The sequence below is a fragment of the Bos indicus x Bos taurus genome, chromosome 14, assembly GCF_003369695.1.
Source record: "Bos indicus x Bos taurus breed Angus x Brahman F1 hybrid chromosome 14, Bos_hybrid_MaternalHap_v2.0, whole genome shotgun sequence".
Taxonomy (NCBI): Eukaryota; Metazoa; Chordata; class Mammalia; order Artiodactyla; family Bovidae; genus Bos; species Bos indicus x Bos taurus.
In genome coordinates, this window is record NC_040089.1 from 63,671,354 (window position 1) to 63,743,442 (window position 72,089).

At 41.2% G+C, this 72,089-nt stretch overlaps 1 protein-coding gene across 2 annotated transcripts; it reads left to right on the forward strand.

Annotated features, from left to right (window-relative positions):
* Nucleotides 1-18,010: 18,010 nt before the first annotated feature.
* Nucleotides 18,011-52,782, forward strand: YWHAZ (tyrosine 3-monooxygenase/tryptophan 5-monooxygenase activation protein zeta). Of its 2 annotated transcripts, none has more exons than XM_027561423.1 (6): nt 18,011-18,150; nt 21,110-21,414; nt 45,116-45,239; nt 46,001-46,164; nt 46,246-46,341; nt 50,583-52,782. In XM_027561423.1, the coding sequence occupies exons 2-6, from the start codon at nt 21,121-21,123 to the stop codon at nt 50,640-50,642; spliced, it is 738 nt and encodes a 245-aa protein (XP_027417224.1). In that variant the 5' UTR covers nt 18,011-18,150; nt 21,110-21,120; the 3' UTR covers nt 50,643-52,782. The 2 variants fall into 2 exon arrangements, with proteins under 2 accessions (XP_027417224.1, XP_027417225.1); XM_027561424.1 differs by lacking the exon at nt 18,011-18,150 and adding an exon at nt 18,297-18,657.
* Nucleotides 52,783-72,089: the final 19,307 nt, after the last annotated feature.

Genomic DNA, 72,089 nt, shown 5'->3' on the forward strand with positions numbered 1-72,089 from the left:
AAAAATAAATACAAGAACAGAAGAAAGAAAAAATTCCAATACTGAACCCAAACCTGGTGATTTGTTCCCATTTTCTTCACTTGATGGTTATTGAAGTGTCAAGCGCATCTTCTGTGTTTTCCTTTACATATCTCCTGGACTTCCCTGGTGGCTTAGATGGTAAAGCATCTGGCTACAATGCGGGAGACCCGGGTTCAATCCCTGGGTTGGGAAGATCTCCTGCAGAAGGAAATGGCAACCCACTCCAGTATTCTTGCCTGGAAAAACCCATGGATGGAGCAGCCTGATAAGCTACAGTCCATGGGGTCACAAACAGTCAGACATGACTGAGCGACTTCACTTTCTTTCTCTAGATAAAAATTCAACAGTACTTTCCACTGTTCCCAGGGTGAAATAGCAGCATCACTGGGGTCGGTGAGGGATCTTGGGAGACTTTAGCGAACTCCATAGCAGGTCTCATGGTGAGATCTACCACACCTCAGGGTTAGGGAAGGGAGACATGGTTGTAGGTTATGTTTTCTGGGAAGCAGATGCTGAGAAAGAGTTGGGGGTATAAAAGGTTTATTGGGAGGTAATATCTACAATCCCTGGGTTGGGAAGATCCCCTGGGGAAGGGACTGGCTACCCATTCCAGTATGAATTTCTTTTGGGCGGGGTGGGGGGGGCGCTGCCCAAGGGACACTACTGGTAAAGAACCCACCTACCAATGCAGGAGACAGAAGAGAGGCAAGTTCGATCCCTGGGTCAGGAAGATCCCCTGGAAAAGGAAATGGCAACCCACTTCAGTGTTCTTGCTTGGAGAATCTAATGGACAGAGAAGCCTGGCAGGTTACAGTTGGTAGGGCTGCAAAGAAATAGAAACAACTGAAGTGACTTCAGTTTAGTTCAGTCACTCAGTCGTGTCCGACTCTTTGTGATTTCATGGATGGCAGCACGCCAGGCCTCCCTGTCCATCACCAACTCCCAGAGTTTACTCAAACTCATGTCCATTGAATCAGTGATGCCATCCAGCCATCTCACCCTCTGTCATCCCCTTCTCCTCCTGCCTTCAATCTTTCCCAGCATCAGGGTCTTTTCCAATGAATCAGCTCTTCACATCAGGTGGCCAAAGTATTGGAGTTTCAGCTTCAGCATCAGTCCTTCCAATGAACACTCAGGACTGATTTCTTTCAGGATGAACTGGTTGGATCTCCTTGCAATTCAAGGAACTCTCAAGAGTCTCCTCCAACACCATAGTTTACAAGCATCTTCTGCACTCAGCTTTCTTTATAGTCCAACTCTCACATCCATACATGACTATTGGAAAAACCATAGCTTTGACTAGACGGACCTTTGTTGGCAAAGTAATGTTTCTGCTTTTTAATATGCTGTGTAGGTTTGTCATAACTTTTCTTCCAAGGAGCAAGTGTCTTTTAATTTCATGGCTGCAGTCACCATCTGCAGTGATTTTGGAGTCCCAAAAAATAAAGAAGTGACTTAGCAGCAGTCAAGATCTATAAAAGGAAATAGGGAGAAAGCCTAATTGGGCAGGCGGAGCAGTCCAAAGGCCATCAGACTTGACTATATCTGCCAACCCCACGAGGAGCTCAGTCACAGGGACTGCCTGCTAGAGGCTCTCGAGTTGAGGGGACACGGCTAGGCTAGCACTGCCATCTTGCTCAGTCCTTGGCTGAGGATCCCCCTAAGAGGACTGTGACCTTGACTTGAAGCCCTGAGGCAGGTCCTGAAGGAGCTGACAGCTGCAGGCTGTTGGACAATCACCCACCCCATGGCTGGTCAGCGAGTCATTGCTTGAAGAGGGCTCTGAGCAACATATGTCTGTCCGCCTCAGGAGGGAAGGGATGGGAGAATCTGACAGACGTTCTTCGAAAAGTCATGGCAGCTTTTGGTGACTGGTCAGATCTACAGAGAGAGGTTAAAGAGAATCCTAACCCCTAAGAGAGCATGGCCATCAACAGACGTGGATCGGTTGGGATAAAACCTCTTCTCACCAGACCCACAGCAGTCTTCTACTGAAAGTAGCCCACTTATTTTCTGCCTAAGTTGCCTGTGCCCTCTATACTGAGCGACCAGCCACGCTCCTTAGCGGCAACATGCAGGGCTCACCAGGGGACTGATTCATGGCCCCTGGAGGTTACATGCAGGGCGGGGATGGCTTGATGTGAAACGGTCCCATGTTGAATGGGGACAAACTAACTATAGTTAGTTTTGAAGAGGGGCTGAAGCAGGTGCTCAGGCTTCATCCTGAAGGACACTGGTGTTTCTTCCTCCTCTCCCGCTGCATGGAGCTGACCAGAGGGCAGCGGACGTCCACCCTGTTGTTGCCTAAAGAGGCACCATGTCCTTGGCTACCCAGTGTCCTGGTGAGAAACTCTGTCATCACAGGCGATCTGGGGATGTCACTTCCTTAAAGAGTCTGTCCTTTGAATTGCAAAATGACAATGCTGACAGTTATTTCTTCTTTGTAAAAGAGTGAGTGAAAAGATGAGATTTGACCCTGAAACTCTAACAACTGTCCCTTAGGTTTGGGTTTGGGCAACTTTCGTAAACCTTGAGCTCATCCAACTTGCTCCTCACCTCCTATGGTGATTTTTCCCACAGCAGGAGCTGTCATGTCTCTAAATTTTGAATGTCAGGCTGATCTGCCTGCTGCTGTGGGTGATACGAACAGCTGACACTAACGGTTCACCATCTAATTAGCAGGACATTATCTCAAGCAGACCTTATTTAAAGTCATTCTGTATACATAAAACTGTTTACAATACTATTTTTAATACCAAGTCTCTGTAACTTCCCTGTATGTAAAGCCTTAAAAGCCTGATTTCAAACTGGAATTGAGCTACACACACACACACACAGGGCATGTGTATGTACAGCTTAGAATCAGGCAGATAGGTTCCGGTTTGATAATTCCTTGCCTCTCCTACAGGTTTGGCCTTCAGTTCATGGAATAAGAATCATCTATTCCCAGGCAGAAGCCAGATTAAAATGGAAAAAGGCAACCATTAAGAGGTTGTGTGGAGGGAATTTTAATTTTTAAAAGAGTAATTGAGATCATACTTTGAAAATTAAAATTTTAAAGAGCTTAAAGATGAAAAAGAAAAGAAGAAATAAGAAGTTATAAGAGTACTACCTAAACTCATTTATTTATTTTCAATGTTAGTTAAAAATCAGAGTTATACCAACAAATACCAATATTCATTCTCTATACTAGTCCTTGGGAATTTATTTTTAATTGAATGGAATAATGACTTGGAAGAATCAAGCTTGTAGATTTTAGAGCCTGTCAGGGAGAAAACTTAGAAATGCTAAACAGATCACATTTTGTTCAAGTTTATACATGCTACCATTCCAACAACTTAGATGAAAATATTTGCAATCATATCTGCAAACATAGATGAGGGGTTTAAGGCAAGATGAGGTATAAATTATGGAAAGCATAGAATGCAAATAAAAATAATGATGGGATGCAGGGGATTGTAGGAGTTAAAATACCAGTGTCAGAATCTGGCTTTGTGTCAGATTCTGACACAAAGTCAGAATTCAAGCTTTGCCCCTTACTTAATTGAAGGATCTTAATTTAATTGCTATAAAATAAGAATAAGGAGAAGATCCAAGATATCAGCCTCCAGAACTGCTCATGTGGCTAAATGCTCCCCAATGTGTCTAAAAACAGTGCCTCTATCCCCAGGGTGAGCTGCATCTTTCATATCAGACAACAAGTGGATTACCTACAGCAAGAGGAAAACCAGGCTATTAAAATGTTTCTGGTATAAAAGCATCCTGCTCTGGTCATTTCTTCAGGTCTCCATTTTCTTGTGAAGGCTCCTATATATAAGTAAAAATTCAATAAAATTTGTATACTTTTCTCCAGTTTAAAAAAAAAAGAATAAGGAAACCTACCTCACGTTAGTTTTGTGAGAATTCATATATAAAGCACTTGGTGCACAATTTGGTACACAGTAACTATCCAATTAATGAAAACAACATATAATAAAACACAACCTAAAGTTAAAGTCTTATTACAATAGTCATTTCTGATTTTTAAGTGGTTAGCTTGTAGACTAGGATCACTGAAAAATGAGAATGAGTTGTTATTTATTGAACCTCTACTATTAGCCCAGGAGAGTGGCAGACATTATTTACATTTCACTAATTTTCACATTATATCTGATATTATTATCTCTATTTATAGATGAAGAAACTGAGGATCAGGTCAGAGAGGGTGTAAGTGACCCTATAACCTAATCCCTTTTCACTCTGCCATATTGCCTCTGAGTTAGGATGCCACCAAAAAGTGTATAAATAAAGTTAATTTGTTTTTAACAATGTAACCAACTGCTGACTTCCACGTCATTCTTGTCCCATGTGCTTGGTGGACTCTAGCATCAAATCTACTGCTGGTTTTCAATCCACTGGATTGAAACAAAAAGCAAGACGGAAGATTGCACTACCCTCCATCTGTCTCCGGTGTCTCTACCCCACTGGATCATGGCACTTACTGCCATCCCCAGAAGGGGCATGCCAAGAGGCACATCTTGGCAACGCTGAGAAGCTTTTCAAAGTTAGAAGAAATGATTACCTTTGAAAAGGGTCAGAAAAATTACTAAGAAGAGTTATTTGCTAACACGCAGGCTTGAAGAGTTTAAGTCCTTCACATTCTGTTAGCAACGTGTGCCTCGTCACTCAGTTGTGTCCAACTTTTTGCAACTTCGTGGACTGTAGCCCACCAGGCTCCTCTGTCCATGGGATTCCCGAGAACACTAGAGTCGATTGCCATTTTCTTCTCCAGGGTATCTTCCCAACACAGGGACTGAACCCAAGTTTCCTGCATCTCCTGCATTGCAGGCGGATTCTTTACTGATGAGTCAGCAGGGAAGCCCCTTCTGTTAGCACTATGATCACCAAAATGTCATTTTCACTTTAATTCAACAAAGGATGAACAGTAAGCACCATATATTTTTAAATTATTCTGCTGCATGTGCTTACGCCGTGTGTGTGCACAGTCGCTTCAGTTGTGTCCAACTCTGTTCAATACTATGGACGGTAGCCCGCCAGGCTCTTCTGTCCGTGTGATTCTCCAGGCAAGAATACTGGAGTGGGTTGCCATGCCCTCCTCCAGGGTACCTCCCCAAGCCAAGAATCAAACCCGTGTCTCTTGCATCTCCTGCATTGGCAGCAGGTCCTTTACCACTAGCATCACCTGGGAAGCCCATTCTATTGTATATCCTTCTTTAAATAACTTACTATTATATACAAGAATCCAAATATATACACCAAATAAATTAGGAAAGTAGTTCCCTCTTTAAAAAAAAAAATGAGGAACAAATTTTGTTTTCTTAAAGACCTAATACACTTTGAAGCTGGGAAGGACCACTTCAGCATTCCTTTAAAGGTAATCTCCCTCAAAATACTTATTTGAGTTTTTTAATTATGTACTTAATAAGACAAAAAAACATTAACATGTAGAAAAGATTATATACAAATGGCAAGTAAGAACATGAAAATATACCCAGCCTCATTAGTCATTAGGGAAATGCATTTTAAAACTATGAGATAGCACTACACACCCACTAGAGTCGCTGTAATCAAAGAGACTGACAATACTGTTTGCAAGGATGCAGAACAACTGGGATTTTCATACACTGCTTGTGTATGAAAACAGTTTGGCAGCTTCTTATAAAATTAAACATATACCTACCATAAGAGCCCTCTGTCCCACTCCTAGATATTAGCCCCAAAGAAATGAAAGCAGATAGATGTCCACACAAAAACTGTCAGCGTTCACAGCAGCTTTCTTCATAGGAGCCAAAAGCAAAAAACAACCAGATGTCGAACAATGGGTGAATGGATAAAGAGCCTGTGGACTATCCATACAATGGAATAGTATTCAGTAATAACAAGGAATGAACTAAACTGTGTGTGTGTTAGTAGCTCAGTTCTGTCCGACTCTTGGCAACCCCATGGACTGTAGCTTGTCAGGCTCCTGTCTGTGGATTCTCCAGGCAAGTATACTGAAGTGGGTTGCCATTCCCTTCTCCAGAGGATCTTCTCAACTCAGGGATCAAACCCCCGATTGGAGGCCCACAGAAATGTGCCCAGCTGGTTTTTTGACAAAGGTGCACAAGCAATTCAATGGAGGAAGGATACCTTTCCAAAAAAGAAAAAAATGATGCTAGAGCAACTGGACATCCAATGTTGTTGCTGCTCAGTCGCTAAGTTGTATCTGGCTTTGCAACCTCATGGACTGCAGCATGCCAAGCTTCCCTGTCCTTCACTATCTCCCAGAGTTTGCTCAAACTCATGTCCATTGATTGGTGATGCCATCCAATCATCTCATCCTCTGTCACCCTCTTCTCCTCCTGCCCTCAATCTTTCCCAGCATCAGGGTCTTTTACAATGAATCAGCTCTTTGCATCATGTGGCCAAAGAATTGGAGCTTCTGCTTCAGCATCAGTCCTTCCAATGAATATTCAGGACTGATTTCCCTCAGGATGGACTGGTTTGATCTCCTCGCTGTCCAAGGGAATCTCAAGAGTCTTCTCCAACACCACAATTCAAAAGCATCAATTCTTTGGCACTCAGCCTTCTTTATGATCTGTACACGACTACTGGAAAAACCGTAGCTAGGCAAAAAAGAGAAATGAATCTCAAACTAGTGTCACAGAATCCATGACAAGCATACAAAATAGGTAACAATTTTAGAACTATTTATGCCACTACTAGAGGGGAAGGAAATGGCAACCCACTCCAGTATTCTTGCCTGGAGAGTCCCATGGACAGAGGAGCCTAGTGGGCTGCTGTCCATGGGGTCGCACAGAGTTGGACACGACTGAAGTGACTTAGCAGCAGCAGCAGCATACCACTACTGGCTAGGATTACATTTGACTGCATATGACAGACATACTTAATCTTATTAACAAAAACAACAGAAGTGCAGGTTAGGACTAGTACAGCAGTTCCAGGAAGCTGTGAGAACCCCAGGCCCCTTCTGCTTGGTTGCTCCACTCTCCTTCATATTCCACTTTGGTCCAGGCTGTCCCAGCCCTCACTGTGTCCACATTCTGGCAGTGAGCATCCTTTCCCTTTCTGGACACTTCCCAGAAGTCTCACATCAAACATCCCTTATATCTCTCAGGTGTCACTTATTTCCAAGGCCCACTTAACTGGGTGGGCAGTAAGAAATGTGGTCTTTTACTGCAGGGAGCATTGTGCCCAGTTGACTATCAGAAAATCTTTTAATGTTTCTAGAAGAAAGGAAGAAGGTGTATAGGAGCAAACTTGCAAACTCTTCCACAGACCACATTTAAATTTATTTCTTCTATGGTTCTCAAGCTTTTATCTTCTTAAAATGTCTGAACAAAAAATATAATGATTTCTCTATGAAAATACAAAACACCCAGTACTCACTAACTGATTCATCAGTCATTTAATAAACATAACTACTTTCTCAAGAAACTCAAGGGGAAAAACATCCCTAATTATTAGTTCAGTTCAGTTCAGTCGCTCAGTCGTGTCTGACTCTTTGTGACCCCATGAATCTCAGCATGCCAGGCCTCCCTGTCCATGACCAACTCCTGGAGTTCACCCAGACTCACGTCCATCGAGTCAGTGATGCTATCCAGCCATCTCATCCTGTCATCCCCTTCTCCTCCTGCCCCCAATCCCTCCCAGCATCAGAGTCTTTTCCAATGAGTCAACTTTTCGCATGAGGTGGCCAAAGTATTGGAGTTTCAGCTTTAGCATCATTCCTTCCAAAGAAATCCCAGGGCTGATCTCCTTCAGAATGGACTGGTTGGATCTCCTTGCAGTCCAAGGGACTCTCAAGAGTCTTCTCCAACACCACAGTTCAAAAGCATCAATTCTTTGGCGCTCAGCCTTCTTCACAGTCCAACTCTCACATCCATACATGACCACAAGAAAAACCATAGCCTTGATTAGACGGACCTTTGTTGGCAAAGTAATGTCTCTGCTTTTGAATACGCTATCTAGGTTGGTCAGAACTTTCCTTCCAAGGAGTAAGCGTCTTTTAATTTCATGGCTGCAGTCACCATCTGCAGTGATTTTGGAGCCCAGAAAAATAAAGTCTGACACTGTTTCCACTGTTTCCCCATCTATTTCCCATGAAGTGATGGGACTGGATGCCATGATCTTAGTTTTCTGAATGTTGAGCTTTAAGCCCACTTTTTCACTCTCCACTTTCACTTTCATCAAGAGGCTTTTTAGTTCCTCTTCACTTTCTGCCATAAGGGTGGTGTCATCTGCATATCTGAGGTTATTGATATTTCTCCCGGCAATCTTCATTCCAGCTTGTGCTTCTTCCAGTCTAGCATTTCTCATGATGTACTCTGCATATAAGTTAAATAAGTAGGGTGACAATATACAGCCTTGACATACTCCTTTTCCTATTTGGAACCAGTCTGTTGTTCCATGTCCAGTTCTAACTGTTGCTTCCTGACTTGCATATAGGTTTCTCAAGAAACCTATATGGTTGGTGGTCTAACCATATAGGTCAGGTGGTCTGGTGGTCTGGTATTCCCATCTCTTTCAGAATTTCCCACAGTTTATTGTGATCCCCGTAGAAAAAAAAATTCTTACTTTGCCGACAAAGGTGCATATATTCAAAGCTATGGTTTTTCCAGTAGTCGTGTGTGAATGTGAGAGTTGGACCATAAAGAAGGCTGAGCACCAAAGAATTGATGCTTTCGAATTATGGTATTAGAGAAGACTCTTGAGAGTCCCTTGGACTGCAAGTAGATCCAACCAGTTCGTCCTAAAGGAAATCAGTCCTGAATACTCGTTGGAAGGACTGATGCTGAAACTGAAGCTCCAGTACTTTGACCACCTGATGTGAACAGCCAACTCTTTGGAAAAGACCCTGATGCTGAGAAAGATTGAAGGCAAAAGGAGAAGAAGGAGTCAGAGGATGAGATGGTTGGATGGCATCACTGACTCAGTGGACATGAGTTTGAGCAAACTCCAGGAGACAGTGAAGGACAGGGAAGCCTGGCATGCTGCAGGTGATATTTTAATTCTAATAGCCTCTTTTAAGCTTGTGTCTTGGGTCTGAATAAAGTAAACATTTCAAAAATGACAATGTCCACTTTATTTTCAATATTTATACATAACTGGATTATCCAGTTCTTGTTTCTCTTCTCCTTTGACTCTCCTATCTCACTTCGTCACTAACCAAATCTCTCTTGGGGTCCTTTACAGAGAAATGAACATAAAGAAAACTTACTCAGTTTTTCTTAAAAAATAAATACTTCCTACTATTTCTAGGTTTAAATAAAGAGAATCTGTTTATCAGTGAATTTCATTTATTCAGGTGATTATTCATACATAGCAATATTACTAATCTCCAACATGCTATTCTCTTTAAAAAATCCATTTATTTATTTAGTTATTATTCCCCCATTCAACCAGTCTTTACCAATTACCTACAAAGAGTGGCTAATATATTTGTCTTTCCCACCAAAATGTGACTCTACTGTGGTCCAGCAGTGTCTTTTTTGTTTCCATCTTCCCACTCTCAGCACCTGTTACATCTGGTATTTATTAAGTAGCTACTCAACAAACATCTGTTCAAGAATGAAAGAAACAATAAACATGGTCTTTCCAGAACCCAGATCCATTGATGGGGTTCTGTTTTCCTAAAGACAATGAAGACCATCCATGATGATATTGAGTGTTTCACTGATATTCCAGAATCCCCTGGTCCTGATAATATTAATTTGCCCTTCCAGAAAGGCCCTGAGATGTTTCAGCAAAAAACAGTAGGGTACCATACAAAATCCTGTCTTAGAACTCACTCTCCATTCTCTGACTCTCTGCAATAGACGTCGGGGCTTTTCCTGCATCTGTAGTCCCCTCAATTCTCAGTCAAGACCAACACCCACTTCTCCCTGACCTCTGACACTCAACTTACCCTAATAAAATAATCAAGTCTTCTTTGTCAGCAGCTCAGGGTTAATTGTTCTTTCTAAAGCTTGACCTTCGTACTGTTTCTAATCCCTACCCTCTCATATCTACAGCCCTGCCTAGCAGAATATTTTGACTTATTTATGCTGCTTGCATGCATAAGCTATTGCTAGCTGCACTGCTATGATAGGAAAGTCACAAAAGGAAGGTGACCTCATCTTATACATTGCTTAGCTACATCTTTTGGCCAATGGTGATTTAGAGAAACAGTTCAACACATGTGTCCTTTCCTTTTACTGGTCACTTACCAATTTAAATGTTCTTATAGTTGTTGCTTATTCATTTTTTAGTTGACCGAGTCTGAAGTCTTCTGACTATATTAGCCTTTTTAAAAAATCAATGTTTAACAAATAAGTGAGGTATTAACTGTACAGAAGTTAGTCATGTTAAAAACATACATCTGACTGACCCAAACAACCATCTCCTGTCCCATAGAGTGGATTTGGTTTAAATTTCCTGTCAAATTGCTGAAATATTAAAATGTTTCAGGGAGTCTTTAGGATTTCATGGTTAAGAAAGTGTGTCAACTACTCCTAAAAATAATTTCAAGTTGAGAGAGACTGCCCCAGTCCAAGAAAACTACAATACAGAAATTCTGCTCTTAGGTCCTGAAAAACTTTATATCAGGTCCTGGGAAAACTGCCAGAAATTCACATTGCCTTTGATTCCTTTTCCAGATGCCTAAAGGTTCAGGGGCAGGCAGGGGGAGAGGGGGAGGGAGAGGATTTTTAAGTCTTCTAATATATATGCATTATTCTATTTTCAACCCTTAATGAATCCCAAATGTTCCTTTCACTTATTCTTGGGTCCTCAGGGCTGAAATACAGTCCAGAAAGGGACAGATTCTTCTTCTAACCTCTTCACTTCATGATTACTTTTGAATTGTAAATCATGCACTTTGGAAACTGTGAATTCCCAGCTGCTTTCACCTGCCTCAAACGATTGCCAAATGATGGAAAGCTCCAAGGGATAATCAGACATGGCAGTACCTGTACCATTTTTCATTTTGCTTTGTATGTATGAGGATCTCTCATACAAAATGATTTTTGAATTCAGAAAATATTTCTGGTAAGCATCATAAACCAGTACCTTCATTTCTGCACTACTAATCTCGATGGTACCTTCCAAAATTATTTTAATGCTTAACACCAAATTAAAGTTTTTACCTTTGCTTGCAAAATATAAAAATATATTAAAAATATAATTAATCAAGAGGATGGGAAGACAAGCCACAGACTGGGAGAAAATAGTTGCAACAGACTAACAGAAGACTGCTTTCTAAATTACACAAAGAACTCTTAAAACTCAACAATGAGAAGACAACTGGATTAAAAGTTGGTCAAAGACCTCAACAGTCACCTCATCAAAGAAGCTATACAGATGGCAAATAAGCATATGGAAAATGCTCCACATCATTTGTCAGTGGTGAAATGCAAGTTCAAACAACAATGAGATAACACTACTCACCTATTAAAATGGCCAAAATCCAGAACACTGACAACATCAAATGCTGACAAGGATGTAGAGCAATAGGAACTATCATTCACTGCTGGTGAGAATGCAAAATGATACAGTCACTGTGAAGACAGTTTTGTGGTTTCCCACCAGGACTTCCCTGGTGGCTCAGACGGTAAAGTATCTGCCTATAGGGCGGGAGACCCGGGTTCAATCCCTGGGTCGGGAAGATCTCCTGGAGAAGGAAATGGCAACCCACTCCAGTATTCTTGCCTGGAAAATCCCATGGATGGAGGAGCCTGGTAGGCTACAGTCCATGGGGTCGCAAAGAGTCGGACACGACTGAGGGACTTCGCTTCACTTTCATAACACTAAACATACTCTGACCATATGATCCAGCAGTGGCACTCCTTGGTGTTTGCTCAAAGGAGTTGAAAACTAGCGTGCACACAAAAACCTGCATGTGGATGTTTATAGTGGCATTGCTCATAATTGCCCAAACTTGGATGCAGCCAAGATGTCCTATGGTAGGTGAATGGGTGTATCACAGTTTTGTGGTACAGCCAGACAATGGCATATTACTCAATCCTTTAAAAAAAGACCACAAAACAACAAATCATGGAGGAATCTTAAATGCAAATTATTAAGTGAAACAAGCCAATGTGAACAGCTGCTATTTTATGATTCCAACTATATGGCATTCTGGAAAAGAGAAAATTATGGAGTCAGTAAAATGATCAGTGGTTACCAAGGGTTAGGGGGAGAGATGAATAGGTGGACAAGAGAATTTTTAGGACAGTGAAATTACCTTGTATGACACTATAATGATGGATATATGTTATAATTTGCTTTTGTTGTTCAGTTACTAAGTCATGTCTGACTCTTTTGTGACCCATGAATTGTAGCCTGCCAGTCTCCTCTGTCCTTGGGATTTCCCAGGTGAGAAGACTGGAGTGGGTTGCTATTTTCTTCTCCAGGGGATATTCCCAACCCAGGGATCGCACCCAGGTCTCTTGCATTGGCAAGCAGATTCTTTACTGTTGAGCCAGTGGAGAGGCCCATATGTCATCACACATTTGTCCAAACCTGTAGAATGTACAATACTCAGAGTGAACCTAAAGGTAAATGTTGAATTTTGGGTGATAATGACTATAAATGTATTTTAAGAAAATACCACTCAATTTTATTAATTTTAACAAATATCCCACTCTGTGGGAGATGTCAAAAATAGGGGAAGCTATGCATAAGTGGGTGCTAGAACTATATGAAGCTCTGTATCTTCCTCTCAATTTTGTTATGAATCTAAAATAAATCCTATAATACTGGAGACTGCAATAGAGACTTAAAGGTTAAGATAGTAAAATAGTGCCAAATTACCATCTTTGCTATAATCTTTCCCATTTTCCCATTAAAGTTTCATGAAAAAGTTTTTGAAAGTTAAGAATCAATCATTTGCAAGAGGTATTTCCACTAACTACAGTACAGAGGGAACTAAATCAAGAAACTTTATCATGAATACTTTATCCTCAAGAAAGAAGAGCAAAATTGGTAGGAAGAAGTTAAGCCTTCACATTGTTATTCAATCAGAATCTCCAGATCCCAGGAGAAGGCACAGGAGAATTGCAGAGAACCGGCGAGGCAGGGGTGGCTGGCTACAGAATGTGATGGATAGACCCCTGGCATAAGGAGCTGCAGATAAAGCATTGTGGGGAAGCACTCTGACAGCCCACAGTATTCAAGACTGCAGTTTTTCCATTTATCACAGCTGATTAAAGACGAACCCCAGATAGCCCCTGATTCTTGACAACATAAATTCCCCTCCTTGCAGACAACTGGACAATGGGTCAGGGGAAGATCCTGTCATGGCGGCTGCTCCACAAATGATGAATGTAAATGTCTGCTGGATTCCAGCATTTGGGTAGGTAAGTGTGTTCCTGCACTCTCCTACAACTTTAGATCTATCTATCTTTTCAAGAGGATGGCAAAGAGAAGCAGAGGAAATTTCACCTGCCGGTTGGCCAACTCTAAGACTGGAAGGAATTTCTCTTGTTGATACGTAATAGGAAAACAATCACCACCTCAACACAAGATTGAAAAAAAAAACTCTATAGTGCAAGGAAATAGAGAGCTATCTGAAGACAGCATACAACTGAAGATGGGAAAAGAAGACTTTACTATGGGAAAAGAAGACTTTAGAAAATGTCTCTCTGTACTTAATGGAAGGCGGGGGAGATAGTGTCTTTATTGATCATCAGTAAATTAAAAATATAAGGCAACTAAAATTTCACTGTGGAATTAAAAATGCCGTTTGAGGTAGAAAAGCAAAACTGACTCTGCTGATGGTCAAATAAGTAATTTGTAGGATGAATATGAGGTTTTGTTTTTCAGGGAACCCTTCTCACTTCTCCATGTACAGTGTTCACAGCTCAGATTTCTCAAAACACAATCTGCTTACCTTCATGAGCCCTTACTTCGCTGTGCTTCTCTGTAATTGCATTTGGTGTATGGGTCTGTCCCTTGACCATGTGTTGCTTCAGGGAGGGAGTGTGACTCATGCATTTCTATCCCTCCAAAGCAGCATAATCTCTGACCAGTGGGCTCTAGTTAAGGGCCTGGTGAAGGTATGAAATGAGAGCTCACAGGTGACTTGGGGTTCTTATTGGTTTACATTTTAATTTTTTTAATCAGCATGCAAAAAATCCAGTCTGTGACCAAAGTATCACAGAACACCGTTTAGAGACTGGGATGTCAGGATAGAGTTAAAAGGTATGGACTGAAAAACAAGTTTTATGTGTGTTTTTTTTTTTTTTTTTTTAAGAAAAACAAGGTTAAAACAGTATACAAAAGAATAAGGATGGCATCAAGTGAATAGTAAATTAAAAAGTAGTGAGACTATTAGAGTGACTAAGAATTGAGAAAATATAACTTTCCTAAAGTCATTCTAGGAGTCAATAGATTAGTTGAGAATACATAAAATATCATAAGAGCAGAGGCCCTTACTCTCACTTGTTTTCCCTCCCTGTGCCTTTTTTCTTTCACATTTCCTCTTAAAAAAAAAAAAACAAAACCCTTACCATGCTTTGGATTTGCCAATGATATCTACAGACATTACAACGCGAGCTGTTATAACAGATAAAACCTAAATTTCACTGGCTTAAAAAAGAAAAGGTATCCTTCGATAAAGTCCTATAGGATCAAGGCTGACTTTTAAAGGCCTTCAGGGACTCAGACTGCTTTTATCTATGGTCCCCTTCCTCTAAAGCCTTGGAATCCTATTTCAACTGGCAAATAGATGTCCATTAACAGATCGAACAGAGGTTAAAACAAGGAGGTTTTTGCAGACCAAAGCCACAAGTGGAGAACATGGCTTTGGATATGTCCTATTAGTGCTCAGTCACATGCATGTGTGCTAAGTCACCTCAGTCGTGTCCAACTCTTTGTGACCCTATAGACTGTAGCCCGCCAGGCTCCTCTGTCCAAGGGATTCTCCAGGCAAGAATACTGGAGTGGGTTACCATGCCCTCCTTCAGGGGATCTTCCCAACCCAGGGATTGAACCTGCACTGGCAGGTCTTCTGCACTGGCAGGTGGGTTCTTTACCACTTGTGCCACCTGAGAAGCCCTATATATATATATATATATATATATATATATATCTTCATTTAATCTTCAATATCATTTAATGAGTTGTGTTTTTATCACCAGTACTTTATTGACAGTAATATCAAGACACAGAAGGTTAAGTAACTTGACTGAGACAACAGGGTTGAGCAGTGAAGAAAATAAAACAAGTCAGACTACTAGTGAAAGTTTCTAGTGAATGTCCTAGAGTTCAAGTTCATAGGTTCTATTTCTTTGTTTTCAATTATCCTTGGCATATGTTATTCCTATTCCTCAAAGTATTTGTCACTTGGGGCTTCCATGACATTCCCTATTCTTGCTTCCCTGCAAACTCATTACACTTTATTCCATGAACACGTTGATCTGAGTTTGTAAAACCTAATAGTTCCTGTCCTTTCACCAAAAAAGCCTTGCTATTTAAAGCAGGAGGCAAAAATCTAATTTAGCTGTTTCCTAAGGTAAATCCACAACTTATTTAATGCAGCAAAATCCCTAAACTTCCTCTAAAACAAAGGGCATATATTCTATCTGTATATATACTTGAGATATTAAACAACCTCACGTTTTTGATGGGGTGCGGTTTGTGAGAAATCTATTTCATCCCACGGATAGAACCCAGGTCATGGCAGTGAAAGCCTGGAATCCTAGCCATTAGGCCACCAGGGAACTCCCATCAACTTCCCTTTAGGAAAGATTTTTCAAACTTAGTATCTTCTTTCTGGTGCTGAAATCTGGTATAAAACTAGAGGCAAGAATTTCTTTTAAAGAAAGCTTTTGAAATATTAGTCATTTTAAGTGAGTCACTCTCTAAAAGAATTTGCTTGGGAATCAAAGAAAGGAGACTTTAATATCCCAGAAACAAAACTCTGATCAATTTGTTCATTCATTCTACTATTAATCTGTTCCGACGGGAAAATTAAAACCACTGAAATTGAACTGATCAGTGGAAAACCCTCTTTCTCGTTTATATTTTACTATCTAACCGCCAGTTGGAACTTCAGGCCAAATGTCATTTGTAGAACAGTCTTGTGGCGCACTGTACCCATCAGACAGAACAGACAAGGCGCTCGGAAGCACCAGGCGCTGAAAGAGTGAGCAAACATTTTATGTGACGGTTACTGATAAATTCAATTCTCTGGGGAACTTGAGGCTGAACTCCTGGAAGGCTATTTTGTCAGCTGTGCCTAAAGCAGGGTCCTAGTATGTGCTCAGGGGCTTCCCTTGTAGGTCAGTTGGTAAAGAATCTGCCTACAATGCAGGAGACCCGGTTCGATTCCCGGGTCGGGAAGATCCCCTGGAGAAGGAAATGGCAACCCACTCCAGTATTCTTGCCTGGAGAATCCCCTCGACAGAGGAGCCTAGCAGGCTACAATTCATGGGTCACAAGAGTCGGACACGACTCAGCGACCAAACCACCACAGTAGGTGCTCAATAAAGTGATGTTGGAAAAGTCAACGAGGCCAAGATGGAGCTCACACATGGGTAGCAGGAAGAGTTCTGAGTTCTAGAAACTCTCAATGACTTTTGCAATTGGTTTGGTAGGTCATCCAGGCACTAATCTTTTCTAACACTTACCTAAAGGAAGACGGATCAAAGACATTTCACACAGTGAATGCACGTCTTTGAACTTCCTGAAGTTGACTGGGTGGAGGCCCTACCGTTTTAGGTTGGCACGTTAACGCGGCACCTGCAATTTCCGCCCTTCTCTTTCCTCTCTTCCTGGCTCCCGGTCCCTGTTCTTCGCCCCGCCCGCGGCCCACCGCCCGCTGGGTCAACCCGGGCCCTGGGATCAGCACGTTCCCCTCTCAGGAGAAAACAGGTAATCACGTTTTAAACCACGGAAGCATGAGGTCTCTAAGTGAAAGCTTTATTTTGGACAGGAAAAATTCAACCTACAAAAAACGAGGAAATACACTCAAACCTCTTTGCCTCCTGTCATGTTATGGCCTCCAGGGCCCCCTCAAAGCCTCCACCTAAGGACGCCGTCTTTCCCTCTCAGAGGCTGAAGGCCTCTTCCCAGGCCTCACCTCCCGCCAGCTCCGCCCGCCACACCTCACTCCCACTTGGTGCCCACCCATTGTCCCCTCGCAGCTGTCACTGCGCACTGATGCCCCAGCCCCGATTGGCAAAACCAACTGGTGGCTCAGCCCACGTACTGGGACCGGACGCCTCCCTCTATCCCGAGCCTTAAAAGGCCTCCAGGCGCAGTCCCTGAGGCTGCAGGTAAAGGGGCGGCAGCGGAAAGGAGATAGGGAGGGGCCGCGCGCCCCGATCGCCCCGCCCGGCGTGTGTGTTGGGGGAAGCTGGGGGGCTAGCGCGCCACATCGCCCCTCCCCGACCCTTTGACCGTGCCCCCCACCCCCAACTCCAGATCATAATGCCAGCGCCGAGGAGCCGCTCTCGTAATCTAGCCCTCCGGATGGCCCCGGGGGGCAGTTGCCGCCGCAAAGCACGGAGGGCGGGGCGGGCCAGGCGGATGGGAGGGGGTGGGGGGAGTGTGAAAGGTCCCGGATGTTGCCGAACGGGCGCCCCTTCTTGAGGGAGTAACTGGCGCAGGCGCAGAAGGGTCGTACGAACCCTAAGTGGGGGTGGGGGGAAATTGCCTCCCGTCTGGTTTTGGGGGAGCGAGCCGGAGAAGGGTTGCGGGGGATCCGTGGGGAAGGCGAGGGAAACGGTGGGGATACTGGTGACCAGAAGAAGAAAAAAAGAGCTTTCTGTTCGGGCACCCTCAGGACAGGAGTATAGAAGTTGGAAGCCGAGAGGGCTGGGGAGGAGAGTTGGGAGCGGAGGGGACGCGCGCGCTCCTCCGCTCGCCCTCTAGCGCGGGCGGGCAGGACGGCCGCGCGCTGGGGAGCGGCGGTTGCTCTGGGCCCCCAGAGCTGTGGGCACCAATCAACGGTTGCCATAGCAGCGTTTGACGTCATCGTGCGTGTGGTGCCCCTGCTGCCGGGGCTGGTGATTGGAGGAAACCCCGTGTCTGCGGAGCGGCTGTAGCCTGTGAGCAGCGAGATCCAGGGACAGAGTCTCAGCCTCGCCGCTGCCGCCCAGAGACTGCTGAGCCCCGTCCGTCCGCCGCCACCTACTCCGGACACAGGTAAGGGACTCGGCCGCCACCGCCGCCGCCACCTCGCGCCGCTTCTTCCTGTCCTAGGCCAAGCATCCGAAAGCGCGGGAGCAGTCCCTGCTCCGCATCCCCTCAAGTCCCGCTCGCGCCGCGGTTGGGAGCGGCGCTGGGCTGAGGCGGAGTCTTCTCAGGCGGAGACGGGCGGCGGCTTCTCTTCCGCTGGGTTCTGGCGGGCGGCTCGCGGCCGCCTCCGGCTACTTGCTTCCGGATCGACGCCTCGGCCCGGAGGGGCGCCCGGTCTGATCCGGTCCCCGGGGGTTGGGGGGTGGGGGTGGGAAGAGCGCCCGCACGCCAGGTTTCCCCCAGGGACCCGCCCGGTCGCCGGCCTCCCGAGGGTGACCGAGGCAGCGCCGGCCGCGATCCGTTCTTTTTCGCGCCCGCCCCACCTCCCCGCAGCCCCCTCCTCCGCGCCGCCCCGCTGCCCGTTTCCGTCCGAGAGAGAATGACTCGGCGGCCGCGGGCATTGCAGTGGCGCAGGTGAGCCGCCCCCTCCCCGCCGCCCCCCGTCCCCTCCCCCCGCCTCTCCCGCCCTCTCGGCGGCGCAGCCTCCGCGCCCCGCGCTGCGGCGGCACCCACCCCTCCTCCCCAACCCGGGCGGCGGCGGCGCGGCGGCGGGAGGGTCGGACCTGGCCACGGGGCTGCGAGCCAAGGCGGCCCGGAAGCGCCCGCCAGGTAGAGCGGGGCGAGGCCGTGCTTCGGTCGAGCCGGCCCCGGGGTGGGGCCCGCCCGAGACCTCGAGCCGAATTTCCCGGGTTCCGCGGGGGGGGAGGGGGGGGGAGAACTTGAATATTCCCGGCGGGCTGGGGGGGATGGGGCTGGCTTTCTATCTCCGCGTGGAGGAGGTGGGGGGAGGGTGTTCGGAGCCCAGGTAGGGGATAGCGATGAGGGTGGGGAAGACGGGGGACCACGGGGCTCGCTCGTCCTCCCGGGGGTGGGGGGGCCTGGTAGACCTGAGGGTCCCTGCGCGCGTGTCGACCGGGACCCCGCTCGGCGGGGCGGGTGAACCCGCGCGTAACAGCCGGCGGCGGCCGGGCTCGCCTGGGTGTGGCTCGCCCCCTCCCCCACCAGCTGCAGCTGTCGGGCCCCCGGAGGCTAAAGGAGCACCCGCGGCGGCCGGTGGCGGACGGACGCCGACGGGACAGTGGGGTGTGTCCGCGGCCGGCCGCTCGTGGTTCCGCTTCTGCGGGCGGGCGGCCCCGGCGTCCGTGCCCCCGAGGCGGGCGGGCGGGCGGCTTCCCATTCCCAGCGCAGGCGGGAGCGCGCGTCTCCTCCTCGCATCCCCCCAGCCCGGGCCCCGGTGGGGGAATTAACACTAGGCAGTAGGCTGGGCTCCTTGACACAGATCCGCCATGACAAAGAGGGAGACGCGGGGGCTCGCGCGGAGGCACCAGCCTGGGCGGAGCCAAGGAGGGGGGTTGCGGCTGGCGCCGACGGTAGGGTTTGCCCTTTAAAGTCACAGACGGCCCGTTGTCGTTTCACCCACCTCGAAGTCTTCCGCCGGTGAAGGGTTAAATGGGTGCGGCGAGTCCTGGGAGCACTGCTTATTCTTTGAGAAAACTAGTCCACTTCCCCTTGTTACCGAGGGGTTTGGGAGAGGAACCTTTGTACTGGTTGTAGATAATTTTCTTTAGAAGTAGCATTAGCCTGAGAGCATTTTTTAATTTTTAGGGGGGAGAATTGGTAATTGCAAGAAAGGGGTAGGTTATGCGATAATAGATTTGGGGTTTGACATTGAAAACAGTATACTTCCTATTCAGGCTAGCTAGTTACTTGTTTAAATACAAAGGATTAGTTCCGATTTGGTTTTTTACAAAGAAATGTTTTGTGGGATTTCCCTGGGAAGGTAAAGAAAGGGAGTCAGTTCCCATAGTGAGTGACAGTGACTCCTCTGTTCATCGTAAGTCATGTACCCTTTGGGACCACTGTAGGGGGTAGTATCTTTATGTGCTGCTTTAGGATCTTTCAAAAGGATCTCTTAAGGAACAGCATAAGGGGAAGATTGAAAAGCCCAGAGCTTTAAAATGAGAAAGAATTAGGAGGTCTTGATAAGGGCAGCTTGAGTGATAATGTATGTAATTAATTTTTGACTACTAGAAACAAGGCGCATTAAGTCTGCATTTAAACTGAACAATGACATCAGAAACACTGATCATACTGGGAAGCATTTACTATCTACATTTTAGTGCTCACATATAGTAAGAATCGAAGTTCCGGGACTCACGGATTTTTTTTTTTAAGCCCATGTGCATATAACAAGGTACAGATGAATGAAGCCTTAGGGTTAGTTATTGATCCTTGGTGGTGGTTTTACAGTCACAGTATTAAAATAAGCAATACGGTCATTTCTCCCAGGAAATTGGCATGGTGATCAGCTGTTGCAAAGATCCGTGGACTTGGGGTGGGAGTGTTATCAGCTAAAATTTAAACACTTGACAAGAGCAGATACTAACAGTAATAGGACATGAATTACATTAAACGGACAGGAATCGTGATTCTGAAAGTATGGTAGTATTCATAGGTGGTGTTTTCACTAAAAAAAAAGCTGCTTAATTTTTGATTACCCAGTGATATTTGAAACTAGAGTTGAGATTTTGACCAAGTAACCTAAGGATTGGTTTTTAAGGCAGCCTTTTTAGTCAAGTGTGCTTCAACTTTATGTGAAATTACGGATCGTGTGGACAAAGATGAGATAATGTAATTTTAGTTTTGCTAAACCGATTTTAATGGCTTTAAATGTACACTATGCACGCTGAGTATGCCACGTTTTTTCCCCCCCTGAGCATCCTTTTGTGAAGTTCCATTGAATTCCACATGTAGAGAATCTTCCATCGGTAATTAAGTTTGAAGTGTTAACATGTTTACAAAGGCTGTGATTTTTAGTCTGTTTTACTGGAAAAAATATCTAAATGCTACTTTTTTTCCCCTGCAGAACATCCAGTCATGGATAAAAACGAGCTGGTACAGAAGGCCAAACTGGCCGAGCAGGCTGAGCGATATGATGACATGGCAGCCTGCATGAAGTCTGTAACTGAGCAAGGAGCTGAATTATCCAATGAGGAGAGGAATCTTCTCTCAGTTGCTTATAAAAATGTTGTAGGAGCCCGTAGGTCATCTTGGAGGGTCGTCTCCAGTATTGAGCAAAAGACGGAAGGTGCTGAGAAAAAACAGCAGATGGCTCGAGAATACAGAGAGAAAATAGAGACCGAGCTAAGAGATATCTGCAATGATGTACTGGTGAGAAACCATTCAGTCTAGTATCATTGTAATACAGGGTTTCTGTAATGATTATCAGTTCCATTACTCTCAACTTTTTCTTTCTTTGGTTTCTCTTTTCCTTTTAAAAGTGGGGTATTGTAGATTTCCAAGTCTTTCAGAGTGTCATTACTAAAATGTTAGAACAGTTGTGGTTAGATTTGTATTAAATGAATTCTGTGGTGATTATCAGTCAGCTCAGAGAGATTGGTAGTATATTTTGTTCTAATTGAAAAGGTAAAGTAATCGAATTACCATTTCAGTTGTGGTTAGAATATTTGTAGTAGTTCTAGAACTGATTTTCTTAAAAGTATATAGATGCAGAAATTTTACCTATCTTGCTTTATGTAAGATGTAGTAGACATTGTAGACCTAGTAGCCTTCCCTGGTTAGCCACTGAAATGTTAATATAATGTCAGCCATGCAGAAAACTGGCTTAACAGTTGTTTTTGCCTTTCTGCATTTAAGTGTTGGAAGTCAATTTTGAATGATGACAACCACATTAAAAGATTATGAAAAACTCAAAGCTTGATTTTCCAGGTTCAGTCAAGAAGCATTTTAAGAATTCAGTGTCTACTCCATTGAAGCACTGCTTCTCTAAATAGCTTAAAAGACTTGAACATTACATTTTGGTTAATTTTAAAATTTTCTTACAAATGGCGACTTTCTGTGCCAGAAAAGTTGAAATATAAGAATAAGTTGGTGGATAGTGCAACCGTTTAGCATATAACAACCTGTGTACACTAACACTTTCATTTTTTAATGAACTGGGAGTTAATATTTAAAATGGGTTTAACTAAATGATTACTCTTACATTGCAGATGGGTACTCTTACATACACATGGGTCTCTGTTTGACAGGGCTCTGGTATACAGAGGCTGAATCCCATTTCCTCTGAAAATGCAGCTGCACTTCTTACTATTTGAATCTTGTTCATGGAAGAAGTACTATAACAAGCAATATAGAATTATTTCTGATGGGGGTTTGGAGTTTTTGTTAAAATTGTAATGGTATTATGATTCCTTTACAGTAGTCTAACGCTGATGGAATAGCTTCAGTTCCTAAATTAAGAGTGTTTTTCTCAAATGATAATTTACTTTAAACTGTCTTTTTAAAGAAGAATAACATTTTCTATCTTTATGTGGGCTACAGTCTTCTCGTGTGGTATCTATTTTGTGGGTAGTTTTTGATTGCTTACTTGAAATCTTTACATTGATAGCTATCATTCATTTCTAAAATGAGAAGGGAGTTCTATGCTTTTATTGAGACTCAATGACAAATGCTTATCTTATGCTTTGCTAATGTAATAAAAATATTTAAAATCTGAAAATACCATGTTTCCCTATAATAAAATACTATTGGACTTTTCCCCACCTTCCTTGCTCTGTTTACTGGTAAGAACCTGAGTGTGTTATTAAATTTTGTTCCCTCTAATGTTTTTCCCCCAGTTATTATACCTGATAGATTAAATAATTAAGAGTTTTATTATTTCCCTTAAGACAAAAGTCAGTTTTAGGAATAAAAGGGGATGTGGTAACATTCATCCTATACTAACAGCTTATTTGCAATTCCAGGTAGGTATTTGCATGTTTTCCACACAAAAAGTATAAAAGCTCCCGTCATTGTGAGACTTTTCCTAGGAAAAGACTGTAGCAGTTTTAGCATTACTTTCCTTATCAAGGAAAAAAAATACTGCATTGGATCAGTGGGTGAGAATATCTGGATTAATCTCTGAATAGCTTTTCCTGTTGAAATGATTATTAAGGGAGTTTGATACTGGTTGCTGATCACTATGTTGTTCTCCTGCAGAATAGCACACTGGCTTCGCATCAAGTCTAAATGAAATTTCCAGTTCGAAAGTATAAATGAAATTTCCACTTTGAAAGTATAGATAAATGAAAGTTTAATTGTTTTACTATATAAAAGGCTCAGAGAATTCTAAAGCTTTTCTTCCAGCCTTAGTCTTTTCAGAAGTGAAGCTCCATTAGTGATCTTTGCATGGCTCATCCCTCCTAATATATAGTAGATACTCAAATTATTTGTTAAGTAAATGAGCTTTTGGGTTCTTTTGAAAAAGAGGTGGAACTAGGTCAGCAGTACGGCTAATTTTCCAAGGCCTTTTCTGTTTCAACTTGGGGAAACTTGGATATTTACAGATACTGTGATTCTTTACAGGCAGGCTTCTTTTCCCGATCTTTCTTCAAACAGGTCCTGTTGACTCGGGAAACATCTTGCATAAAATTCCTTTTCTCCTTTTAAGTAAAATGGAAGAATAAAGTCTAGCAGAACTGTTACATCTCCTAGAGAAAAAAAGGATTTGACCTGATTTGCTTGATAATTAGTGAACGTGTGCCCAATTATATCTCAATATCTTATATAATAAAAACGTAACCAGTTGTAATTTTTATTGCTCTAGTTTTTTCTTTGACTTTTAATTTGAGAAAAATAAGCAGATAATTGCTTTTCAGAATTGATATTATTGGCTGATAGCATCATTGATGAACCAACTTCATTGTTCTATACTGCCTAAAAAAATATTCTTTGTCTTCCTATTAGTAGGAACTAACCTCCATGGTTCAAAGTTTCTCTGAAGAGCTCTTTACTCTTATTAGGTTATTGCCATTCTAGTTACATGTACTTATCAAGTGTTTGTTTAATTTATACTATTTACTAAGCAGTGAAAGAGCAGGGACTGTGTTACTTTGTACAGAAGTTTTAGAGCATTACTGAAGAACATGGTCACCGGCCTTATTCTTCACAACATGAACTTCTCTTTATGCGAAATTATGGTTCTCTTCTTTGTGTTGTTAAATTTGAAATTACAGTATGTGAACTAATGCAGTCAGCCTTTTCTAGCAGATCTTAGACCAAATGTTCTTGTGTCAGTGGGGGAAGGGGTTGATACCTCTTCTGCCTAAAGTCACAAGAAGCCAAAAATTAGGTAGTTTTATTTTGAAGATGATGAAATGTAAAATGAAATAAGCATATGCATACTAGGTTGTACCTAATTCAAACTCAATAATATAACGGCCTAAAAAGAGCAAGTTTTGAGTCGTAACTAGTGTTACCTTTAAATGGCTGGGTGACCTGAAGATATTAGTCATCAGAGAAAACTGAGCTCAGTTAAATGGGAATAATACCTACCCCATAGGACTGCTGTGGAGAAAATCAGATAGAGAGAGCTCTTAGTGCCCCATTTATTTCAGTTTGGGGCTTCTCTTTAAAGCAGTGAAAGTGAAGTCACTCAGTCGTGTCTGACTCTTTGCGACCCCATGGACTGTAGCCTACCAGGCTCCTCCCTCCATAGGATTCTCCAGGCGAGAGTACTGGAGTGGGTTGCCATTTACTTCTCCAGGGGATCTTCCGGACCCAGGGATTGAACCCGGGTCTCCTGCATTAAAGCAGTGAGAGTAGTACAAACCTGCCTATAAGTTAATAGAGGTCTCTTTAACTTGGGAATCTAAGAATGAAATTTAAAAGATCCAAGAAACCTTAAAAATTCTTTGTCTTTCAAGGACAGAGGCCCATACTGGCCAGCAAGTTTTCAAAGGTTTCATTTTAAGAATTGAAAGCCACTGGAATAAGTTAAAGAATGGCTTCCTTATTAGGACATGAATTAGTAAAATCGTGAGTCTGTCATTTATAACAGTTGGCAACAATATTTGTTGTGTGATTCAGTTAACTTGTCTGAGTTCCATTTTATTATGCTTCTCTACATTTTTAAGGTGTTGTTGCTGGGCACTGGTTTTTATCTCCATAGAACTGCCATTAAGCAGGAGCAAGCTGGGAAGTGCCTTGGGCTTTAAAAACTGCTATATAAGTGTTTTAAGTTGAAAATCACTAGACAATTCATTTATTGGAATAAGGGCTTCTCAAAAGAATTGTGCAGTGTTATATTCATTTTCTTGACTGTGTATTTACATGTTTTTGTCAAATAACTGTTTTTGGTATGTTTCAAAGTACACAGACCTTACATGACATAGGAGATAGCAGCAATCCCTTCCAGGAAGAAGGACATTGGACAGTCTTTTGGTAATAAAATTCAGCAGTCTTTTTAAGAGTTTTCTTGGTAACAGTTAACTGTTGTACCTGATGAGGTAGTTTGTATATTTGGAAAGTCTGAGGTGTATGAAATGTAAAGGAAAGAAACATTGGAAAGACAGGTGTTTACTATTTGGTGGGAAGGGGAAGAATAACAGCTTGGTCAAGAGCAACAGGTTACCTATCCTTTTTCAGCCTAGCAATACTTAATATAATAATGAAGTCTTTCCTGCCTGTTCTAGAAAGAGATACAGATGACTTGGAGAAGTTTAGTGATTAGATGAGCTGTGAAGATAGTTAAAAGTGAACTAAGGAATAGATTACAGAATTGAAAATTGAAATTCAAAAAGAAAATTAAGAAAAATCTTAAAAGTAGAGGAGAACATGTACACTTAAGAACTCTTCGACTCTTCTGATATTGCCCAAGAAAGAGGAAGAAATTGTATTCAGCCCCAGCAGAGGCATTTGAATTAGAGAGGTCGGGAAATAAGATACCTAGAGTGTCTTTATAGTTTACCAAGAGTAATTTTGCTTTTCAGTTTTTCTTCTAAAAACACCCAATTTGGGGACTTCTCTGGTGGTCCAATGGTTAAGACTCCGCACTTCAAATGCAGAGGGTGAAGGTTCACATCCTTGTTGGGGAACTAAGATCCCACATGTTTTGCAGGGTGTGGCCAAAAATTAAATGCCCAGCTTTATGAGTAAAAAAATCTTATGATAACATCTGTCAGTAGTGGTACAGTAGAAGATCCTAGTTAGTTGGTTAATTGAAAAGTAGTTCAAATGTGTTCCTACTTGTTCTAAACATTTTCAGTTAAAACAAATGTGTGTGTTCATTTGCGCATTTCTAGTGCGGAGCTAAGACCTTTTCTTTGAATGTGCATAGACCTACGGTTTGAAAATAACTTACTAGCCACCCCTAAAAGAAACGCAACCTTTACAAAATGTAATTTGAGTTTACGTAGTAGAGTAAGAACTTAAAAGCTAAAAGAAAATAATCAGAATTTTTCTAATCTTTCAATTGTTTGGATAACCCAAGTGATACATGTGTGTGTCTCCTTTAAAAATAGTCATTTCAAAACATTCATTGTAATTGCATTAGAAATGCTTCTTTTCATACTTAAACTTGATAACAAAAATAGCATAGCATTTTAAGTAATTATATCCAAGTATAATGGCGTAGCTTGGGGAACAAATACAGGGCTCAGTAATGGTATAACTGCTGATAGAAACTAAAGGGGGTTTCAGAGAGTAGCTGAAAAATGTATGTGAATATTTAGCCCAAAGATAAAACGACATGGGCATTATTGGTGTTTGCCTAGGAATGAAAAAGGCCTGGCATAAAGCCAGTCTGTTAAGTGAGGTTTGGTTAATCCAGCAAATTAAGTGATGGTTCATTCTGTCAGTGCATTAGGTGGAAACAGTTGCTTTATTCAAAAGCCTTTGCAGTAATTTTGCAAGAGATGAGATTAGGAAGAGAGAGAGGGTGCTGGTTAAAGCATGAAGGGGTCAATTATGTTATAAATCAATGAATGTGGGACTTAATGGCCTTGCAAAAACTTGACCCAAAGGAAGTGATGCCAGATGTTACCTCTTCCAAGACATGCAAAAATAGTTGTGCTTTTATAAAGAAAATCAGAGCTAAGTTTCCCCTACTAACATCAGAAGCAGATTTTCAGTGCCCTCCATCATAGCTATAATCATTTAAGTATTAACTTTGGGTTTTTTGGAAGTGGGGCTTTAACTTTGGAAAGACATAGGGTTCTCCCCACCCCCCCCATAAATACAATTTGCTGTTGACTAGTCTCTCAGTTGTGTCCAACTGTTTTGCGACCCATGGACTGTACAGCCCGCCAGGCTCCTTTGTCTGTTGGATTTCTCAGGCAAGAATACTGGAGTGGTTTGCCATTTCCTCCTCAAGTGGATCTTCCCAACCCAAGGATTGAACCGGTATCTTCTGCATTGCAAGAGGAAGTCAAAATTATGGGTGTTCTGATGTCAGTTAAGCTCAGAAAAACTTAATGTAGTCCACTGAAATGCTAATAGGCCTTAGAATTTTAATTCCTGAGATAATCCCTGTTGTGATTTCATCCTGATTTCCATCTCTCTTTATTGCGGTTTTGCATTGAGTATAAACACTGCTCTTCAGGGAGGTTTTTTTTCCTTCTCTTTTTGGTATGTATTTACTGGGTTGCCTCAGGTCTTAGTTGTGTCATGTAGGATCTTGGTTGCAGTGTGCAGGATATGTCGTTGGGGCACATGGGCTCCTTTCCAGCAGTGGTGTGTGGGCTTTAGAGTGTGGAGCTTAGTTGTCTGTTGACACGTGGGCATTTAGTTCCCTGACCAGGTATCAAACCAACTTGCCCTGCATTGGAAGATAGATTCTTGAGCACTGAACCTCTGCTGTCAATGTCAGTGTGCTGCAGTCAGGAGCTCCTCTTCCTTTTGAAACTACCTATTCTTTCTAACCTCTTAATTTTTAGCACATTTTCTAGACTTTTAACAATGACATCTTGGACTCACCTTTGAGTTCTTTTTCTAATTGCAAGTTAATTGCTGTGTTGGCTGCATCATTGTAAAGAGTTGGTTCTCAACTCTTTACATTCATGTTGATACTCATTTGTATGATACATTTCCTGTGGGTAGTACCCAGGATTATTTGCCACTCCCATTTTACTAGTAATTCTATCCTTTACTCTCCCACTCATATGCATATTGGCAAGAAAGTGATGTTGTAAGAATAAACGTGACCTAATTTTAATGGACAGAAGCTAAGTTATAAACTTTATATTGCTAGTGGTGGTCATTCACTTGAACTTATCTTTACTGTTCTTTTCCCAGTTCTGTGCTGCATACAGATAGCTCTTTCTCTTATCTTTTTATAAAACAAAAAGAATTCCTTCTGTGCCTTTGGCTCTTGTTTGGTCTTCTTGTCCCTGATACAAGCCATTGCCAATTTCCATCTTTGTGGCCTGAGGGTTTCTTTACTCTGATTGGTACAAAAGTAATTGTGGTTTCAGACAGTGAATTTTAAATAACTATAACTAGGTTCAAACACATCTTTATTAATCAAAATAGGAACCATTACAACCAACACATTTCTGCCAACAGAGGAAAGTTTTTGTTTATTCCTATAGCTTAAAAATCTGCTTCATTATTCGATGAACTCTTGGAAAGCTTTTTCTGCCTCCTGCTGGTCATGGAAATGTTTCTCCTGCAAAAAGTTGTCAAGATGCTTTGAAGAAATGATAGTTGGTGAGAGTTCAGGTGAATATGGTGGACGAGGCAAAACGTAGTAGTCATAGCCCAATTTATTCAACCTTTAAAGTGTTGGTTGTGCGACATTGGGTCGGTCGGGTGTTACTGTGGAGAAGAATTGGGCCCATTCTATTGATCAGTGCCGGCTGCAGGCGTGGCAGTTTTTGATGCATCTCATTGATTCCTGAGCAGACTTCTCAGATATGATGGTCTTGCTGGGATTCAGAGAACTGTAGTGTATCACACCAGCAGCAGACCACCAAACAATGACCGTAACCTTTTTTGGTGCAAATTTGTCTTTGGGAGGTGCTTTGGAGCTTTTTCTCAGTCTAGCCACTGATGTAGTTGTCATTGGTTGTCATAAAATCTACTTTTTGTTGCACGTCACTATCAGATGAAAAAATGATTCATTTAGAATAAGAGAAGACAACACTTCAAAACGACGACTTTTTGATTTTCGGTCAGCTCATGAGGCACCCACTTACTGAGCTTTTTCACCTTTCCAGTTTGCTTCAAATCTCGAACGACTGTAGGATGGTGGATGTTGAGTTCTTGAGCAACTTCCTATGCAGTTGTAAGGGGATCAGCTTCAATGACTGGCCATTACCCTCCTCATCTTCACGGCTCTCACGTCCTGTGTAAAATTGCTTGACCCGCTGGTGCACTGTACCTTTGTTAGCAGTTTCTGGGCCAAATGCACTGTTGTCAGTTGTCTCTGCTCCTTTACCACCCATTTTGAACTTGAATTTAAAAATCGCTGTAATTTGCTTTTTGTCTAACATTTCTGCAGTCTAAAATAGTAATGTCATTAGCAAAAAAAAAAAAAAAAACATAAAGCAAGAAATGCGCATGAATATAATGTATAAAATAACCACATTTACTTTAAGAATGTATTCAGTACCAAAGTTCCAACAATGCAAAGCTGCAACTACTTTTGCACCAAATAACTCTTTAATCTTGATGTCTAAGTTGTTTTTGAGTTTAGGGTTGGCTCTATTCCTTTATTCCCCTTAAAAGCAGGACCATTGACATTTGTATTTAATTTGTAAAACACACTGCAGGAATATGATATACTTAATATTTAGATGGCACAAGTTTGAATTTGGCTTGGGAAAAATGGCATGCTTAGCCACCACATTCTTATCAGTTACCATTGTACTAAGTACGTTTCTTTGCAACAGGTCGTTCTCCATTTTATTCTCTAGTGAGCATTTCCCTGTAATAACGAAAAACTTGTATCTGTAAAAATTGCTATACAATTGCAGTTTGTCATTGATGACAGTTTTGCATTTTCTGTTAACATATCACATAAGTAGTAGTGTGCTATAAAATAGTTTTATATCTTGGCAGATTTCACTAATTTTATTCTGTTGACATTCGTTTGCTATAGTATGGGTCTTGGGGACAGCAGAGCATGGATGAAATATAGTTGACATGTTAGCAGTGTGGTTCTGTTGATGACACGTTCATGTTTGTTTTTATTGGAATAGATTAGTAAAAGAGTTTACCATATAATCTTTTTCTTAGTTTCTTGCAACAGAATTTGTGAGCTTTCTTTTGTTCTCCTCCAAATAAAAATATGGTTATAACAGATGACAAAGAAAGAACATAAAGATAGTCCAAATGTCAATTTATAGAGTTAAATAAGTCAAGCTAAGACTTGGTCCGAATGGTTGACTTATATGCATGTTCATTCTTTTAAAACCAGGAGCCCCAGGAATGCCCAATTTTTGTAGTATAGGGATTTGACTGACTTGAATTGGCTTAACGAGTTGGACAACATTAGAGAAGTTAGAAATGTTTTAGTGGAAGTTAACTTCTGTCTTGCAAACAAGTTGGGGGATCTAGGAGTTCTTTCAAATTAACAGTATTACCAAGGAACCCAGTGGTGAGTTGAATGTTTCTCATCCAGGTGATTAAATATAAGTGTGTTTCTGAGATAGACCTGCTTCTCTTGTTGATTCAAGACTTGTGAATTGTCAGATCATAATTATTTTTGCTTCTTAAAACACACATTAAAAACCGTTGCCCAGAATTTCAAAGGAATACTTGAACTACATTGAACCCGGGGGCACTTGGTAAATATCCTACTCAAAACACATTACCTTCAAAATGTTATTCTGGGAAATGGACAGTTGAGGACATTGATTTATGTAGGTAAGTTGTAGTTTACTTAGAACAGGGAAGTTCTCAAGTCAATAATTTGATGAGTATTTTTCTGTTGTGTTGAGAATAGATGTTTATGACATCAGAAGAATCATGCTCTTGTAATGACCTTTCCTTTCAGTTTCCTCTGATAGTTTCCACCTGATGAGACAGCATTATCATCAAACTTAATTGGATCATAAGGATAAGACTTGAAGAATAATCTTGTGTAACATTTCTAAAAATGTAAACTGCTGCTTCACTTTAAAAGGGTGACATAGCCTAGCACAGTCTACATAGACCTTGGTGGTTTGAATTTTCTTTAATTCATTTTTTATGACTTCGGGCAAGTGTTTCATATCTGTGACTCTTGTTTCCACATATTCAAAATGGAAATGATAATAGCATCTACCTGTAGGGTATTTTATGTAGAGTTAATACATCTCTGTGTTGATATTAAATAGCAAATAATACTGCTTACCTTCTCTGATAGCACTTTTGTGCTTCTTTGTTATCACTGCATTGAGGCTTTGTTTATTGGATATTAAATTTAAGAGAAAGTTAATAAGTTTAATATTTATTGATTACCTGCTATTTTATAAGCTGTGTGCTATAAAGAAAAACATAAATATAAAAAGTCTCTACTCAACACTGTCCGATAGTGGGATGTTGCTGTATTAACACGGGGAGCCCAGCCTGCACTCTGATGACCTAGGGGGTGGGATGGGGGAGGGGAGGGAGGCCCACCGGGGAGGGGATATATGTATGGTTATGGCTGATTGACGTTGCCCTACGGCAGAAACCAACAAACGTTAAAAAGTAAAATTAAAAAATAATACTAACCGGGAAAAAAGCCTCTGTTCATAAAAAATCTCAGCAACCCAGAGGGGAAAGTGCTGTGTTGGTCAAATTCAGAAGAACTGGTCTTCAGCCTTCTATTTTAAAAGTGGCTGATAAAATCTGGTCCCACTAGGGAGCTGTACATAATATACAACGTGCATGTGCAAGTTTTAAAAACACTATAAAAAATGAGTTTTTTTTTTTTTTAAATCATCCTTTGTGATGGAAATACTGGGAAATGGAGCTTTGACTGGTGAGAAACTTCAGCCCACATCAACATTAATGCCAGCTCTGAAAAGGGCTCTGGGGAAGGGGAGAAGGAAAACCCCCTAGTGTCCGTTTTAGCAGTTACCAATCAATACTCAGTAAGTTCTTTTTGGTATGTTTTACCATCTTAATTTTTAGGAGGTACATTTTGAATCTGGCATTATCAAATTTCTTGTTGATATGCTAAAACTTATATGGTGCAGATTTACCGGTTCTTACTAATGGAAAATGCATTCAGTTAAGTGACTGGTCAGAGTCCTGTATAATTCCATCCTTGAAGTTAAGCAACTCTGCCCATTCATAGCAGTGTGACCTTATCATTCACAGAACACCTAAAATCTTACTTTGTGCCAACATTGCACAGAAAGTCAAAAAGTGTACAGATACCAGCGTAATCATTTCATGTGTGCGTGCGTGAGTGTGTGTGTGTGTGTGTGTGTGTGTGTCTGTGTTAGTTGCTTCAACATATCTGACTCTTTGCAACTGCATGGTCTATCCATGGAATTCTCCAGGCAAGATTACTGGAGTGGGTAGCCATTCCCTTCTTCAGGGGAATCTTCCTGACCCAGAGATCAAACCTCGGTATTCTGCATTGCAGGCCCATTCTTTACCAGCTGAACTACCAGGGGAGCCCCAAATCAGTTCTTGACACCACCTAATTCTCTAGCAGTTTTGGTGGAGCACTTTTGGAAGCAACTGATGAAGTTGTAATTGAAAAGAAAGCAATCCAGCCACAAGAGGGAGTAAGAATAATTTCCAAATTGATGGGCCTTTTATCTCAACAAAAATAGCCGCTTTCTTTTCACTCTCTTTCCCCAAAGTGAAAGTTTGGGGAAATTCTCTGTGCACAAGGGAATTGTGCAATACCAGAATTTTGACCTTCTACATTGTGCTGTTGAAATAAATTTCATATTGAGGATATTTAAAATGACATTTGTGGGGCTTCTGAGTTTTTAAATTGAATAATAAATTGGGAGGTGAATTTTATTGAATCAGTGGATTTTAGGCTTAAAGGAGCATCTGCCCTACCTGTTTTTTTCATTTTCATAGATCAAGATGCTGAAGCACAACAAGATGTCTAGTTGCTTGACTTGAATGTGTGTTTGTTAATCTAGGAGAGATCCAGTTGCATTTAATTTGCAGAGAGTGACCACTTTTTGTTTCATTGGAATTTCACGTATTTGAATTGTTTGATGAGTTGGATAATTAGAGAAGTTAGAAGTGTGTTTTTAGTGAAGGTTTAATCCCATCTTGCAAACTGGGAAGAATAACATTTTCATTAAATGTGATGGCTTTAGTTTTAGACTGCATTTTTAGAGTTTTATACTTGAAAATAACAGGAATCACACTTGAACGCCTTGTGCTTCAAGTTCTTGGCACCTTTTAACCATCGACATTTTTTATGCTTGATTGGTATAAATGTGTAATATCTATATCCTGATCTCTTTTTCTTTGTTGTGTTCATGGAAGAGGGCTGTGATAGTACAATCTAAAAGAGAGGAATGGGTTGTGGAAGCTTGGTCTTTTCAGTGTACACATATGTAGTGAGGTCAAGTCAAAGGAGATGCTTCCCCAGCTGTTTTCAAATTGTGGTTCATAAATGTCTCTTAGAAGTTGATTATTTTGCTTTGAAATTCTGGGACTATTTACTATTTGCTTGGTGATTTTTTTTTTTTTTAATGTATATTTACATTAATGGAAATTAAAGTGTGACCAATTAGGTGGAATATAGTCTGAAACGAAGTGGGAACCTCGTCTCCACCCCTCATATTTTTATTTACAAATACATCACTAGTTTTCGTATTATCTCCTAAACACAAGTTTTACCAGCCCAATAAGGAAATTTGAAAAACCCAGATGAGCATGAAAACGGTATAAGGTTGGAGAGCAGAACTCAATGATAATCTTCCAGAAAAAGAATCCTAGTAGGAAGATTTCCTCTTTAAAACTTGTGTATAATAATTGTAATATTAAATAACCAAAAGGGAAAGTACCCTCTTCTCCCATACGGTAATTAAACGGTCTCTTCTAGCTTGTTATAATTTTGACTTTTTATTTTGAAATAATTTCAAATGTTCCCATATATCCTTTACCTGGTTCTCTTAATGATCAAAATCAATAAATTAATAATGGATAAAATAAATTTATGTAACCCATAGCACTTACAGAGTGTACCACTGTAATTGTCTAATTCTGGTCTGGAATTCAGTCCAGAATCACAGTTTGTCTTGTCTCCTTACTCTTCTTTAATCTGGATCAGTTTTCCAGTCTTTGCCTTTTTATGTATTTGCCACTTTTTTCAAGAGTTCTGGCGGGTTTCTTTTTTTGGTAAACTAATCCTCGGTTTGGATTCATCTGGTGATTTTCTCATGAGTAAATTCAGATTGTGCATTTTGGGGAAAAATTCCTGGGAATGACACTATGCCTTCCTTGGTGTATCATATTAGGATACATGTGCTGTTCTTGTTACCAAACCATTATTTTTAGGACATTATATTTTCAAATTTAAACAGCAGTGAGACTTCTGAAAATATCCTATAGTATAAAAGTACCAATTAAAAATTTTTTAAGATAGATGGGCCCCATAAATATGATTTTTTTAATCAATGAAAAGTGAAAGTGAAGTTGCTCAGTTGTGTCCGACTCTTTGGGATCCCATGGACTATATAGCCTGCCAGGCTCCCCTGTCTGTGGGATTCTCCAGGCAAGAATACTGGAGTGGGTTGCCATTTCCTCCAGGAGATCTTCCCAACCCAGGGATTGAACCTGGGTCTCCCGAATTGTAGGCAGATGCTTTTGATAGTCCCTCAATCATGTCGAATTCTTTGTGACCCCATGGACTGTGGCCCGCCAGGCTCCTCTGTCCATGGAATTCTCCAGGCAAGAAGAGTGGGTTACCATTCCCTTCTCCAGGGGATCTTCCTGACCCAGGGATTGAACCTGGGTCTCCCGCATTGCAGGCAGATTCTTTACCATCTGAGCCACATAGAACTAAATATAGTTTGCCAAAGTGCTAATGTCATTTTATAATAATTGGATTACTTTTTTGAAAGGGGAAGATATCCCAGCTCTATAACTTGTACTTTCAAAATTTATTTTCAGTAATTGGCTTCATGTATTCTAATTTACAGGCTTCCCTTGTGGCTCAGCTGGTAAATCCTGCAATGCAGGAGACCTGGGTTCAATCCCTGGGTTGGGAAGCTCCCCTGGAGAAGGGAAAGACTACCCACTCCAGTATTCTGACCTGGAGAATTCCATGGACTGTATAGTCCATGGGGTCACAAAGAGTCAGACATGACTGAGCAACTTTCACTTCACTTCACTTCATTCTAATTGATAAGCCATATCATAGCCTATAGCCCAGTGATATGAGTGCTTCATGGCAGATGGTCATTCTTCAGAGCTGTAGTAAACACTTAAAAAAATTAGTGAATACCCATTATAGTCAATATAATGTCTGATTCTCATTTAATAAAGAAAGGAAGAATGTTGGGTTGGGAAGTGTTCAGTGCATTAGAGAAACTTTCCTGGGATGAAATTTGGAAAGAAGGTTTTGAAAAGAATGCTGTTAATAAAATACAGTAGACTGAATGAGGGGGTGTATCATGGTTTTCTATCTGAAACTCCTATTTGCTCTTGGTGGCAGAGTTTTACTACCAAAATCTAGGTGTTCTGACTTCCAAACAGATTTACTTCACCTTACTGCCTCAGACTATTGTCCCACCCTGTCTCTGGTGAATTTTTGTTGTTTTGTCTTCCTTAGTTGCCCGCTCTAGAGTCATTACATAGAACCTAGAGCTTATCCAAGGGTCCTGAAAGCATATAGGATGTGCCTAGCTTGCCCTTTGGCTGCTATTTCTGAATATATGTGCTTAGAACAGCAACCAGACACCTGTCATTTTTGAACAATTCTAGGTCTTTAATGGAAAAGGAAATGGCAGCCCACTCCAGTACTCTTGCCTGGAAAATGCCATGGACTGAGGAGACTGATAGGCTACAGTCCGTAGGGTTGTAAAGAGTCGGACACGACTGAGCGACTTGACTTTATTGACTTTAGGTCTTTAAAGAAACAGAACGTTTTTCTTCTTGGAGCAAAATATTAATTATCTAACCTTCAATATCATCTTCAGTAATTTCCATCACATTTTACCTAAACTATTTAGAAGTTTGGGAAGATGATGAGCTTTTGATAGTCAAGATTGTTCTAAGTTTCCTCTGTTATATTTAAATGAGGCTGTTAAAATAGCATGTTAATTTGGCCTTGGGATTTGATGTTTGAGTGCCTAATATGTGCAAAACGTGTGTCTTTAAGGAGCCTGTAAGCAGGTTGAGAATAGATATATGAAAAGTTGAAGGTGCAAAATCATAATTAAAATTTACTTTATATTGTTCTGAATAACGGATGTTGTAGAGCATAGGATATAAAGTTAAAAAATTAAACTCTCCCTACATCATCCCAGTTCCTCAGAGGTAATCTCTAACAGTCTCTCTCTCTCTTTTTTTTTTTATCCTGGGAACTTACAGTGCCTGTGCTAACAGTTCTGTCCTTGAAGAATATATACAAGTAGGATCATATAAAAACTGTTCTGTAAGTTGTATCCACACACACAACACTTTGATTATGTTTTATGCTTCATTCCAATTGGCACACAACTTCTTTTTAATGTCAGTGTAGTGTTTTATGAGTGTAACATTATGTAGTTAGTCCATTGTTGATATTGGCAGAAATTAGTGTATTGCTGAGAATTAGCTTGAGGGAGAACATACCTTTCAGTTCAGTTCAGTCGCTCAGAGCGTGGTATATTGAAAGGTGGATGGTTCAGATTGCTTTAAGTCAGTCAGCAGTTCTTAAAAGTGATCTGTGGACCCTGGGAGTCCTGTTAGGGGAGATTCATGAAGTCGCACCTATTTTCCAGTATCTCTTACAGATGAGAAACCTGAGGCCCAGAGAAATTCCAGAACTTTGTCAAGCTGACATAGCTAGTAAGCAGTGTTTCCATAGCTGGTGCCCTTTACATGTTTGCTGTAAAAAGAATAAGTACTAATGGAAAATGTTTGCTTTATCTTTTGTACATTGATATAATTTAATCCTATGTTTTAAATGAAAGGGTTTTTTGTGCATTATTTCACCACTCTTACTAGATAAACAAATTTTTGATGACTGAACCCAAAGTAGAGTACTAAAATTGAGAGTGAAGTTGCTCAGTCGTGTCCGACTCTTTGCGACCCCATGGATTGTAGCCTACCAGGTTCCACCATCCATGGGAACCCATCCAAGAATACTGGAGTGGGTTGCCATTTCCTTCTCCAGGAGATCTTCCCTCCCCAGGGATTGAACCCGGGTCTCCTGTGTTGTAAGCAGACGCTTTACCGTCTGAGTCACCAGGGAGCACACTAAAGCAGATTTTTGAATGTCAAGATCCCCAGGCCTTAAATTTACATCTGAGTAGAGTATGCCTACTCTGTCAGGAGCTGTGACGGGTGCTTTCCTGTTTATATTAATACTCATTTAGAGAAATGGCAACCCACTCCAGTGTTCTTGACTGGAGAATCCCAGGGACGGCAGGGCCTGGTGGGCTGCTGCCTATGGGGTCGTACAGAGTCGGACATGACTGAAGTGACTTAGCAGCAGCAGCAGCAGCTGCCCTTTAAAGTAGATTTTCATTGTAATCAATTTGTATGTTTTTTATTAAAAGATAAATCATTGTATAAAATTGAATTTCGTTTAATTCTTTTATAGATGAGAAAATTAAGGCTCTGAGAGATTAACTTGCCTGAGATCTCAAAATTAATGATGAGACAGGGATATAAGTTTGCCTGATTTTAGTTTATATTGTTTCTATTACCCCAAACTGTTGCTCCAAGAAATGCTTGGATGCCCAGAAATTAGGGCCTTGCCACCACCAGGTCAGCTGCAGTTTTGGTGTTTTAGGGTATTCTCTAGTCTTGATTGTTCCTAAAGAGTTGATGTTTTACTCTTAATTTCAGTCTGTAGTCAGATTGAAGGACAGTGAGAGAGAGAGGTATATCATTAGAATAGAGGTGGATTTTTACTTCACAAACCTTTTATTAGAAATACTTGACCATAGTTAGGATTAAATGTTTATTGTAGTGGTGGCAGGTTGAACCTTAAGAAGGGCAGTCAGAACTAGATAACCTGTCAGTTTATGAGGTTCCTTAGTATTAATACACTCCCAAAGTCAAAGCATTGACCTTCTTTGGATCAATACATGTATTAGAAACTATTGTTTATATATTCTGCCTTGGGTAGTTTAACTTGGAGGCAGAAATCGTTACTTTACCCCATATATCTTAAGTGTTTTTACAACCTAAGAAGTTAATTGTACTTGATGCTGTAAAGAAGAAAAATCTTTTAACTCTAAAATCTCAAACCCTACGTAATTTGTCTGTTGATGAGATTAAGGTTCAGCAACCTCTCCAGAATTACATCATGTATTTAGCTTGGATTATGAACCATTTACAGAGACATTTCAGGTGTGGGTTTTATTCTTCCAATCCCGTTATTGAGATGACTACTGCATAAAGTCAGAACATGCATTAACTCTAATTTAGCGAATTGATTTTAGGTATTTTTTAAATGACCATGATTATCTTTAAAAGACAGTAGCTATCATCAAAAACAGATTTTTTTTTAAGTGCTTGAGTAACTACTGTGAATCTGAATCAGATTCTGTTTCAGCGAGGTCTCTTGTGTGTTCACATGGTACCCGGTCCAGTGTGTGAGTGCACGATGTGAAAGTTTGTGTTTGACACGAAACTCCTTTCCTGTTGTAAATTACATTTAGATTAGAAGGTCAATGTACTGTGTTACATGGAGAATTTTACAAGTGAAAGGTACATTAGTAGTCAGCCTGACCTTCGTTTTATAAGTAGAAACTGTGGCACCTTGTTTGCGTCTTTCCTTGTATAATGCTGTGTCTCCTTTTAAATTCAGATTGTCACAGTGTCCCAGGTGTCATCACCTTCATTGTACTACTACCCGTGAATGAAACATAGGAGGTTGTATTGTATACCTAGTGCAGGGTATTCTCGTTTATGTATGTTTTGAAAATAGCTATTAGTTCTTTCCTCTTTGTTTTCTGTTCTCCAATTTTTGTCACTGCTGCTTTCTAAGAAGTGCAACTTCCTTTTTTTTCCTTTTGTTTTTATTCCCATCATGGTCTTGTCCCTTCGATCATGCTTTTCTCCTCTGGCTTTTAAATCTGGAAAATTGAACATTGATTTCTCTTTGTTCAGTCTGATAAATTAACATACTTAAATCACCTCTAGTTAACTTAAAAGGCAGTGGCACCCCACTCCAGTACTCTTGCCTGGAAAATCCCATGGATGGAGGAGTCTGGAAGGCTAAGGGTCAGACACGACTGAGCGACTTCACTTTCACTTTTCACTTTCATGCATCGAAGAAGGAAATGGCAACCCACCCCAGTGTTCTTGCCTGGAGAATCCCAGGGACGGGGGAGCCTGGTGGGCTGCTGTCTGTGGGGTCGCACAGAGTTGGACACGACTGAAGTGACTTAGCAGCAGCAGCAGCAGTGAATTCTATATCTTCCATATCTCAGAGTTGAATGAAACCACATCTGATTGATGAATCTCTGAAAAATAGTCATTTGCTCCTTTAAAGTTTCTGTAAGAAGAGTAGAACTTGCTGTCTAGTGAGATGACCTATTCCAAATTTGTTTCATAAGTTTTCTCATACTGAGCAGAAATCTGTCTCTGCCTAAATTTAGTTTTGTCTTCTGGAGCCATTCATGTCATATTTTTTTCAGTTTTCGTGACTGTTTCTAGTTTCATCAACATTTTTGCTTGCTTTCCTGGATACCCTCCAGTTTGTCAAAGCCTGTCTAGATATTTTGGGGTGGGGCGTTTGACATCTTAGTTCCCCCACCAAGGATCAAATCCTTGTCCCCTGCAGTGGAAGAGTGGAGTCTTAACCACTGGACTGGCAGTGAAGTCTCTGTTTTTAAAGGAACAATATACTTTTAAGATTTGGTCTCATCAACACGGTGTAGAGCTAAAACATCATCCTTAACTTTGATTTCTAATTACTATCTCTGAATCATGTTCTGCTTCTTAGTAGGCAGAGAAAATGCAGAATAATGTAGAACAGGTCATATTGCCTCGTTGGAGTTGTACCTTTACAACTTAGTTGTAGTTTTGAGCACGTACGCTGCTGGGCCCTGTTTGTTGTCTTCTATGAGATGGGGCTAATTGTAGTTTGTGCCTCAGAGGTAAGGTTATAGAAGGATCAATTAATCCATATAAAGTGCTTAATTTAAGTGTTAAAATGCCATTTATTACTGAAGTGATGTTTTTATTTTCTCAATTGTCTATTGCTGCATAACAAACCGATAAAAACTGAAACAGTGGTTTTAGTTCTTTTTCATGACTCTGGCTTGTCCGGATTCTTTTGGACAGTTTTTCACATGGTGTTGGCTGTAGTCGTTCATTGCTGTCTTGAGCTGGGTCTGAAGTACCCGTGTGGCTTCACTAAACATGTCTCATGACTGGAGCTGACTTGACCTTGCTCTCTAGCAGGATAGTTTGTTGTTGTTTTTTTTTTAACACTAGCTTAGGGCTCAGAGAGAGAAATAGGGGAAGCTGCTAGTCCTCATATGGGTTAGGTCTGGAACTGGAATAGGAGTCATCTTTATCACTGTTTGGTTAAAGTTAATCAACAAAGTTAACCCTGACTCAGGAGCATGGTGGAGGCCATCTCTGGAGTCAGTCTACCACCGTTCTGTTCTTTCACAGTTAGCCTTTTTAACCAAATTTAATCTTTAATCCAGTGTTTCTTGCTTTTTTTGTTTAAATCCTAATGGTTTTTACCTTTATGTCATCAAAAGATTTTAAGTTTGTCATGTATCCCTGTCTCAGCTTTTATTTTTAACAGCTTTACTGAGGTATAAGTGACACAAAAACTCTGTTTATTTAATGGATACAGAGTGATGAGTTTGCTTTTTCAGCTTTTTGTAGTCAGCATTTTATCAGAAACATTCACCACCGTGTTGACACTTGGTCCTTTTGGTCTATCGTTAGGCCAGTAAGCAGCCTGACTTTTGCCTTTTGTTACTTGTAGGTTCCAGTTCCGTTCAGTTCAGTCGCTCAGTCAAGTCCGACTCTTTGTGACCCCATGGACTGCAGCACGCCAGGCCTCCCTGTCCATCACCAAATCCCGGAGTTTACCCAAACTCGTGTCCATGGAGTTGGTGATGCCATCCAACTATCTCATCCTGTGTCATCCCCTTCTCCTCCTGCCCCCAATCCCTCCCAGCATCAGGGTCTTTTCAAATGAGTCAGTTCTTTGCATGAGGTGGCCAAAGTATTGGAGTTTCAGCTTCAACATCAGTCCTTCCAATAAATACTCAGGACTGATCTCCTTTAGGATGTCCTGGTTGGATCTCCTTGCAGTCCAAGGGACTCTCAAGAGTCTTCTCCAACACCACAGTTCAAAAGCATCAATTCTTCGGCGCTCAGCCTTCTTCACAGTCCAACTCTCACATCTATACATGACCACAGGAAAAACCATAGCCTTGACTAGATGAACCTTTGTTGGCAAAGTAATGTCTCTGCTTTTGAATATGCTATCTAAGTTGGTCATAACTTTCCCTCCAAGGAGTAAGCGTCTTTTAATTTCATGGCTGCAGTCACCATCTGCAGTGATTTTGGAGCTCCCCAAAATAGTCTGACACTGTTTCCACTGTTTCCTCATCTATTTCCCATGAAGTGAGGGGACCGGATGCCATGATCTTCGTTTTCTGCATGTTGAGCTTTAAGCCAGCTTTTTCACTCTCTACTTTCACTTGCATCAAGAGGCTCTTTAGTTCTTCTTTGCTTTCTGCCATAAGGGTGGTGTCATCTGCATATCTGAGGTTATTGATATTTCTCCCAGCAATCTTGATTCCGGCTTTTGCTTCATCCAGCCCAGCGTTTCTCATGATGTACTCTGCATATAAGTTAAATAAGCAGGGTGACAATATACAGCCTTGATGTCTTCTTTTCCTATTTGGAACCAGTCTGTTGTTCCATGTCCAGTTCTAACTGTTGCTTCCTGACCTGCATAAAGATTTCTCAAGAGGCAGGTCAGATGGTCTGGTATTCCCATCTCTTTCAGAATTTTCCACAGTTTGTTGTGATCCACACAGTCAAAGGCTTTGGCATAGTCAGTAAAGCAGAAATAGATGTTTTTCTGGAACTCTTGCTTTTTCGATGATCCAGCGGATGTTGGCAATTTGATCTCTGGTTCCTCTGGCTTGGAGAATTTTGAGCATTACTTTATTAGCATGTGAGATGAGTGCATCCGGTTAATAGCTTTAAAAAGTAGTTTTTGTTGTGATTGTTTTAATCAGATGTTATGGATAAATTCAGTGTTCACCTTGGAGGAAGAGGTACTTAATTGCTAATTGAAAAATTCTCAGTGTGAGTTACCCTAATGTAAAACAGTAGTTTTTAGAGAGAGAGAAGCTACCACCCATAAAAGATGGGTTACAAATTCTTAGGACATTTATTGACACCTTGCCTAAGTAACTTCTCTAAGTTTGTATACTTATTTTAAATGATTTACCCTTAACTAACTGCACATGTTTGTGTCCTTCATCTTTACAGATACACAGTGGGTTAGATAAAAGTCACTGAAAAGTAGGACACGTCCAGGCTGTGTTAATCCTTAGTTTCTATAGTGCCTTCCCTGCTTGACATTTTATCCTTGTTCTGTCTTGCTCACTGTTTTCAGTGCCTCACACAGTGATATTTAAGTTTTGGAGAATAAGTAATGTTTAAAAAAATTTTTTTGAAGCAGTAAAATGTGAATTAGAAATACCTAGATAGAGAACTGATGTCATGGTTAGGCCTTTACTTGTCACTTCTTTCATTTGGAGATATTCTTTGTATAATCTTAAATTTACATAAATGAGCTAAAGAGCAGTTCACAATTGAATAATATACAGAGCCTTCTTTAAATTTATATGTGTGTGTTTTTTTTCTGCTGTTTAAAGTTATTTGTGAATTCTGGTTAATCGCAATACATGTTTTCTTTAGTTAGACTTCATAGCATAACCTTTAGCTTAGCCAGTCAGAAGTGGAATTGATCCTTCCAGCTGTGGAGTGCCATGGTCTAAACCTAGACTGACTCCAAAGCCATTATGCTATATGGTCTCCCATAGTTGAATGAATGCATTTTGTATTAAGATATAAAACTTGAAAAGGCCTGGGCATTTAATTTTAAAACCACTATATTAAATGGAATGTTCTTATGCTGTTGAGGCAGATCCTCAAAGACCAGCCCTAATGTTCACAGTGTTCATGCCTCAAAAGAGAATGATGGTGTCTAAGAGACAAAACGGCAGAAGTTTGAATTCTGCTGAGTCTTCGTAGGCATTCCTCCTTCAGAGAAGGCAGTGGTGCTCCAAACCCAGAGGGTTCCTTTATTTCTAGTCTGGTTGAGGTTTCACACTGTGTGTGTACCCTCAGTTGTGTCGAACTCTTTGTGGCTTCATGGACTGTAGTCCGCCAGGCTTCTCTATCCTTGAGAGTTTCCAGGGAAGAATACTGGAGTGGGTTGCTGTTTCCTTACTCCAGGGGATCTTCTCCACCCGAGGATCAAACCCACATCTCCTGCATTTATCGGCAGGTGCATTCTTTACCGTTAGCACCACCTAGGAAGCCTTAAGACTTAACTGAATGAAGGAATGAATGACAGAACACTTCTGCAGCTGAGGGATGACAGCTTGGGTGTCCTGTAGTAAGAATTGTGTTACCTAACCAAAGTGCTCTTCTGATTTCAGGCTAACTAATAATCACAGGAAACATTGTTTCAGGTTGAATTCTGTCACCTCCAACCTTTTCCTGTAATGCATTGCAACCTGGTCCTACTGCCATCTTGAAACCTACCCAATTCATTTGAGTATATGTAGTTTTAAGTTGTAGGAAGGGGAGAGAAGCTAGGTTAAAGCTTACTCACCCACTCACCGTTTGGAACATGATAATGGGATAAACATAAAAAGTTAGAGTTACTGTTTTAAAGCATTTTTCAAACTGTTTGGCATATAAGGAAGTGCTGTATAGACTAAACCACTGGGCAACTATAAGAATAGAAACCAAGAATTAAATACCCTTATTCCTTGTAAAGATTGAGACTTGTTTGGGGCTAAGCCCAGTTGAAAATTGACTTTGATTTGTAGAGTATATTTAATAGGAAGTGGAGAATTTTTAAAAACAGTAAACATTTTGCCTAATTCTACTACTGGAATATTATCTTTCTCCTCCTTAAAAAAAAAATCACTAGTTTATTGTGCCTTAATCCCCCTAATACAGTGAAGTCATGTTTTTCTGAAATCATTTGTAGAATGTAATTATTAGCATGTTTGGATTTAATTAGATTGTTATAGTTTTGAACAGAATTATGTAGGGTGAAGTTTTACTTGTTTGAGGTGATTGGTAAATGTATTTCTTATTAGCTGAGAATCACTTTAATGAACTAAAGGTTTACTCTTCAGATCTTAAATTCTCATACTCCTACCAGTTTCTTAATTTAGATAGGAAAAATAGAACTTTTACTTCGAACAGCTTTTTACCTTAGAAGGTATTACTTTAATTGTAGTCTTATAAATGAAGTTCTGTTCTGCTTCCTCTGTCATGGAGTCTGGTAGTGTCTATTATATTAACAGTTTCTGCTTAAGTCATATAGCTTCATAGTCTCAAAAGGTTAATTTCTGTCTTCTTTCCATTTTAGTGTCATGACTACCTTGAAACCGAAAAGTTTGCCAGTTTGTTAAATATGTATTAATAAAACATAATAACACATAATAATAAAGTCTTATCAACTTTCATGCTTTCACATTCATTGAAACATTCAGTCTTTATCAGCATGTAAAGTAATAAGCACTATGAGGGAAAGGCCAGTATTCAAATTAGCCTTAAATAGTAAGCTGAACACTAATTTCAAATTTTAAGTATTGCTGTCACAAATTTATGACCCTTCTACTTTCAAAAGTAGTATTATTGGCAATGACTGGGTATTAAAATTTTATCACTTAAGTTGTGGTGTGTGTTTTGGAAATGAAGATTCTTTCAATTTTATTTTAGTCTTATTATGACTGTTTCTTTTCTCCCCAAGTCTCTTTTGGAAAAGTTCTTGATCCCCAACGCTTCACAAGCAGAGAGCAAAGTCTTCTATTTGAAAATGAAAGGAGACTACTACCGCTACTTGGCTGAGGTTGCAGCTGGTGATGACAAGAAAGGTACGCTGCCTCAGCCTGTCTGCAGGCTGCCTCAGCCTGTCTGCTGGATGTTACAAAGTAACAGAGGCCAGAGGTGGTCTCTTCTGTTGTTTGAAGAGCAGCAAATGGACTCTGCTCACTCTTCCTTGCTCTTTCTCCCCTTTCCTCTCTGTTTCTCTCTCTTCCCCCAGTCCCTGTCCCTTCCCTTCTTTTTTTCCTTTTTCCTGAGACTGTACAGTTGACTCTTGAAGAACACAGATTGAGCTGCACAGATCCATTTACACAGGGATTTTTTTTCTGTAAATATTATAGTACTACATTGTACAAGGTTGGACGTGATGGGCCAGCTATAAAATTATACTCAGATTTTCAGCTGCGTGAACAGTTGGTATCCATCCCTGAGCCCCGTGTTGTTCAAGGGTCAGCTGTATACCTACTGCCTAGTAATTGCTTTCGTAAAATGTATGATTGCTCACAAGTCAATTTTATGTATAGGAATGTTTCCTCACAATTTTAAGACATAGTAATTACAGCATAACTGTAGAGCAGTACAGACTAATTAAAAATTATACTGAGATGGTTACAGAGTTGTTTTGTCTTGACGTTGATCAGTGACTAGAGTAGGTTTCTAGGAGAAGCTTATTTTTTTAAATTTAGGAGCCAGTTTTAAGTTGCAGCAGCTTAGTATTTCAGAATTTATTACTGGATGAGTAAAGATTTGGTTCGAGGGATGAAAACAAAGTACTTTTCATTGATACATTTTGGTGCCTTTTATTATCCAGGGATTGTGGATCAGTCACAGCAAGCATACCAAGAAGCTTTTGAAATCAGCAAAAAGGAAATGCAACCAACACATCCTATCAGACTGGGTCTGGCCCTTAACTTCTCTGTGTTCTATTATGAGATTCTGAACTCCCCTGAGAAAGCCTGCTCTCTTGCAAAGACAGTATGTATTTTTTACCTGTTAGGTGGAAATTCAGTAGTTGTCATTATTTGAGCACTGAAATGTGTTTTTTTTTGGTCACAGGCATTTGATGAAGCCATTGCTGAACTTGATACATTAAGTGAAGAGTCATACAAAGACAGCACGCTAATAATGCAGTTACTGAGAGATAACTTGACAGTAAGTACCTAACAGCACTGTGAATGGTTAATTAATAATGAAGAGATTATAGGTGCATTTCTGTTTTATTGTACTTCCAGATATTGTGGTTTTTACAAATTGAAGGCTTGTTGAAACTCTGTTGAGCAGGGTTCTCTGCCCATCTCATGTCTCTGGGTCACATTTTGGTAATTTTCAGTGATTCAGACCTTCCAAAAAGATTTCAGTGGCTAAAGGCTCAATTGATGATGAACTTTTTTTTAGCAGTAAAGTATTTTTTAAGAAGGTATGTACATTGGATTTTTTAAACACATAATACATGCTTAATAGACTGTAGTATGGTGTCAATATAACTTTTATATGTACTGGAAACAAATTTATATGACTCATTTTGATTTCTGCTTTACTGTGGTGATATAAAATTGAACTCTTAGTATCTCTGAAGTGTGCTTATATATGTTTTATAGACTACGACAGGAATATTTCTAGTCCTTTTTTTTTGTTTTTAATGTAAGATCCTATCTGCTTTAAAAACTGAAGAAAACCATCTTACAGAAGCTGAAATATTAGACCAGGGACTAAAAATGTGCCCTTTACTAGTTACATATTTATTAAAAATTCAGGTTTTTAAAATAATTTTGTAATTCATGGTTTTGGACTTTCAGCTATAAGGCCATTTTATTTTTCATTTCAATGCAAATAATTCTGTTCCTTCCATTTTTAGTCACAGGAGAATTTTGCTTCTAGTTTCAAAAGTGTGCTTAAGTTATCTTTGAAGTCCATTAAAAATGATGACCCTAAAGTTGCCTCTGTATTCATGTAGGGCTTCTCTGGTGTGGATCAGAGGTAAAGAATCCACCTGCCAGTGCAGGAGACATACAGGTTCGATTCCTGGAGAAGGAAATAGCAACCCACTCCATTGTTCTTGCATGGGAAATAACATAGACAGAGGAGCCTGGCGGGCTGCAGTCAATGGGAGTATAAAAGAGTTGGACATGACTTAGCAACTAAACAGCAACAGTATTTATGTAGCTAGGGGTAGGGCATTAATAACTTTAGTTATAAAATTTCAGATACAATTTCAGATACTCTGCATAGACTGACATCTGTTTTGTCTAGTCTCTTAGGGAAAAAAAAATGACTTACTGTGGCAGGTCATGATAACCCTTTTTGGTATACTGTAGACCAAGGTCCCCAACCCCTGGTCCATAGACTGGTACTGGTCCGTGGCCTGTTAAGAACTGGGCTGCACAGCAGGAGGTGAGTGGTGTGGGCAAGTGAGTGAAGCTTCATCTGTTTTTACAGCCTGAGCTCCACTTACTGTCAGATCAGCAGTGACTTAGATTCTCATTCAGTTCAGTTCAGTCACTCAGTCATGTCCGACTCTTTGCCACCCCGTGAACCGCAGCACGCCAGGCCTACCTGTCCGTCACCAACTCCTGGAGTTTACCCAAACCCATGTCCATGAGGTTGGTGATGCCATCCAACCATCTTATCCTCTGTCGTCCCCTTCTCCCACCTTCAATCTTTCCCAGCATTAGGGTCTTTTCAAATGAGTCAGTTCTTTGCATCATGTGACCAAAGTATTGGATCTTCAGCTTCAACATCAGTCCTTCCAATGAACACCCAGGACTGACTTCCTTTGGGATGGCCTGGTTGGATCTCTTGCAGTCCAAGGGACTCTCAAGAGTCTTCTCCAACACCACAGTTCAAAAGCATCATTCTTCTGCACTCAGCTTTCTTTATAGTCCAACTCTCACATCCATACATGACTACTGGATAAACCATAGCCTTGACTAGACGAACCTTTGTTGACAAAGTAATGTCTCTGGTTTTTAATATGCTGTCTAGATTCTCATAGGAGCACAATAAATGTAATACATTTAAATCTTCCCCAAAACATCTCTTGCCCCTGGTCCATGGAAAAATTGTCTTCTACTAAATTGATCCTTGGTGCCAAAGGTTGAGGCCTGCTGCTGTAGACTGAAAAACATTAAAACCACAATGCCAATATCACACTGAGAAAGTACACAGTTAATTCCTTAATAGTAAATTTCTTGCATTCAGTTATCACTTGTTTTTTTTGTATTGTCTTTGTTGTATATTGTCTCCTCCCCCCAATAGTGTTTTTTACTTGCATTGAGATCCAAATAGTCTACATATTGCAGTTAGTTGATATGTCTCTTTGGGCCCATGGGTTTTCATGTTCTTCACATAGATACTAAATTTGAAGTTACGAGGCTTGAGTGAAAAGTGTTAAGGATCTGTCATGTGCCAGATAAAGAGCTAGGAGTGAAGATTATAGTTTAGTGCTACTGGTTTTTTATTAGCTTTAGGTCCTTTTCTTTTGGGGACTGTACATCATTATATACATCATCAGCTTTATTTTATCTAGTCCATTGCGAATTTTCTGAACCAATTTATATATTCTAGTGTTGAATGTTCTCAGCAGTTTTTTGAACAATATTGTATAGTTGTTATTAAACACTGAAAGTTATTTTAGAAAGTGTACTTTAGGGCTTCCTATACACTTGGAAGGTTATTATTTTCAAGAGGGTATGCTATAGTCCATTTTAAAGAGCGAATAATTTTATGTACATTAAATGAAAGAAGTACTGCAGTTTGTTAGCTAATTTTTCATATTTTTCTGGTTTGAAATGATGAGGTACTTCTAAAAGGTAGAATTTGAGACCCAATCACTAGTGAATTGTATTGTCAGCACTTTTTGAGAAGGCCTGATCTGAAATATATACTTGCAGCTGAATTTTGATATCGGTATAGCTTGAAGAGCATACAACAGCTGAGTAAGAAGAAAACCCAAGGTTCAGATTCTGACTTAGTCACTATTATGTGCCTTCTCTGAGCCCTGGTCGTATCGCCTGTTACCATTATAGGGTTGATTGTCCACTCACTCACATGTCAAGCAAAGACATATTTGTTGAAACTAGTATTTGAGTCTGAATCCAGTTGACAAATACTGTCAACACATAACCCTGGGAAGAGAAACACCTTTTATCCAATTTTTCATGTTTCTGTGAAAAATACAAGGATCCTTGAAAGTTAGAAGTGGAAAGATAATGTTGAAGGATAATTTTGTCTTACAAGACTCCCAGTTTAATAAAAGCAGTACAGACTTCTAGAGATCATTCAGCTAACTGTATGATTGTTCAAAGAGTCTCCTTTCCAGGCCAGAAATATATTTGATTAATAAAACTAATGGGTAATTTGGGGGACAGAAAAACATTAAGGTTCCCCTTGCTTTGTTTTCCAGTATGAAGCAGTATAGAATTTCAAAGGTCATCTTGAAGTAGTCGTTCTATAATTACCTCTAAAAATCATTGTAGGGTGGTAAGACTTAGAAAAACTGTTGATATTTGAAGCAGCTGAGATAATTTTAAAAATCATCTTTTTAACCTGATGAAAAGCTGTAATAATCTAAAAATCAATAGGCTTCATAGTCCTACCAGTTTGAGACAGTTCAGTTTTTACCTCTTGTAAGATTTGGTTCTGACCATACTGTTTTGTGTTTAACTATATATTTTGAATCAGACAGATTCACAAAAGGTATGTTTTCCTAAACAAAATGTTAGTAAAGTTAAATTGTATTTTAGTCCAGACTTGCTCCTGACTCTTGAATGTCATAGAGTGTGGGACTCTCTTTAGAGTGGAAGTCTAAAGCTACGAGGGGGACGTAGTCAAGTCAGCCTGAGCTCCTTGAGCATGGGCCGAGTTGAGGGTTATGGTTTAGTTGCACTGAACTTACACACTGCAGCCTTTGAAGACAGTCTATAATCTGATAGCTATTGATGTTTAGAATTGGCATTTCTATGATTTCATCTACTTTTTCTTTACCTTCTATGAATAGCCAAGCATTTCCTTAATCTGATTTTGTTATTTAAAGACAACTCTGGTATGTATTTACTGTGCTGGAAGAATGATTAGGTAGGAAATAAATGTGTTATATTCAGGTGTTTTTTAAAATTTATTAAAGTATAGTTCATTTACAATGTATTAATTTCTACTGTATAGCAAAGTGATTCAATTACACATATACACATTTTTTTCTTATTACTTTCTATTATGGTTTAATCACAGGGTATTGGATAGTTTCCTGGAGGTGTTTTATATCTTGAGGCTATTTTCAGTGCTGCTATTTTTTAAGCCTTCCAATAATTGTGCTTACATTCTGGTACCTTGGAGTATATGATAAAAAATTTTCAAGCTGAAATATACTAAAAATTCTTTCTTTCTTTTTTAACTAGTTGTGGACATCGGATACCCAAGGAGACGAAGCTGAAGCAGGAGAAGGAGGGGAAAATTAACCTGCCTTCCAACTTTTGTCTGCCTCATTCTAAAATTTACACAGTAGACCATTTGTCATCCATGCTGTCCCACAAATAGTTTTTTGTTTACGATTTATGACAGGTTTATGTTACTTCTATTTGAATTTCTATATTTCCCATGTGGTTTTTATGTTTAATATTAGGGGAGTAGAGCCAGTTAACATTTAGGGAGTTATCTGTTTTCATCTTGAGGTGGCCAATATGGGGATGTGGAATTTTTATACAAGTTATAAATGTTTGGCATAGTACTTTTGGTACATTGTGGCTTCACAAGGGCCAGTGTTAAAACTGCTTCCATGTCTAAGCAAAGAAAACTGCCTGCATATTGGTATGTCCTGGTGGGGAATAAAAGGGATAATTGGTTCCAATCACAGGTGTAGTTGTGGGTACTTTTTAGGTTTGGAGCATTTACAAAGCTGTAGTAGAAATGGATATCCCATGGATATTGCATGTTAAACCATGTGTTATCTGTGGAATACTCAGACTCAGTGTGCACACTGTTGACTGCAGCTATAGAAGTGTTCCTTTAGTTGTGACCCAATTTACTCTGGATAAGGGCAGAAACGGTTCACATTCCATTATTTGTAAAGTTACCTGCTGTTTGCTTTCATTATTTTTGCTACACTCATTTTATTTGTATTTAAATGTTTTAGGCAACCTAAGAACAAATGTACAAGTAAAGATGCAGTAAAAATGAATTGCTTGATATTCATTACTTCATGTATATCAAGCACAGCAGTAAAACAAAAACCCATGTATTTAACTTTTTTTAGTTTTTTTTTGTTTTGTTTTTTTTTTTGCTTTTGTGATTTTTTTTTTTTTTTTGATACTTGCCTAACATGCATGTGCTGTAAAAAATAGTTAACAGGGAAATAACTTGAGATGATGGCTAGCTTTGTTTAATGTCTTATGAGATTTTCATGAACAATCCAAGCATAATTGTTAAGAACACGTGTATTAAGTTCATGTAAGTGGAATAAAAGTTTTATGAATGGACTTTTCAACTACTTTCTCTACAGCTTTTCATGTAAATTAGTCTTTTGGTTCTGAAACTTCTCTAAAGAAAATTGTACATTTTTGGAAATTTATTCCTTATTCCCTCTTGGCAGCTAATGGGCTTTTACCAAGTTTGAATACAAAGTTTGTCATAACGGTAAAATACTACTAAGATAACTACTACTGTTCCCAACCATGTCCTATACTCCCTCCTCCCCCTGAAAATTTTTTTCAGAGACGGGGAGTTGATTGAAAAAAGTAATGTTATTCCATTTAAAATTTTGGTATATGGCATTTTCTAACTTAGGAAGCCACAGTGTTCTTGGCCCATCATGACATTGGGTAGCATTAACTGTAAGTTTTGTGCTTCCAAATCACTTTTGTTTTTAAGAATTTCTTGGTATTCTTTAGCCTGTCTTCAGTTTTGATCCTTTCTTCTTTCTATTTGTCAGGTGCACAGGATTACCTTTTTTAGCCTCTGTCTTGTCACCAACCATTCCTACTTGGTGGCCATGTACTTGGGGAAAAGGCCGCATGATCTTTCTGGCTCCACTCAATGTCTAAGGACACCCTGCTTCCTTTGCTTGCATCCCACAGACTATTTCCCTCTTCCTATTCACTGCAGCTAATCTCTCCTGAGTTGATGAGATTGTGTTATCTCCCTATACACCCTACCCTATCCTGAATGGTCTGTCATTGTCTTTGCCTTTAAATTCCTTCCCCTTCCTCTCTTTAAATAATGATGGGGCTAAGTAATACCCAAAGCTCACCCTACCAACTATTTCCTCAGTACCTTGCAGAAAACACCAAACAAAAATAACCATTTTAAAAGAGGTGTATTTTTTTTTTTTTTTTCCTTCTAGAATGTAAGCTCCTCAAGAGCAGGGACAATGTTTTCTGTATGTTCTATTGTGCCTAGTACACTGTAAATGCTCAATAAATACTGATGATGGGAGGCAGTGAGTCTTGATGATAAGGGTGAGAAACTGAAATCCCAAATACTGTTTTGTTGTTTGTTTTATTATGACCTCAGATTAAATTGGGAATTAGCCCTCTGGGACAACTATCCCAAATCTTACATTCAAATAAAAGTGCAATGGAGGCCTTGGGGTCTTTCTTTCAAGGAGTAAGAGATCTCTTATGCATTTGGGACAACTCAATAATGCATCTTCACTCACAGCTCTTTTCTTTTTCTGTTAATTTCTGCTGACCGCCAGGCCAAGGACATGAAATCTTTTTATAGCTACAGGGAATGAAGCTAGACTGAGGAGATGGATCTTATTCACGTAAATTATAAATAAAATCTAAAGCTTGTCTCATTTGCCTACTTATGTGCCTCAGTCATCTGCTAAGCTAGTTTGATTCTGAAATTGTCATAAAATGTCATTAATATTAGCTGTTAATGTTTTTGCATAGTAGTGCCCAGTAGATGAAGATTTCAACCTGAGATTTTTTTTTTTTGCCTTGAGATCCGAATAATAAATTTTTATAACATTTCTTAAATTGCCCCCAATTCAGGCTTCATGTCTGTTTCTGTCAACATTCCCAGGAATTTGGAGACCTCAACGTTTTTTGTATTTGGTGTATGTGTAGTATTGGAGTTGTTAAATGTATATATCCACTTGAGAGCTGTGCCTCGTGAGTGGGTAGCAGTGTGATCAGTTGAAGTCTGAATTTTGCTGCCACTTTGGCCTGTGGTCCTAGCTTTTCCAGTTGGGGTGGGGGTCAAAGAGGATTAAAAGGTAATGTCAAGGGGCTTAGTAACTATAGGAGTTTTCTTGTCTTCTCTAAAAATAGTCAACAATCTTGCCATGGCCCAGAGCATATTTTTAAAACTAGTTAAAGCCAGTTTGTAATATGCAGCCAAAGATTTATTTGTGTCAGGTCTTAACTTTATTGGGCTTCCCTGGTGGCTCAGATGGTAAAGCGTCTGCCTGCAATGTGGGAGACCCGGGTTCCGTCCCTGGGTTGGGAAGATCCTCTGGAGAATGGCAGCCCGCTCCAGTACTGTTCCTGGAGAATTGCATGGACTGAGAAGACTGGTAGGCTACAGTCCATGGGGTCACAAAGAGTTGGACACAACTGAGTGACTTGACTTTATTGATTGATGGTGAGATGTTTGAAAGTCTTGAGTTGACTGACTGCAGGTCTAAGAATTTGAGACTTCCTGTGGTGGTGGTGGTGGTGGTCTAAGTGGTTTATACTGCCAGTAGGGGAGGGTGGCATTTTATTTGGATGCAGGAACATTGTAGTCTATTCCCTAAGAGGAGAGCCTGAAGTGTGCGAGAACTTTAAATGGCCCTATGTGCTCAGAGAGATACACATTCCTGTAGAAAAAAGGTCAAGAAGTAAGAAAGCCACTTTATTTTGTCACATACCATATAGGAAATTATAGTGGTGGAATCAAAATATCTGCAGTCTTAAAATGGTGGCTTAGACTAGGCATCTGGGAAATGGCTGGACTTGGATCCTTTGCTGAATGTGAAATTGCACCTATAAAGTACTTTGCTGTTACCTTGATGTGACTGACCAATCACAATCTTGATTAATTTTAGCTCCTTTAAAAATACAAGAGACCTAAACGTAAGATCTGCTCACTGGGTCTTCATAGGTCTTATGTTTTTTTTTTTGTTTTGTTTTGTTTTGTTTTGGAAACTACAACATGTCTCTAAGCAAACTGATACTTTTGGTATCAAGAAATGGTATTTAAGAACCCATCACAGTGGTAGGTCTACTTTAAAAGTCTGAAAACTAAAAATGTTGCTTGTGTACATCCAAGTCTGGTTATACTACTCACCTGGTCCTTTGAAGTCTGTGTTTGACTGTCAGCCCCCAAGTATATCAAGGACATCTGCTTCTGACCTGTGTACCCATAGTATATAAGAATGCAGAAACCAAGATATATTGAATGGATATACTTAGGCACAGCTATTATCAATCCTAGGTGATGCCAGGGATTCAGTTGAGTATTTCATGTAAATACTCATAAGTACCATAAATTTCTGAAAACCCAGACTTACTAAAAATTAAGTCATTAGTAAAATTATTTCTAATTCAAGAACTTTAAAACCCTATCAATATTTCAGTAGATACTTATATTTTTTAATATCAGAGATTGGTTAGGGCCAGCCACTGTTCTGAGTGTTTAAGGTGGACTTTATTTAGAGATTTTATGTCAGAGTCAGACTTGGAAAATGGATGGGACCTGATGGAGGTTATAGTCTGCACAAAGGCATCAAGATAGAACTTGAAAGACTTCCCTGCACTCAGGTGAGGAGCCCTGTGAGAGTGTAGGAAGAAACAGGCTCTGCTTTCTTAACACCTGTGGCTCTTCACTTGTAATGCTTTTGATCACATTAGGGGAGCTTGTCGAAAATGCTTACTACCAGCACCCAGTCTCAGGGATTCTAATTTAAGTTAAAGCCCAGGGATATGTGTTTACTTCATGAGCTATAACTTAGTGTCCACTTTGCTGAAGTCTAGGTGGAGAGGGAATATGTAATGTTTGGGTATTTGAGAAAACAAGGGTGTGTAAAACATCTCAACAACTGCCGGCCCCCCCAAAAAAAGCTTCAGTCTGCGAAACAAAAGTCTGGATCTGCTTAGCAGACATGTTTCCTAAGCAGAGATTAATGTTTTACCTGTCACAACAGGTTTTTCACCTTAAACTGTCAAGAGGAGAGAGGTAACACATAATTTTATGTTTTGTTTTAATGAACGCAAGTTCTACTGGTTTTCTTAACTCCTGTCATGCACAAAAATCAAATCAGGGAGTACCCTGGTGGTCCAGTGTTCAGGACTTCACATTTTGACTGCAGAGGCTGCAGGTTCCACTGCTCGTTGGTTAAGGTCGCGCGAGCCAGGAAGCAAAAATCAAACCAGAAGAATGAAAGATTTAAAAGCAAACTTTGGAATGGTCATAAGATGTTTGAGTAACTTGCTGACCTTGAAGTCTGTAAGGAAAAGTCTAGTAAAGGTGGACTCAGAAAACTAGAAACATTAAAGCAGTCAATATATGAACCTTAATATAAATTCAACTGTATAGGAATTTTTTTATACCTGGAAGTGGAAGGAAACAACTGAGGAAAGACATTGGACAAAAAGCGAGTATAAATATGTAAAGAATTATAATAAAAATAGGAAAATGGACAAAGATTCAGAACAGGCATTTTTATAGAAGAAAATATCTGATCATTAAATACATGAAAAGAGGCTTAACAGAGAAATGGTAAACCAAGACCACAACTTAAATTAACTACCGTTTTACTCCATTTGATTGATACAGTTTGAAAGTCTGGCCGTACCAGACATTGGAGATCATGTGGATGGAAATGTCACATACGGTGTTGATTGGAGTTTAAATTACATCCCTTTGGACAACAATTTGGCATTATCTTGTAAAGTAGCCAAGCAATTCTCTTGAACACATCTCTTAAAAATACTTGCATGTGTGCCCCAAGAAACTGAAATAGAGTTTTCAGAGCTAAACTATTGGGAAAAAAACCTAGAGACGATCCAAACGTTCATTGAAAGGAAATGGATAAATATTTTTCCCATGAGATAGTCCTCATTCATGAAAGTAAGTCAACTATGGTCCTGTCAATAACATGGTTGAATTTTAATAACATTGAGTAAGAAAACAGCCTCAGTAAACTACATAATACAGTACAATATAAAGTTCAAAAATGAGCAGATCTTTTGCCTAGGCAAACAATGTGATAAAACTTTCTGTACCGAGGACTCGTATGACAAGTACAAAATGTAGAACAGAGGTGAACTATGGAGAGGGATAGGCTAGGATGGGAAGACAAGGTAAATACGTTACTGGTTATCTGCTTGGGAGCAGGGCAGTGGGTTCACAAATACTCAGAGATCCATTCAAGAAGAGGGGTGAAACAAGGATTCTGATTAACCCAGTTCTGGGTATTGAAAGTCAAAGAAAGGAAAGGAACTAAATGGAAACAAAGTACAGAGGGCCAATCAGTCAAAAGCTTGCTTGAATGGTAAAACGATTGGCAGTTTTAAAAATAACGGAAAATAGCAAGATTCATGAAGCCGTCAATACTTAAAAATTGCCACCCCATGCATTACACCCTAAAACTCCTACCATCCTTTGCATTTAATTGTGCAGGAGTAGGAAGCAAGAACCAGAGCTTTGGCCGGAAGAATGACTGAGCCAGTAAGGTGTGTTAGGAAACACTGAAACAAGTGAGGAATGAAGGGTCTCAACATGAAAGAGGAAAGTCTTTAGGAACTTTTGACAGCACATTCTGGGTCTATCCTGAAGAATTTTGGGGTCTGAAGAATTGTCATACCAGCCAAACCAGCGAATTCACCCTAAGTTCCTCACTCCTTAACATTTAGAGGAAACATGTTGCATTCAGTCCTAAATCACTGAGGCATTTCCTTTCGCACCTTCAGATCAGATCAGATCAGTCGCTCAGTCAAGTCCGACTCTTTGCGACCCCATGAATCGCAGCACGCCAGGCTTCCCTGTCCATCACCAACCGATTCTTAAATTTTTCAATATTTTTTCATCTCTTGGATTCTTCAGGAGTTCTTAATTGGTTTCTGTAGGGAAAGTCTATTGAGTTAAAAGTACAAAATCTACTTTTTTATGATCCGTACACAGAAGTACTTAGGTCAAATAGAAATACAGCTGTTGGTCCTTTGTTTTCTTTCCCAAGGTTTGCAAGATAGATATCCAGATAATCGTTTTTGGAGACTTTAGTCCACACTTGGTCTTAAGGATAAAAGTTGAAGGGCCAGAAAAATTGAAAATGAGACAGTTTGGAGAAAGCTTTAAAGAGCTGGGCATGTCCCACCACCACCACCTGCCTGCTCGGGAAGAAAGGAGAGGGCATTTCATAAACTTGTGAAATCTACTGTGTGATGCTCTGTGAAGCCAGGTTCACTGGGAATTCTCGAGTCGAGACAGTGTCTAGCTGGTGATACTGATAGCAGATGGGGAAAAGTGATGGCATTCGAAATGGTCTGCTCTCAGGATTCTGAAGACAAAAGAACGTGGACATGCTTCCAGGAGGCCAGGATCAAGACCAGGAACTTGGTCTAAAAGGGTTGCCTGGCTGGGATCCCCTGAAGGGCAGAGCAGCAGCAGCTGATGGTGAGAGAGCTCAAGATTTAATCTGTGACTGATCTCCAAAGAATCAACAGATGGCTAGGAAAGTTGGCTTAAAACATCTGTCATGGTCAGAGGAGAGCAATGCTCATTTTCTTTGGTTCTCGTCCTGTGAGAGCTGCCCCCACCTAATGCAACCCCGCTGGAGCCAGTGCAGCTGGCCGCCGAAGGCGGAGTGGGCCAGGTGAGGACATGGAGAATGAAGCTGCCCACCCATCCCTCCATCAGTGCACCGCAAAGGAAGGAAATTAACAGGCTGTGCAATTAGGTCTTCATCTCCACTTTTAAAACAATCTCAGCTCAGTGAAAAATGACAAGGGTGAGACTGCAAAAGAACGGAAGGATTCACACTCTAAGAGCTTGAGTGAAAGAGCCATCTGAAAGAAACAGGAAAAAACGGTTTTTGATACGACTAAGAAGGTGAAAGAATAGAAACCAAAATGAAAAAGAAGACACTGAAAAAAACTGAACAGGTGATTGAATAATAATTGAATAATCTGGCAGGTAATCTAAAAAAACTCAGCTCAGTAAACTGAGAAAACATGTTCGTACTTGATTAATTTTTCTTTCAAGGAACAAGCAAAAACACCAGTGAGGAATTTTACTTTTTCCAGAAAATAAAATCTGTCTTATGACACAAAACAGCAACCACTTTTTCCTGGGAAGAAAGCCTTATAATCAGTCTTTTATTAAGAAAAAACTGTTATATATTAATATAGTCCATGTATCTTAAAACATTTAGCAAAATTTGAGAGTGTCCTCTCATCAAAGAAATAGGATCAATGTTGTGGAACTTCAGGTGATTTAGAGTTAAAAACCTTTTTTGATTGCATATTCTTAACAAGAGTAGCAAACATGAAACGGTCTTTTGTAAAATTTTAGACTTAGAGAAAAGTTGTAAAAATAATATGAAGAATTTTTATGTACCTTTCATCCAAGCTTTCCAAATGTCAATATATTGCCATATTTTTCTCCCTGAGTAATTTTTCTGAATCATGTGAGAGTAAATTTGAGAGGTGATGCCTCTTTACCAGTGTATGCTGGAGTGTTTATTTGAAAAGAGAAAAGACAGTCACAGGAATTCCCTGGCAGTCCAATGGTTAGGACTCGACACTTTCACTGCAGGGGGCGCCTGGATTCAATCCCTGGTCAGGAGTCTCAAGATCCTGAAAGCCACCACACAGCCAAAACAAAAGAAAATAAGAAAATCTTATATAAAACTATATAATGATCAAACCCATAAAATTTACACCTGCGATTCTATAGTCTACAGACCTTATTCAAACCTGCCTGTTCTGCTAATGACCTTTGTGGCAGAAGAAAGGAACTTCTTTTCTGGGTCTAAGATCCAACCCAGGATCTTAGTTATGTCTCTGTAGTTTCCTTTAACCTGACACAGTTTCTTGGTTCTCGTCTTCATGGCATGTTTTCAGAGTACAGGCCAATGATCTGTGTTTCTGTTCTTGATTGTGGGCTTTGTTTTTCCCTGATGTTTTCCCGTTAGTTTCAGGTTGTGCTCTTTTTTCAAAGAGTTGCCCTGAAATGAGCTGGGGTCCTCAGGGTATCGTGACAGGAGGCATGTGATAGCCCCACCCCATTGCTGATGCTGTGAAAGAAAAAAAATCTCTCTTAAGAAAGTAGAGGGCACATCATTTATTCAACATTCTCATTGTTTTAAAATTATATAAATTGCCCAAATACCACACTCTCCTTGTTGACGGGAGACCCCAAAATTATCCTGACCTCTAGCAGGAATTCAACAATGAATAAAACCATCCCCAGCTAGAATCTGCACATACAAGAGGACACCAGGAAAAGTGTACCCTCCGTACTCAGGGCAAGCATTCTGGAGACACCCCAGCCAAGTTACACCCAACAGGGACAGTGAATTAAGCTGCTAGAGGGCAAAAACGATGTTCTATTGATCATTCTGTTCTTCACTCAGCATAGAACGTGGCGCAGAATAGATCCTTAGCAAACGATTGTAAATAAGCCGTAAACCTCTTTCTGGCATCTGTACTAACAAACAAAAAGATTTTTCCCTTTTTGACTTTGCGAACACCTACCTGACTTCCCAGTTGGTGCCAGTGGTAAAGAACTCACCTGCCAGTGCAGGAGATGTGGGTTCAGTTCCTGGTCTGGAAGATTTCCTGGAGCAGGGTATGGCAACCCAAGCCAGTATTCTTGCTGGAGAATCCCATGGACAGAAGCCTGGTGGTCTATGGTCCATGGGGTCGCAGAAAAGTCGGACCCTACTGAAGCAATTTTGTACGCATACATAGCACGCAACAATGACTTACTAGAAATAGGGGTTCAAAAAATATTGTGTTAGAAGAAGGAATCTCACTTGTAATTTGCTCCCAAGACCGTATTTCCAGAATAAAGTCTGTTTTATATTTAACAGCTATTTTTTAATATAAAAAAATAGCCTCAAGGGACCATGATAATAGCAGTATCACTTTGAGTTATTGGCAAATTTGGAAAGCTTAGGATGTATTTTAAAGATGTACCTGGCTCCTAGGGTTCTAGTCCAAGGTAGGCTTTATTATAGATGTCTGTCCTGTGCCCTGTGGATTGGTGGGGTCCGCTCTTGTTCACACAAGGACCTCCACAAGGATCTGTTTGGCTCTTAATAGCCTGCAGTCAGAGTGTTGTATCTGCCTTCCCTCACCAGAAATTGGCCCGATGTTAAACCCTTAAGCTCCAGGGAGGAAAAGGCCCAGTGTTCTGCAGCATTAAGGAACAAAGACAGCAGAGTTTATTTCAGGCATCTTGTGCTGACTTTTTTTCCTACAGGACCCTAAGACATGAGCTGATAAGCACTAAGGGTGTCTGTTCACCCAGGTTTTTATGCAGAGTAATAGAGAACTCCTAAAATCAGAATTATTCTTTAAGACATAAAGAAATAATTAGTGCATCCCTCGTGGTAGGATTTCAGGCAACAGGGGAGGAGCTATTTTTGTGCCCTCTCTAGCATCTCACGAATCATAATGCTGCCCTTGTATGTAAGGCGCCTACCCTGCTGTGACTTGATGGGACACATGTAACTGGCCTGAATGGATAAGTCCAAATGTGACAGAAAATATCTCTGCCCCTGCTTCTCCCTCCCCGCCTCCTCTTTCTGTCCGGAGATGGCTTCAGTAAGTCATGGGCCAGGAGGAAAGGGAGCCTTTGCTTCAAAAGCTCCTGGCCATTCCGCTCTGTGGAAATGTCAGAAGAAAGGGCTGTCCAGCGCCAGAGAAAGGGGTGGTTCTCCTATCTCTCCTAGCTCATTAAACTCTCCATTCTCAAGCCTGGAAAAAACACCTAGTCCAACAACCATCTGATGAAAGAATCATGTATTTATTTATTCATTGCTTTATCCACTGGTGAACTGTTTGATAGATTCATGCATGAATTCAGCATCTAGTGAGTAGCTGCTGTGGACCAGATAATGTGCCGGTCACTGGAGAAGCTGAAATAAAAGGCGTAATTCAAGCACAACTGTTATTAATATAAGGTGATTTAAACAGGGGAGCACTTGGACAGGTCCTAAGCCTCCACGTGGAACATTTCTCCTGGTAGACTTTGCCTGGAACCTCAAAGGCCTGTATCTCCCAGCCTTTGGATGCTGTCCATTGATTCACAGGAAGTTCCCATCTTCAGACAGTCCCTATACCTACAGACAGAAACTGACCTCCCTGAGCCTCTGTCCCATAGGCCCTCTCTCTGGGCACCAGCAGGTGAGGCATCTCCCTGTTATTTAGTTGTTGGATTCTCACAGGATATGCATCTTGTTGGACTGGAGGAAGGCATATCCGTTTGGCCTCCCCTCATTGATTTATGCAAAAACATCTACAGACTTAAGAGCTACAGACTTAAGACTTGGTCTTAAGGCTCCAGAGAATTTCACCTACAGAAATCGACACTTAGTTAACAGCTCCTGAAGTGAGCCATCAACCTGGAGTTTCTCTTTCTTCTTTGTTACATCCTGGCTCCTAATTTCCTTCACAGTCTCTTAGAATCCTCAGAAGGGAATTAACTTCCTTCATCTTCTGTTGCATAAGATTGACTATAGAACTTCATGAAGCAAGAGATCCTACCCACTGGCCCAAAGGGAGCAGCCTCTTCTGGGTTGAGTGGGCAGCTCCATATCCATTTCCCAGCCTCGCAGCCTCTTGTCAAGAGATGACAAGAACAAGAGGAAGACTCAGAAGTACCCAGATGCTTCCAAGAGTGAGTGGCTGATTTCCCCAGAGGGTGCTCCCAAGGAGGAGTTCAGAGAATGATGGCACATCAGTGACGAAAGGGACTTCAGAGAACTTCAACCCCTCCATGTTACAAACGAGGAAACAGAAACCCAGGAGGCGCCAGTGGCAAAGAACCCACCTGCCAGTGCAGGAGACACAGGAGACATAGGTTCGATCCCAGGGTCAGAAAGATCCCCTCGAGGAGGAAATGGCAACCCACTCCACTATTCTTGCCTGGAGAATCCCATGGACAGAGGAGCCTGGCGGGCTACAGTCCATAGGGTTGCAAAGAGTCGGACACGACTGAGGCAACTTAGCACGCATGCATGAGAGAAACCCAAAAGACAGGTGATTTTCTTCAGGTGGACCCAGCTGGTGGGTGGACAGGATGCTCATCCCAAAGGTGGGATGAGCATTTCCTGAGCACTGGGGCAGACTCTCATCAGGTACAGCTCTACTCTGCCCTGGGGCCTCTGGTTGTCTTTGTAGAGACAACCGCCTTCCAGCTCACATGTGGACCCTGGATGTCTTGAGCTGACTTATTTGTTGGTCATATTCCTTTACTTCTACATTTAGAGTCAAAACCTGCACTGTCCAATGCGAGATCCACGTCCACGAGTGACTATTAGGAACTTGAAAGTGTCTGGTCCAGGCTGAGACGGGCCAGATTTCTGAGGGTGAGTATGAAAAAAGAATGTAAAATAAACTTGATAATGTTTTTATGTTGATTATAGAAATGATAATATTTGGCACATACAAAATTAAAAGGCATATACTTTTTAAATTAATTTTTACTTTTTAATGTGACTACAAGAAAATTTTAAATGACATATGTGGCTTGCATGCTATTAATGATGGCCTAAAAAGTAAAAATCACTTATTTTTTTTAAAAAAACTTTTCAAAAAGTTAAGAAAAAACTCTTAAATGTAAAATGAACATGTGTCAAGGATTTTTAAAAACTCATTAATTAGGGAACCAACAAGATGTTATGACCAGTACAAAGAACACATAAAAAGCCAAGATGTTAGGAATTAACAATGATTGAATAATGAAATGTTAGGACACAATTGCTGGGTTAGATATAAAACCAGTGAAATCTTAAGGGTTATTTGTTCCACTCAACAGAAATTATCTGCATCTCTACTGGAAAAAAGTTTATAAACTAACAAGTAACTTCATTACATCTAGAACTTTTAATCAATAGGAAACAATGAGATGTTCTAAGTACATTCCACTAGAGCAGTCCTCCCAACAGAAATAAAATTCAAACCACAGACATAATTTAAAACTTTTGATTAGCCATATTTAAAAAGGAGCTGAAGTTAACTTTTTTTTTTGATTTTTTTTTGAAGTTAACTTTAGTAATAAATTTTATTTAACCCAATATATCTGAAATATTATCACTTCAACATGGAATCAACAGGAAACATTTTAATAAGCTATGTTGCAATTTTTTTCCATGCTGAGTCTATGAAGTCCAGTGTAGAGTTTCCACTTAACAGCACATCTCAATCCAGAGGCCACCATTCAAAAGCTCACAGGCAGAGTGGCTCGTGGCTATTGCATTGGGCAGAGCAATTCTAGACACTCTGGGGTGCTCTTTGACCTGCTATGATGTGAAAAGGTTGTGCCATCTTCATCTTCTCTGCCTTATTTCCACATGGTGGTTTTTATAGAGAGTACCCAGAGCTCCATATGAAATAGGTGGGCTCTGAGGATGTTTGGGATGGAAAAGTTTGTGCAGTGAATCTGATCGTGGACTATGGATGATTGAATATGATGATACATGTCATATTTAGCTCAATGTCCAGCACATAAGAGATGCCCCATAAGAACCAGTAGCCCCTCTGGCGAGGGAAGGAGTCATTCAGATGAGTCACCGGTACACAAAGCTTGGTAGAGACTCACCCCAGCCAGGGTTAAAGTACTGCTGGCTGAGAAACGCTTTCCAGAAACTTCCCCCGTTTTTAGTGCTCACTCACCCAGAATTCTCTGCAGCCTCCATGGGGCTCAAACACGTTCAGTTCAGTTCAGTTGCTCAGTCATGTCCGACTCTCTGAGACCCCGTGGACTGCAGCATGCCAGGCCTCCCTGTCCATCACCAACTCCCGGAGTTTACTCAAACTCATGTCCATTGAGTCAGTGATGCCATCCAACCACGTTAGCTTCCTCCTTCTTATCCCTAGAAAGGCTGAAAAGGGGAAATGCAGCTTCAAAACTCTTGCAGGCAAGTCAAGTCCCCTCAGACCCAAGCAGCAGCCACAAGGAACAGCTGTGCTGTGCACTCCACAGGTGGCCTGGAGGTGAAAACCAGTCCGGACTCAGCCCGCAGAGCTGACTCATTCCTCAGTCTGAGAACCGTTCACTTGGTAAAAGAAGAAGTGAGGGCAGGGGAGCCTGATAAGAGAGGGCCACAACCTTCAGTAAAAATGCAGATGCTTGAAAAGCTTTCATAATAGTTAAAGACAGGTGTGATATTCAGCCTTGAATGCTGGATTCAAGCATCAGGTTCAAGCACCAGTCCAGCTGTTGACAGCCACTGCCTGTTCTAATAGGCTGGCAGCCAGGCCTTTCCAGTTAAGATGTTATTATTCAAATAGTATCTCTAGATGGAGGCACCCTTTATCGAACCTCTCAAGATGCTTCATGATACCAAAAGGAACTTATGGTCCTTCACTCATACTACTTCCTTGCCCTCTCTCTTCCTTGCCATCTCTCTTCTCCTCTCTTCTCCACTAGATTCAACATCGACAGACAAGCCTGCTACTCCCCTGTAGCTTGCCTGGCCCTTGGAAGAGAGACTTTCCAATACTATGCACTCTGTTGATCGGACCAGAGATGGTCAGCTGAGCCCCAAACAGTTGGCTGGTGAGTTGGGTATCCTGGATTGGACAACTGAGCTAGATCAATCATTCTAGAATTCAAACGAATTCTGTACCTTGTGGTCAGGTAGTGACAAAGCAAATAAAAACAAAGCAAATCAGAAACAGTACTAGAAGTTTATCTGGATTCTGGGCTTGGAGCCTATGGCAGCAGTCTGGGGGCTCATTTACAGGCTGATGAGCACACAGAGAAGCTGATCTACAGAGAAAAAGGAAGAGATGTACAGAGGGAGTCAGAAATGAGAGAGAGTGAGGGATGGAGGAAGGGAGGGAAGGGAGGAGTAGGAGAGAGAGAATGAAAAAGAGGCGGGCTCTTCTGGTAGTTCAGAGGATGGTTTCCAGGTGGTTCCTGCCAATGCAGGAGACACGGGTTTGATCCCTGATGTGGGAAGATCCCACATGCTGTGGAGCAATGAAGCCCGTGCATCTACTGAGCCTGTGCTCTAGAGCCCGGGAGCTGCAACTACTGAGCCCATGCACCCTGGAGCTGTGCTGTGTAACGAGAGAGGGCACTGCAGGGAGGAGCCTGAGCCAGGCAGCCAGAGTAGCCCCCACTCGCCACAACTAGAGAAAAAGGCCTGCGCAGCAATGAAGACCCAGCACAGCCAAAAATAATTTAAAAAAAATTTTTTTTTTTTTTTTTTTTTTCAAAAAGAGAGAGACCATGTGTCTCCTCTGTTCTTTCCAGTGTTCCATTTCAGATCGATGACCCTGGGCTACATAACTCATTTCCTGGCTTAGGTTCCAGGAGATCCCTCAGCCCCTCATTTGAAGAGATTTCTATTCCTTGAAGTCAGATCAGCCTTGGCTAGGATATTATTCTTTGAGACTCAGATTGAGTGCCGCCTCATGCAAGGACCGCTCCCCCACCCCAACCCGCTCACCACCCTTCCCAATTCCACTGTTCTTGGCTGTTTCCTCTCTAGGTCCGAGGCTCCTCCAAGTCAGAGGCTTATCCTATGTTTCTTTGTATTCTCAGCACCCAGCACTGAGCTCACTAAATATCTGTTGCCCCATAGATGATTGAGAAAATTAAGCATATCTTAATGTTTTCCATCTCCAGTAAAAAATTCTTACCTTTGCATGGCTTTTGTAGCTTATAGAACCCGTTCATCCCCAGGCTTCTAGCTCATAGATGACCTGGTCAACCTGACTGTGTTCTTCTAGAATGACACAGACTTAGTTAGAGCTGACTGCTGCAGAGGGCTTCTGAGGCCCCTCTCACGTGGGCTATGGAGCAGTTCAGTGACCTGCCTGACGTCACACAGTTGGTGACATGACTGAGACTGGAAGATGGGTCTTCTGACCTCGAATCGGGATATTTCCTGTACTTGTAATCTGAATCCTTGCATTTATCTCCACCTTAATGGAATTTAGGCTGTGACGATCACCCTGAAATGCTAAGACTATCCTTGAAGAAGGCTTTTTCAGTCCCGCCTCTGAGCGTTCTCACCTTGCTCCGAGGACTGCCTGCTTAGCAAATCTAGGGCAAGGCTTTAAAAGGACATCATCAGCTCTCTAGGAACTGGGGCGGCTCTGCCCTCTCAAAGCAGCACTTGGCTCCCTGGTTGCTCTCCCCAGCTATAACCCTGCACAAAACCATAGTAACCAGGCCTCTGAGCTCCACGCTCTCCCCATTCCTCAGAATCCCTCCTCAGCTCATCCATGTCATTACCAAAGCAGTCCCCATGATTCCCTCATCTTGGTACCACTGAGAATGCTGGATGAAGCATCCACGCTCCAGAAGCAAGCTTCACCCTTCCTTGCTTCTAGTAGCCACTCCTCCCCACCTCCCGGCAGTAACACGTGGGATGTCTAGTTCTCAAAATGTTACCCTTTAGTCAATATGCGCTTGATAAAAGAACAATTCTCTACAGCATTTTGAGTGGAATCTCCAAATTTTAGATGCTTCAAATTAGTGGCTTTTCCCCTGTATATAAGACATTTATGATACTAGGAATATATATACTAAACCAGCAGTCTGTGTACATCCCAATAACTAATGCAATTAAAACCATTTTAGCATTTTGGAAACGCTATTGAGTTTGTCAAAGAAAATGACTTATTCTACACTGTCCTCCATGACAGGCCAGTATGTGTCATTTCTGACAAATGAAAAATATTCTTTGAAGCTCTATACAAGGGGGAAAAAAATCCCCAAATTATGAGAAACACTTTTTTATGCTCCACAAAAACAACCAGCTCTTATTTTTTATTAATTGATGTGAATTCATGTTACACAGTGTCAATCATTTCAGAGTGAATGATTCAGTGTCACTTAGCACGTTCAGAAAGTTGTGTAAGTATCACCCCTGTCTAGTTCCAAGCCATTTTCATCCCTCCAAAAGGAAATAGAATGTCCATTGAACACCTGCTCCCTTCTGCCCCTGGCAACCACCAATCTGCTTTCTGTCTCCACAGGTTTACCAATTCTGGACACTTCATATATTGAATCACAATACCTTCAATTGTAGATCCCCTGCCATTTCATAGAAGAGACCTGAGAGGTTAAGGGACTGTCCCAGGGCCAGGGAGCACCAAGCACCAAGCCCCTGGCCCCACCGCCTCGCTATGGTGCTTCTGAAGCTCACTCTCTTCTTGGCTCCTGCCTTTGTCCATTCAGGCTATAGAAACAAAATACCAGAAACTGGGTAGCTTATAAACAACAGGGATTTATTTATCAGGGTCTGGACTGAGACCAGGTGCAGGCATGTCAGGTGAGGCCCCTCTTCCAGGATCAGGCTCCTGTGTCCTCACGTGGCAGAAGAGGCCACAGAGCTGTGGGGGGTCTTTTCTGGGTCAGTATCATTCAGGAGGGCTCCAGCCTCATACCCTAAGCACCTCCCAAAGCCCCGCCTCCTGATACCACCACCTTAGGGGTTAGGAGTCAATAAATGAGGGTATGGCAACCCACTTCAGTATTATTGCCTAAAAAATCCCATGGAGAGAGGAGTCTGGCGGGCTACAGTCCATGGGGTCACAGAGGCAGACACGACTGAATGACTAACAACACAACAAAATGCCTATCTCAGTACCCAAATCTCAGGTCCTCTGTGAAAGCTCCCGATGCCCCCACGTAAAATTAAGAGCTGGTTCCTGTGGGTCCCTGGGGTGTCTGCTGGTCCTCTGCTGTCGCCTTTGCCATCCCATCTGAGCATCTCCAAGACTCAGCCCCAGTGCGTGCATGTGCGCTCAGTCATGCCCAACTCCTTGCAACCCCAGGGACTGCAGCCGCCAGACTCCTCTGTTCATGGCGTTTTCCAGGCAAGAATACTGGAGTGGGCTGTGGTTGAGATCTTCCTGACCTGGCCTTTAGCCTGCAGTACCTGTCCCAAGGCAGCTGCACCCTCACCCCAGCCCCTCGGTCCAGCTCCCCGGACAGTGTTCCAGATACGCAGCAGGTCATGGTGCCCCGGGCCAGATGAGACAGTTCTGAAAGGCACACTGTGCAGGCGTTTGAGCACCTTACCCAGGCGGGAGACTATGCTGGGCCCTCAAGTTTCACCAACAGACCACAGAGGCTTTATCTGCCCTGTGTCAGTCAGTTCAGTGCAGTCGCTCAGTTGTGTCTGACTCTTTGCGACCCCGTGAATCGCAGTACGCCAGGCTTCCCTGTCCATCACCAACTCCTGGAGTTCACTCAAACTCATGTCCATCGAGTCCGTGATGCCATTCAGCCATCTCATCCTCTGTCGTCCCCTTCTCCTCCTGCCCCCAATCCCTCCCAGCATCAGGGTCTTTTTCAGTGAGTCAACTCTTCGCTTGACGTGGCCAAAGTCCTGGAGTTTCAGCTTCAACATCAGTCCTTCCAAAGAACACCCAGGGCTGATCTTTAGAATGGACTGATTGGATCTCCTTTAGTCCAAGGGACTCTCAGGAGTCTTCTCCAACACCACAGTTCAAAAGCATCAATTCTTCGGCACTCAGCTTTCTTCACAGTCCAACTCTCACATCCATAAATGACCACTGGAAAAACCATAGCCTTGACTAGACGGACCTTTGTTGGCAAAGTAATGTCTCTGCTTTTGAATATGCTATCTAGGTTGGTCATAACTTTCCTTCCAAGGAGTAAGCGTCTTTTAATTTCATGGCTGCAGTCACCATCTGCAGTGATTTTGGAGCCCCCAAAAATAAAGTCTGTCACTGTTTCCACTGTTTCCCCATCTATTTGCCATGAAGTGATGGGACCAGATGCTGTGATCTTTGTTTTCTGAATGTTGAGCTTTAAGCCAACTTTTTCACTCTCCACTTTCACTTTCATCAAGAGGCTTTTGAGTTCCTCTTCACTTTCTGCCATAAGGGTGGTGTCATCTGCATATCTGAGGTTATTGATATTTCTCCCGGCAATCTTGATTTCAGCTTGTGCTTCTTCCAGCCCAGCAGCCCTGTGTAGCTTCCAGGAAAAACAGATATCACTATGTATCGCATGTACTGATCTTCGCCTGTCCTCCTTGAATCACAGAGATGAAGAACTTGTAAATACTTAGTTCAGTGCATGTCCATTCCAGGTGAGAGACGAAAGTGCCAGAGAGCTAAGTGATTTGGTCAAAGCTACTCCAATTGTAGGTGGGGGCTGGGCTGGTACACGGATTCTTTGAGAGCTAGTTCTGTGCTTGCTCTGGTGGCTACCCTAGAGACTGAGAAAATCGAGGGTTTTCTTTTTTTTTCTCTTAACATCTGAGATAACAAGAGCTTTGTAGCAAATACACTTTCTTTATGTTGATTATCCCCCTAATTGATGCTCTGTGCGATTCAGCAGTTTAGCTGGGCTGGTGCCTGCACACGCCAGAGGATCAGAAGGGGTCTGGGCTGTGTAGAAGCTGATGAGACTAGCAATAGTGACCCAGGCACTCTATTGTTCAAAAACCCTGGCTTTCAGGGTTGAGGTGTCAACCTGAGAGTACTCTGGAGCCAGTTGGGTGCCGATAGGCACAGAGTTCTGGGAGTGAGCTGGGATGCCCCTGTGGTGAGCTGAGGAAACAGACAGAATACAGAGTCTGCTATCTGAAGAAGGACAGGAATCAGGGCAGAGATCTGGTGTAAAGGGCTCTGTTACAGGTTGAATTGTGTCCCTCAAGAAGGTATTGAAGTTATAAGTCCTGACACACCTGTGAATGCAGACTTATTTGGTAGTAGAGTCTTTTTTTTTTGGCTGCTTCTTTTTTTCCAGTTTTATTGAAATATAATTGACATATAACATTGCGTAAATTTAAGGTGTACAACAAACATAGACAGTATACTAAAAAGCAGAGACATCACTTTGCTGACAATGGTCCATATAATCAAAGCTATGGTTTTTCCAGTAGTCATGTACAGATGTGAGAGTTGGACCAAAAAGAAGACTGAGCGCCAAATAATTGATGCTTTTGAACTGTGGTGCTGGAGAAGAGTTTTGAGAGTCCCTTGGACAGCAAGGAGATCCATCCAGTTCATCCTAGAGGAAATCAGTCCTGAATATTCATTGGAAGGACTGATGCTGAAGCGGAAGTTCCAATACTTTGGCCACCTGATGTGAAGAGCTGATTCATTGGAAAAGACCCTGATATTAGGAAAGATTGAAGGCAGGAGGAGAAGGAGATGACAGAGGGTGAGATGGCTAGATGGCATCACTGATTCAGTGGACATGTGTTTGAGCAAGGTCTGAGAGATGGTGATGGACAGGGAAGTCTGGTGTGCTGCAGTCCATGGGGCTGCAGAGAGTTGGACACGACTGAGCGACTGAACAACAGACAACAACAAGGAGTGCACGTGTTGATCTGATGCACTTCTCTATTTCAAACTGAGGTAACCAGATATTTTCAACCCTTATTTGGACAATTATTTAGAAATAGAATCATCGAATGGATAATCAAGTTGTGGTCATTAGAGGACACCCAATATGACTGGTGTCCTTATAAAAAGGGGAAATATGGATGTGGAGACAGACCCACTCCCACAGAGAATACCAGCTGAAATAAAGGTAGATATTGGGATGGCACAGGAAATGCCAAAGAGTGCCAGCAAACCACCCCCAGCAAGGAGAGCATCGTGGAACAGAGCCTCCCTCAGAATCCTCAGACAGAGCCACCTTCCTGACACCTCGATCACGGACTACTAGCCTCGAGAACTGAGGCAATAGACCTCTGTGGTTTAAGTCACCCAGACTGTGGTACAGCTGACACTTGAACAACACAGGTTTGAACTGGGTGGGACCCCCTATATGTGGATTTGTTTGAAGAGCAAATACAGTAGGAAACGATCCCAGTTGGTTGATCCTTGGATACAAAATGGCATGTACAGGAGGCTGACTATAGGATTTTGGATCCTGGAACCAATCTCCTCTGGGAACTGAGGCTCAACTGTATTTGTTACATCAGCCCTAGCAACCTAGTACAGGCTCCAACTGCAAGTGGACAAGAGGGAGCAGATTAGAGTCAGGGCTGGATGCTGCTTGAGAAATACCCAGAGTCCTAGAGGAGCCCCTGGTGGTTCACACATAAAGAACATTTCGAGGGAAGGGGGTGGAGGGATAAATTAGGAGATTGGGATTGACCCGTACACACAACTATATATAAAATAAATAACTAATAAGGACCTACTGTATAGCACAGGGAACTCTACTTAATATTCTATATTGACCAATATGGGAAAATAACCTAAAAAAGAGTGGCTATATGTATATGCATAACTGATTCACTTCACTGTACTGCAGAAACTAACACAATATTGTAAATCAAATATTCTCCAATTAAAAAAAAAATCAGCGGGCAAGCTCATGATTCTAGATAAGTTCTCCTGCTGCTTCCAGACCTGGTCAGGGAGAGTCCTAGACCCTTTGAAAACCTGGATCTCTTCACCATCTCTGCCCACAGGGGCCTTGAGCATCTCTGAAAATCAGAGATGTCTCCGCTTTGTTAGATTCAGAATCAATTCAAATTGCTGTCAGCTTGTCTTCCACCTGTCAACTCCAGCCAGAGCATCATATATTTCCCATCAATAATTCAATTATATCAGTGATGGAGGCTCCAGGGTGTCCCCGAGGAGCCAGCGAGCACCATTCATTATTAAGTTCCAGCCCGGATGCCTTCTCCCTGACTCCTTCTCCCTTCCTCTCTCAGCCGTCCCTTTTCATCTTCTTTTTCTGCTCCTTTCTCTGAGGCTGCTTCCCATCATCTGGTGTGGATACCTTTCAGATTTTGA

Bases quoted from the DNA above. Each gene is read 5' to 3' on its own strand.
- YWHAZ (XM_027561423.1), top strand. From the start codon at position 21,121: ATGGATAAAAACGAGCTGGTACAGAAGGCCAAACTGGCCGAGCAGGCT. The intron at 21,415-45,115 runs GTGAGAAACCAT...TTTCTCCCCAAG, and splicing joins ATATCTGCAATGATGTACTG to TCTCTTTTGGAAAAGTTCTT. The intron at 45,240-46,000 runs GTACGCTGCCTC...TTTATTATCCAG, and splicing joins AGCTGGTGATGACAAGAAAG to GGATTGTGGATCAGTCACAG.